The sequence below is a fragment of the Phoenix dactylifera genome, chromosome 11 (genome assembly GCF_051530095.1).
Source record: "Phoenix dactylifera cultivar Ajwa chromosome 11, Ajwa_hap1_PhDact_Kaust_v1.1, whole genome shotgun sequence".
In the NCBI taxonomy this organism is placed as follows: Eukaryota; Viridiplantae; Streptophyta; class Magnoliopsida; order Arecales; family Arecaceae; genus Phoenix; species Phoenix dactylifera.
In genome coordinates this window covers 7,587,327-7,659,415 of record NC_143200.1, presented here as the reverse complement: position 1 = coordinate 7,659,415, position 72,089 = coordinate 7,587,327, and the positions used below count along the sequence as shown (strand labels likewise).

Below are 72,089 nucleotides of genomic sequence, written 5' to 3'. Positions count from 1 at the left end.
GATTTACAAGAAATTCCACCAAGATATAAGCTCTATGATTTTACATTGAGATCAACTCCTCAAATAAGTAAAATATTTTTATTTGCAGTACTGCAAACATTTCGGGATCTTGTAAATCTACGAGACTTAGAGAATCTACTAAGAACACAATGATATCCATATTGATCAAAATCAAAAGTACTATACTTTCCAACGATCTTTTTTTTTTTTTTTTTTTTAACAAAGAAAAACATCAAGAACTTTTCCAAATCAAACAAGTCCTATTTTCGACCAACCCAAAAACATTTTAATCCACCAATATTTTCAAGATTTACTAATTGATTTTCCATCAAAATATCAATCTTAATTGTTTCAAGTCTCAAGTATAGCCAAATAAAAATTCTTAAGTCTCATCCCCAAGTATATTTTCTATCTACACAAGAGTTTCATACATGATCTACATACAAATTTCAATCCTCGAAGAATATTTCAATGAATATTATAAAATATTTTCTAGTCAAAACTTTAAACAACTTTTTATAAATGAACCTCAACTTGCCACCAAAATAATTAACTTGAACTAGAGGCAATATCCACAGTGCCTGATATCAAGTTAAACTTCCAAAATAATTATATTGCACGATAATAACTCATGATTAATATTCCTTCACTTAATTTAGTCAAAAATCTAATTAATCATAACTTGAAATATAAATTGCTCTACCAAGAAAACTCTCAGAGTAGCTCATTCACACTTTGGTTACGACCATAATTAGGTTGCAGTCTAATTTTAGCATTTCAAAATTATGATAAAATAACTCAAATTTATCAATAACAAAAGCAAATAAATGCCTTCATCTAATGGCCTAATGTCTACCCATCTCTCAAACTTTCTGACGAATCCTAAAGATCCTAAAACTTAAGCTCCATCTGACTATTTCAAACACAATCCCTAGGAATCTGAAACCTAAGCTCTGATACCACCAAATCTGTCACGCCCCGAGCCCGAGGCGCGGCAGACGCCGCACGCCCGCACGGCGGGCCGCACAGGCGCGCAAGGCAGCAGATCATACCAAAGCAGATACAGCTTTTCAAAGATAACATAATTATTTAAATTGTTCAAAAGCAGTCTTACAAAATTTCAAAATAGCATATGCCAACATGATCCAAATGTTCAGACTAATCTAAAATGCTAAAGGACTAATAACTGAAGGAATCGTCGGAAAATCTAACGCACTCCCCAATCCCGTGCGATCAAGCCTCTGGATCTGAAAAATAGAAAAAATAAAATAATGAGCTACACTAGCTCAGTAAGCAACAAAATACCCCCAAAGTGGGGTCAGAGCATATCAAATCATAATACAGGATAATAACTGAAATATGTCATAAATAACATCGTTATACTATTTTCAAAACTTATTATCATTTTTCAAAAACTCTGATATCAGAATCTCAACATGATAGGCTACGGCCACGTAACCCAGTGGCATGGGTTGCACAAAGTGCCAAATCCACTATTTTTACCCACCGATGGCAGCCGGTGTCCAGAAACCACTATTCTAATCACCGGTGGCGCGGTGTCGAAACCGGTTCCTCACAGATTACAAGTCGACAGGTCCAACGTATAATCCCCATTGGCGGGGCCAGAACAGAACAGAACAGATCATAGCCATGCTGAGAATACATAAATATAAAAATAGATTTCATAAACTGTACAGACATGTTTCACGGAATTCAGAGCATATAATATAATTTTCAAATAAAATTTAATATGCCAGACCCATTTTACTAAACACAAAACATATTTCAAAATTTAATCCAGTAATAAATTACTTTACCAAATAATTTGGAGAAATGCACTTTGAAGCATTAAGTTACTTACCTCTTCTCGCTTAATCCCTACTTCAGATAGGCGGATCAGGTTCACCTGTTTAAATTTAATTAATTTCTTTGTTAATTTCAGAGTTAAACAAAATCCAAAAATAATACTATTGGACACGGCCCAACAGGGTCCAGAGTTGGCCCATAATGGGCATGGCCCGATAGGGCCCATATCGGACACGGCCCAATGGGCCCGTATAGACCCGGCCCAATAGGGCCCCCAAAGTTGGCCTTTAAAAGGATCATTTATGCATCTAATTTATTGCAGGGACTAATACTTAATTTACAGGGTACTATTTTATAAAGCTCGAGTGGGCTAAATAAAATATAGTTGGGGACCTTTATGTAATAAATCTTTTCTATAGGGATCAGATACAAATTACAGAACGTCCTGAAATAACATAATGTCAAGGGCTTATCTGTAAAATTTCATTTATTGGCCAAATGGGTTCGGGTTTCGGATCTGAATTGGGTTTCGGGTTTTGGGTCTAAACTGGGTTTCGGATTTCAGGTCTGAACTGGGTTTCGGGTTTCGGATTTCGGATTCAGATTTCGGATTTCAGATTTTCGGATTTCGAATTTGGACTTGGCCCAAGTTGGGCCCACAAGGGTACGGTCCAAATAGGGCCCAACTAAGCTGAACCGGGCCCAAGTGGGGCCACGGTGAGCAGGGCCCATCGTACTGCTCACGGCCCACACTGGGCCTTCTTCCTCACCGAGCTCCCCATGGGCAGGGGAGGTGGGAACCGGAAGAAGGGAGGGGGCCGGCTGGGTGGCCGGAGGCCATCCCTCGGTCGACGGTCAGCCGGCCGCTAGCGGCCGGCGGTTGCGGCGGTGACGGACGGGGAGGAAGAGACCGAGAGTGGTCTCGGTTTGGGGCCAAAACAAAGGGAGAACACAAGGATGTTTAGCAACGGAATAAAGAGAAAAAGAAGGGGCTTACCGGCGGTCGACGGAGGCGGCAGATCCCGGCCGCAGGTGGATCAATCCGGCGGCTAGCAGCGGCGACGGCGCTTCCGGAGAGGAAGAAGATCCAGAAACAGGGGAAAGCTTGTGAAGGGGCTTCGGATGGCGCTCGGCCGGGAGAGCACGCCGGTCACCGGAGAAGAAGAAGAAGCAGGGAAGAGAGGGGGGAAGGAGAGAAAGTGCTCGGTGGAGGATCCAAGGGAGGAGGAAAGGGGGTTTTATAACCCCATTTCAACAGCTCTCCGCCGCGAAAATCGCGGCGGTGGGGCGAAATCAACGGCCGCTCGTGCGGCCGTGGGGTGGCCGCAGAATGACCGCGGGGCTGCCGCGTAACGCCCGCGGCGCCCCGCCCTCGCTGCACCCGAAGACGCCGGAGGGGATCGCGTCTGCGATCCCCTGCTCTGGCCCCTTCCAAAAAAGGAAGACAGGGCTGAAGTCGGCTGGGGCTGCCGACTTCAGCCCGTATCTCACACTTGGCTATCTAATATTATGGCAATGAATCATTTGTCGATTATTTATTAAAACAAAGCGAAGTTGATCAGTAATCTATACATTATAGGGTTCACAATTTCACCATAATATGACAGTAGTGTGGATGGATATCGGCATCCTAATTTCACAAAGCCATACATAGATGTGGTCCTATCTCAATTATGGCTATTTGCATAGACTTCCAATAAGAAGGGAAAAGGGAAGTGTTCACCATTTGCTTGAAGATGACAGAAACTATGGCCCTTTTGGAGTCAAAGCATTTCAGTGTGTTACCAAAAAAAAAAAAGAAGCTTTTGACTGAATTTTTATCTTGAGAAAAACTATGGCCCTTTTAGATTCCCAGCAATGGGAGCTTTGGCATCCATAATTGACCACTTTCTAACTGCCTAGCATCTATTTCATAGGTCTATCTGGTGGATATTGTGGCACCACATAATGCCGGAGGCATCTCTTCTTTACCCATTGCTAGAGAGCAGAAGGCGATTGGATTGGCTCTCTCTATCTCATAGTTGGAGGACGGATTTCACCATTTTTTTTCTGCTAGAGCGGGTAGGTTCATACCTGACGAGCACGAATGCACCCAATAAAATCAGAAAGCAAAATGCCATAAAGTGTTCAGAACACCTCTCCATCGCCAGCCCACAGGGTACTTCCGGAGTGGTTGACCACATAAGCAGCTACCCAATCTGCAATTCCACTGGCTTCTCGGAAAACATGCTTGGCCTGGAAAGCCCCTCTCCCTCACCATAGCTCAGATGTGACAGAGTAGTAGATGGTCACTGCCGTCACTCTTTGGGCTCTGATGAGAGCACAAAAGTGCGACCCACATGTCACCTAAATTAGTATTATTGCTAACCGATAATGATAAATTCACTGGATTAATATTATATTTGGGTTTGGCACATATCTTCATAAATTAGAAATAAAATGCACATTGAGTTCAAATTTGACTAAAGAAGGATCCCTTCCCAGATCCGACCCGGTTGAAGATCGAGTCGGGTCCGAGTCAGGTTCAGGTCCGAATCGGGTCCATTTTATTTGTGCTTTTGGAAAAGAATTTTTGGGCAAATCTAATTTGGTCATATCATAACTATGAGGTCGGGTGACCCATGACTTGAAACTTGCAATTGACCTCCAGTCAGAACAGGTGACCCGTGATCCAAATCCCAGCAACCCAAGAGTCCACTGGCGTCCATTTTCAGCATCCCATCTCCCGTCCGTATCCATCTTCCACGGCGCATCCAAGCCATGAATGCTTCTCCCGTGATCCAAGCCGCCCGCGTCCGCATCTTCAACGCCATCATCTCCGCGTTCCCACCGCGTGCCAGCCACCGTGCCAGCAACGCCCAAATCCCAGCTGACTCGTCTCCCTCCTTCCGTGTCCAAGATCCCGCGATGCATCAAGACGTGCGCCCATTCCGGATTCCCAGCGAGCCCGTGATCCTTCCTTCCGCATCAGGCCGCCATCTTCAAGCATCCCACGGCACCCTCCAAAGATCCCGCGTCCGTGAAGGAAGATCCCAGCGCCTCCTTCCTTCCGCATCATCCTTCCTCTTCCGCGTGCAATCCCGGGCGATTCACCTCCCAGCAAGGAAGATCCCAGCATCAGCAGCACCCGAAGAAGGAAGCCAAGTCCCCACCTTCCGCTTCAGCTCCCAGCTCTTCCGTGATCCCGTCGATCCCGCTCCAATCCGGCACCCAAAGAAGGGAAGATCAGCGATCCAACGCGTCTCCTTCCTTCCGTTTTTTCTTCCTCTTCCGCGTGCAATCCCGTGATCGGCTCCTCCCAGCAGTCCCTCATGCCATTTCTTCCACCCGTCTGCGTTCATCAAGGAAGACAGCATCCTCCCAGCAGTCCGTGATCAACGTACGCCGAGATCCCAAGCGCCCATTCCATGCGGCTGATCTCTAGTGGGGACCTATAAAAAGGAGGGGAAGAGGAGAAGGAGGAGAGCTCGGTTGGAGGTGGAGGCCAAGAGAGGAGTCGGCTGGGTGTTGAGAAGAAGAAACAGAGCAAGTGCTCTGTTCTTGGGAAGAAAAAAAACATAAAAAAATATTTTATGTTGGAAGTCCACCGTGGGAGTGGGAGAGAAAGAGAAGTGATTTTTTTTTTCTTTGTTTTCTTTTCTTTATTTTATTTGCAAAATAGGGGAGTATTAGGCCTCTAATCTCCACTTTTATTTGTAATCAGTTTTCTTTTTATGAAATCCATCAATTTTCTTTTATGCAATCTATGTTCTAAGTTTCAGTTTAATTCCTGCAATTTATTTTATTTGTACTGAAAATCTTATTTAAATATTTTTCTTTGCTGCTTGACCGCTACTCTGCATTACATTCTCAATTACAAAGTTTTCTTTCTTTTCTTTGTTTATTTTTCGAATAGAAAATATATTCTCTAATAGACTAGAGAATCATTCCACATCCCCGAAGTAATGTTTTTCTTTTATTATTCAAAAATCGATTTCAAAACCGAGTGAACGTTCTAATTTTTATGCAACTCCAATCGCCTCCCTGTGGATCGATCTCTTACAACCGCTATTTTTCGAGTAGGAAAGGTAAGAGTAAAATTAAATTTAATTTTACTCTAGTGGACGAGTGTTGTCTCGTGAGGGTTTGCAGTGAAGTTACCCACAAACTTCAATCCCAAAATAAAATTTGATTTGTGAAATGAAAGTCTTATTTCAAGTACATAACTGATAAGAATTTCAAAAGCACACAAGGTTTTAATTACTAAGTAGCCCAATTTCTAGGTTAGTATGCAATTTAAGTTGAAGTTATTAAGTTTTCCGTTAGGAAGTTGTAAGACTTATTTCTACTTGAGTGCTCAGTGAAGTTTGGACCATGCACAAGCTAAGGTTTTGGATCTCCAAAATATCGCTAATTAGTAGTTTCCAAGAATTGGTCGGACAAGACCTATTTGCTGATTCAAAATCATCTTTTCTGCAGGATTTCGAGAGCTGTGGATGTTTACTTTAATACCTCATGGGCTTTATCTGTAATATTCCAGTTTACTCGAATTTTTACAACGACGGCTTTCACACTATTGTCTTTCTTAAGGTTGGTATACATTTTTTTCATTTTTTTTTTGCATTAAAGAGAAATGATAATGTATATATTGTGCACTTTTACTCCTGTGATGATTCCTCCATGTAGCGAGCAATTAGTCGACAATTCTCACACCAGTTGGCATGAGGTGTCGGGCATCAAGACTCCCCTACGGACCTATGCTCGGGTTCCTCATCACAAGCCCACTGACCTTTGACAATAGGTAGCCCTTTTCGATGTACCTGACTAAATCCACCATTTTTTTTTGGATCAGAAAAAGATGGTTTATCAGGATTCGGGGTTGCTACCATATTCTCAACACAATGTCGAACCTATACCTTAGAAAATGCAGGCCAGATGTGTTGTGAAATTCAAAGCACTAATTAGCTTACAACTCACTAAAAGGAACTTAATAAAAAGAACTCACTTTGCACTACTTCCAACTAGTCATTGGGCTATTAGATTTTATATACCTTGTGTGTTGTATATTTTTTTTTTCAAAAATTTTAACTAAAAACTTTTTTTTTAATAAAGTTTTTTTTTTAAAATTTCAAATGCGTAAAAATACCCCCAAACCTAAATCTAACATTGTCCTCAATGTTAAAGAAAATTTAAAGCAGTAAGAGGACAGAGGAGAGGTTACCTGATATGGGTGGGTAAATTAAAAATTGGGGCAAAATCCCCCAAACCTGCATGTTAGTAATATATTGATGATGATTTTATATATATATATATATATATATAAGAAACTTACATGTTGGGTTGCCTCCCAAATAGCGCTAAGTTTTATGTCTTCAGCCAGACAATTCCGATTTACTCATAATAGATAGGGTCGGTCAGAAGTGTCTCCTCGACTTCTGGACTTAGATACTCAAGGTATGGTTTTAAACGATGTCCATTGACTTGAAAGGACCTACCATCCTTGGTATTGCATATTACTACTGCACCATGTGGGTGCACTTTCTCTACTGTGTATGGGCCAGTCCAGCGAGATTTAAGTTTTCCAGGGAATAGATGTAATCGAGAATCATATAGAAGGACTTTTTGTCCTTGGTGAAATTCCTTATGAATGATCATTTTATCATGCATGATCTTCATGCGATCTTTGTACTTTTTGGCACACTCGTAAGCATCGTTTCTAATTTCTTCAAGCTCATCGAGTTGAAGCTTCCTATGTTCTCCTGCTTTGTCAAGATCGAAATTTAAATGTTTAATTGCCCAATAGGCCTTGTGTTCTAACTCGACAGGTAAATGGCAAGCCTTGCCATAGACAGTTCTATATGGAGACATTCCAATTGGTGTTTTGTAAGCCGTCCGATATGTCCACAGTGCATCTGTTAGCCTAAGAGACCAATCCTTCCGAGATGTATGAATAGTTTTTTCAAGGATGGTCTTGATCTCCCGATTGGAAATTTCGACTTGTCCACTTGTTTGTGGATGATATGGTGTACTGACCTTATGATTAATGTTGTACTTTCTCATAAGGGCTTTAAAGATTTTATTACAAAAATGTTTCCCCCCATCACTAATGATAGCACGAGGGGTGCCAAAACGAGCAAAGATAGATTCTTTAAGGAACTTGATCACCACTTTGTGATCATTGGTCTTACACGCGATAGCCTCAATCCATTTTGATACATAGTCAACTGCCACAAGAATGTACTGATGCCCAAACGACATAGGAAAAGGACCCATAAAATCAATACCCCAAACATCGAAAATTTCTATAATTAAGATAGGGTTCAGGGGCATCTCATTCTTTCTCGAAAGTTTTCCTAATCGTTGACATCGATCGCAAGATTTACAATAGTCATGCGCATCTCGAAAAAGTGTGGGCCAATAAAATCCGCACTGCAAAACTTTTGCAGCAGTTTTCTTCCCACTAAAATGACCACCACAAGCATGGTCATGACAAAAGAAAAGGACATTCCTTTGATCGTGTTCAGGGATGCATCGTCTGATGATTTGATCAGGACAGTATTTGAACAAGTATGGTTCATCCCAAAAATACCATTTTACACGAGCTAGGAAGCGGAATTTCTCTTGTTTGGTCCATGAACAGGGCATTCGTTCAGTAACTAGATAGTTGACTACATCAGCATACCATGGAACATTGGTATGAGAAATCATCATTAGTTGTTCATCAGGGAAGGTCTCGGACACAGGCATGGATTCTCCGGATGATTCGACAATTAATCTGGACAAGTGGTCAGCTACAACATTTTCAGATCCCTTTTTATCTCGTATTTCAAGATCAAATTCTTGAAGCAATAGGATCCAACGAATGAGTCTTGCCTTGGCATCCTTTTTTGTGAGAAGGTACTTAAGGGCGGCATGATCAGAATAAATAAGGACCTTGGATCCTATCAGATAGGGACGAAATTTGTCAAGAGCAAAGACAACAGCCAACAACTCTTTTTCAGTTGTAGAATAGTTAAGTTGGGCGTCATTCAGAGTTTTGCTCGCATAATAAATCACGTGGGAAAGCTTCCCCACTCGCTGACCTAGGACGGCACCTATTGCATAATCAGATGCATCACACATGATTTCAAATGGCAGATTCCAATCGGGGACCTTATGATGGGTGCTGAGGTTAGTTCAGACTTTAATCTTTCGAAAGCAGTTATACAAATTGGCGAAAAATTAAAAATAGCATCTTTCGCCAACAGATCGCATAAGGGTTTCGACAATTTACTGAAATCCTTAATAAAGCGGCGGTAAAAACCTACATGCCCTAGAAAGGATCTGACTTCCCTAATAGTTTTGGAAGGTGGTAACTTGGCAATTAATTCTACTTTGGCTTTATCCACCTCGATTCCCCTTTGTGACACAATGTGTCCCAAAACAATACCTGATTGGACCATAAAATGACATTTTTTCCAGTTAAGAACTAAATTTTTCTCTTTACATCGTTCTACAACAAGGGTCAAGTGATGGAGACATTCATTAAAATTAGATCCGAATACAGAAAAGTCATCCATAAAAACTTCTAAAAATTTCTCCACCATGTCGGAGAAAATGCTCATCATACACCGTTGGAATGTAGCCGGTGCATTGCATAACCCAAAAGGCATGCGACGATAGGCAAAAGTGCCATAAGGACAGGTGAATGTGGTTTTCTTTTGATCCTCACGTGCAATTGGAACTTGGTTATATCCAGAATAACCATCAAGAAAACAGTAATGAGAGTGGCCAGCTAGACGTTATAACATTTGGTCAATGAAGGGTAGTGGGAAGTGGTCTTTCCTAGTCATGGCGTTCAGCTTTCTGTAGTCGATGCACACTCGCCATCCAGTTTGGATTCGAGTTGGGACTAACTCATTTTGGTCATTCTTGATCACAGTAATTCCAGATTTCTTGGGTACAACTTGAACTAGGCTCACCCACTGGCTATCAGAAATAGGGTATATAATCCCTGCATCTAAGAGTTTAATGATTTCAGCTAGAACTACATCTTTCATGACTCGGTTAAGTCGCCTTTGTGGTTCTCTAGAGGTTTTTGCATCCTCTTCTAGATGAATTTTATGTTGGACCACAGAAGGGCTAATCCCCTTAATATCAGCTATAGACCAGTCGATCGCTTCTTGATTTTTTTGAAGGATATTTAACAACTTCTCTTCCTGTTCTTCAGTTAAATTTGATGCAATAATAACAGGTAAGGTGTTGTTGTCCCCTAGAAATGCATATTTTAGGTTTTCAGGCAGATCTTTAAGTTCAAGCTGGGGAGGTTTGACACTTGAAGGTACTAGCTGGGATTCAGGTATAGGTAATGATTCAAATTTAGTCGCCCATCTGCTAGTATCCATTACAGGAATGGAATCTAGTAATGCATTAACCTCCTGATTCGACTCTCCTTCTTCACAATCTTGACTGAATTGTGCCAAACATCTTTCTAGGAATCAGAATAACTTGACTCCTCGAAGGACTTGCTGATTATGTTTTCAATCATGTGAATTTCTTCTAAATCGTCCATCTCAGATGGTTGATTACTACTGTGAAAGACATTGAGTTGGATGGTCAAGTTTCCAAATGCTAAGGTCATTATCCCATTTCGGCAACTGATCACAGCTTTTGAAGTGGCCAAAAATGGTCTACCAAGGATTATCGGGATGTGACTTCCTGGGTTTTTCACTGGTTCAGTTTCGAGGACTACAAAATCCACAGGGTAGTAAAACTCATTTACCTTTACAATTACATCCTCTACAATTCCCTTAGGATACTTCACAGTCCTATCTGCTAATGACAAAGTGATGTTTGTGGGTTTTAATTCCCCCAAACCTAGTTCGGTGTAGACAGAATAGGGTAATAGGTTCACACTTGCTCCTAAGTCTAATAGGGCTCTCCGAATGATGGTTTCTCCTATTTTAATTTCAACAGTGGGGCAACCAGGGTCCTTGTATTTTGGGGCAATCTGCTGTTGAATAAGAGATGAGGCTTGTGCAGCCATCACAGCTTGCCTAGGAATACTGGTTTTTTTTTCACCGTGGTTAAGTCTTTTAAGAATTTTGTATAGGAGGGGATCTGTCTGATGGCATCTAGGAAGGATAAATTTATTTGAACATTTTTAAAGACTTCCATGATTTCATCGTACTGAGATTTTTTCTTTAAGTCTTGTAGTCTACTAGGAAAGGGAGCCTTAGGTGTGTAAGTCTCTATTGGTTTCTCCTCTATTCCTTGTGTTCCCTGTTCTTGTGCCTTTTTTGGGTGGGGTTTGGTTCATGTTTTTCTTCTTTTTCTTGCACAGAAAGTTGGACTTTGTTGTCCACTTGCTTGCCAGATCGTAAAGTGGTAATTGCCTGAACTTCATGGGTAGGATTTCCATTAGAATCAATCTGAAACTGGCCTCTCGGCCCTTGATTCTGTTGCCTACTAGGGTTAGGCACTGGCTGACTAGGTAGTTCACCTTTCTTTCTATCCCCTAGAGAGTTTGCTATTTGACTTAGACTAACCTCAAGTTTTGCAATCGCTTGCGCATGGAATTGGTTAGTCTGGGTTTGAGCCATGTTGGTCTGTTGTTGCTGTTGGATGAAGTCTTGTTGCTGCTTCATCATGTTAGCCATCATGGCTTCCAATGATGTAGTTTGCTGAGGGATAGAGGCACTATATGTAGGAATAGGTGGAGCCAATGATTGGTTTATTTGTGATGGACCTATCCTGGAAAAATTCTTCTGAAAACCTGGTGGACCACCCTGATGCTGAATAGGTTCATTTTGCTTGTATGAGAAATTTGGGTGGAACCTATTATCAGGGTGGTAAACTGGGCTGAATGAATTGGGAGTGGGCTTCTTGAAGGCACTATATGAGTTTAGAGCATTTGCTTGCTCAGCTTTAATGTTGGGTAAACTAGGACAACACTCCACTAGATGCTCAGAACTGTTACACAGGATACATAAACTATGTGACTCGTGATCTACTTTCATGATGGGATTTAACTCTTTATATGAACTCGAGCTAGTGGAAACAATGAAAGCATCAAACTTTTTGCTTAAGTTGTTCATTCCAGTCACCAAATTGGACATGATATTTTTGAGTTCTGGGTCTGCTTTCATTTCATAATTACCTGATTTTCTAGACCCGAACTCATCTCTATTTACTTCCTCACAATAGCTACTCCAATTTTGGGTGTTCTCGGCTAAGTCAACAAGAAATTAATAGGCTTGATCCGGGGTTTGGTCCATGAACCTACCCTTGTGCATGGACTCAATCATGTTTCTATGTGCCGGAGGTAGTCCTTTGTAAAAGAAATGTACTAGATCAGCCTTGTCGAGCCCATGGTGGGGGCACTTGACCAAAAGATCATGGAATCTTTTCCATAGTTGGGAAAATTCCTCCTCAGATTTTTTTCTAAAAGTTTGATAAGTGCTTAATAATCTACAATTTAGTTATCTTTCCATAGCACTTATCAATGTTTTTAAACTGATAAATATATATTTTATCATAAAATTAAATAAACATTGAAATGAATTTAAAATATGGTAAGAGGTAAATAATTCTTTTCTCAAAACAGACTCTAAACTTATCTCTCTCCTGGTTATAATCTTTCATGAAAACATATAAGGAGGAGAGTGTGTTGACCCGAATTATTAACCTGATGGAGTTGCAATCAAGCTAAGGGTATAATTCAATGGGCTTTGGTTATGGTTAGATTGAAAGTTATAATTATATGGAAAAATATTTGATTAACCCTTGTTATTAAGTCACGGTCCTGCTTTTAGCCTTGTTGAGTCCGGTCTGAAGTTGAATTAAATTTAAACAACATTGGGCTCGAGAGTAAGTTCACGCCAATCAACGATCATGACCCACCTCAAACCCAAAGTCAATTCCCAACCAATTTCTTACCTGCCTTCATATAAAATTTATAATTTTAAAACAAAAATAATAATAATAATAATAATAATTGAATATCCATGATTCACTATTCATATGAACAGTGTCCCGTGAAAACACTGTTCATATGAACAGTGTTAAAAAAAATAATAATAATAATAAAACTAATCCCACTGTTCATCTTCTTCCTCCCTCCTTGCATCAGGGCCGTCCACCTTCCTCCCGTTGATCCCGCCTCACAGAGCAACCGCGTGCCACCGCATCCATGCTGTCTTCATCCAAATCCAAATCCCCAGCAGCGGAGATCAAGCTCCTCCGCCATCAACCGCGTGCGGCATCTCCTCTCCCGGACTTCCGACTCCACGCCGTGATCAACACCTCCCACGCATCGCGCCCCAACCGCTCGTGAAACCTTCCGCATCAGCCCTCTTCCTCCTCTCCCGCAACTCCTTTCCGTTTACAGCCGCAGCATCCCGGACCGGCCGCTCGTCCCAGCACGTTCACAGATCTCCACTGTTCATCTTCTTCCTCTCGCAGCGGATCACGGCCGAGATTCGAGTCGCCACCCGTCGATTCCCCCATTCCAGCCACGAGTCCCACATGGTGCAGCCGGCAACCAGATCCTTCGCCGCTTCTGCCGCCCGTGACGCCCTCGGATCAGCGCCTCCATCCCGCGGTCAGCTTCCGATCCCATGGATTCTGCCCAACAATCAAGCATGCGTTCTTCCTCCTCTTCACACGAAATCAAGGATCCACCGCTGGCTAATCCTTAGTGGGGAGCTATAAAAGGAGGAAGAATCATGAGGCAACCAGAGGGAGAGCTCGGTTGAGAAGAAAGAAAACAGGGGAGAACCCCTGTTTCGGTGAAGAAGAAGAAGAAGAAAGCCGAGAGAAAGAAATAAAAAAAAAAGAAGAGAGAGGGGAGGAAAGAGAAGAGTTTGTGTTATTCTGGAAAGAATGAGAGGTGAAGGCTTTCATTTGAAGATGGAAGGACATCCAGCCACCATGCGCGGCTGAACACCTAGTCTAGGGCTGGATGAAGCCCTAGCAATGTAACAGGGCATTGTAGTTCTTACTCTTTTAATCTTTTTGGAGTTTGTTTAAATTCTCATTCTCAATGAAAAATTATTTTATGATGTTTAAACCTTGAGCATGCCATTTACTATTCATGTTGCTAAAGTAGTCTAAGATGATTCATGCCTAGGAAGATGAGATGTGCTACACCCTAGATTAGCATACTTAGGTAGACACTTCATGCTATACCGAAGATGGATCTTCCTAAAACTCTTTATGCTTTTATTTTATAAGGCTTGTAGCCAAAATTGCATGCCTCTCCAAAAGATAAGATTAAGAACACAATCCTTGATGCAATGCTATGTGGTGGATTCCAAACCCTAGATCTATTTACTTTGATAAAATTTCAATCCGTACTCATAGTTTGATTTAGTTAAATCAAGTTAGCAAATCCTTCTTGTTGATTTATTTTTAAAAGAAAAATAACTTATTCTTCAATTCCTGTGGACCGACACCCGTAATCACTATCCTACAGGATACGTGCTATTGCGTGGTTTATTTTTGAAATTGAAATAACCGATCAATTTTTGGCGCCGTTGCCGGGGATTGCTAGCATAGTTATTTTTCTTATTAAAAAAAATTATTTAAAAATTTAAAAAAATTTTAAAAAAATTTCTATTATTGTTACTTTTCTTATCTTCTTTTTCTCCCTTACTAATTTTTATTTATTTATTTATTTATTTTATCAGGAATCGAGGAAAAAAAATTTGGGATGATCAAAAGGAGAACTGCCGGAAAAGAAATGCTGTAGAGGTTTGCAAAAAAAAAATATATATAAATTGCTGGGGAAATTCTCTTTGGTAACCTCTAAATTTTTCTTATTTAAATTAATTATTGGTTTGAAATTTTGTGGTGATTGTTTGATTTTAATTATAGCAAAATTGTGAATGCATGCTTGATACACATACACAAATCAATTTGCACATAGTAAGGGCAATCACCCCAACAAGATAAGAGCCGGATTTCATCACCGGACTCTTGCCCAACTTAGGTGAACTCAATCTCACATAGTGTCATCTTTAATTAAAATCAATTAGACGTTGGCTCCTAGGGACATTCGAGCTCAATAGGACGAAGATCACCGAAAGTTGCACCAATTTCGCTCTGTGGCTTAGTTGATGTCTAGGCAAGCTTTGTCCCTATAAGGAAGATAGTTCATCTGTTCGAGGCAAGTGGGTTTTAAGTGGGACCTTTGCGAACGCATCGTGACCCCTCCACTTACCTGGGAGCTTACCTGGTCAACTCGGTTCATTAGACCGGATTGGAGGCTTAGGTGCCCTCTTCAAACCAGTTAGGAGCTGTCTAGTGATTTTAGGTTAAAGACTAGGATTGATATGCTTTTCTCTTTTATTGCATGCTTGATTGATCGAGTACTAGTGTATGCACGGTAGTCGTTCTAGAGTACAAAACCTATTACCTTTTGACCCTGAAATAGAACGAACCCTTAGGAACATTCGAGCTAAGATCAAAATATTAGGATCATCCCCACCTCTTAAGATGGCTGAAGAACAACCCAAACTCCTGAGGGAATACTTTACTCCCACTATTTACACTTTCCCATCTTGCATTCGATTACCTGAGGTAGCAGCTGTACAATATGAAATAAAGTCTAGTGTGATCCAAATGCTTCCATCTTTTTATGGGCTCACCAATGAAGATCCATATAAACACCTAGATGAATTTCTTGAAATTTGCACCACTGTCAAGATTCAGAATTTCACTGATGATGCTCTGAAACTTAGATTATTTCCCTTCTCCCTTAAAGATAGAGCCAAACAATGGCTGAATTCTTTAGAAGCTAACTCAATTCGTTATTGGGATCAAATGCAACAAGAATTCCTTAAAAAATACTTTCCCATAGGAAGAACGAACCAGTTTAGACGTGCTATTACAAGCTTCTCCCAAACTGAGGGAGAAGAATTTCATGAAACTTGGGAGAGATTTAGGGACCTAATCCGTAAATGCCCTCATCATCAAATACCTAAGTGGCAACTAGTGCAATGTTTTTATGACGGATTGACAGAACGAAACCGTCAGATGATCGATGCTGCATGCGGGGGCACTTTTATGCTTCAAAATGAGCATGAAGCATGGAAATTATTTGAAAATCTTAATGAAAACTCCCTCCACCATGCTTCATGTTCTCGTCAAGCACCCCCGAGTTCTCAAAGAAAAGGGACCATTTGTGAAATAAGTCATTCTATGGACCTGTCTAGCAAGGTAGATGCATTGTCCCATAAGATTGACCAACTGATGATAGGTGGGCATTACATGAACTCTTCCCAAGCACAAGTGTGTACTATTTGTTCTAGCCCATCCCACCCTATTCATGAGTGCCCCTCAGCACCCCAATATCCCGAACTCGTGCAAGAACACATCAATGCTGCTCAAACACAGCCCAGACAGGGTAATGACCCATTTTTCAATACATATAACCCGGGATGGCGAAATCATCCAAACTTTTCTTGGAAGCAGCAAGCTTCGAATACTGCCCAACCTTATTTCCAAAACTTTCCAAACCCTCAGAATTTTCAAACCCCACAAAATATTCATTCCTTCCGTCCCTCGACTCAATTTCAACACACTCCTCCTCCACCCCAAAGAAACACAGCCTTTGAGGAGAAAGTGTTGAACGCCCTTCAAGGTTTGGAAACCATTACACAATTAGTGCACTCTCATACGCAATCAATCGCCAAGCTAGAATCCCAAATGGGTCAACTAGCTAATGCACTAAACAAGCGAGAGGAAGGAAAGCTTCCAAGCCAACCACTAAGTAATCCTAGGGGACAATACATGGCTCAAGAAAATTAACTAAATGCAATTCATCATGAACAAGCCAATGCTTTGACTACCCTAAGGAGTGGACGTGTAGTAGACAATAAGATTGGGGAGGACAACAATAAGGAAGATGAAGAAGAGGATAGAAATATGTCAAATGAAAAACCTTCTTCTTCTTCTTCACCTAGTCCACCTTCTGCCAAAACTCACATCCCAAAGGCCCCATTTCCTGAAGCTCTTACTTCACCCTCTCCATTTGGCAAAAAGGGAACTTCACTAGAGGAGATGATGGAGGTTTTCAAACAAGTGAAGATCAACCTTCCACTCCTTGATGCCATCAGACAAGTTCCCTCCTATGCCAAATTTCTCAAAGACCTTTGTACACAAAAGCGAAAATCTAGGACACATGTGCCTAAAAAGGTCTTCCTAACTGAGCAAGTGAGTTCTATTCTCCAACACAACACCCCTCCAAAATTCAAAGATCCTGGTGCTCCCACGATCTCCTGTGTCTTAGGAAATAATTTCATTGATCGAGCACTCTTAGATCTAGGGGCAAGTGTCAACCTTTTACCTTATTCAGTTTATGAGAAACTTGGGTTAGGTGAGTTAAAACCAACCTCGGTATCCCTTCAATTGGCTGATCGATCTGTAAAAACACCACGTGGGATAATTGAAGATGTTCTTGTCAAGGTAGACAAATTCTATTTTCCAGTAGATTTCATTGTCCTTGATATGGAACATGAACCTAATCCTAAGAAACAAATCTCCGTTATCCTTGGGCGGCCCTTTTTAGCAACAGCCAATGCGTGCATCAATTGTAGAACAGGGGTAATGAACATATCATTTGGGAATATGAAGGTAAAATTAAATGTATTCAATGCGGCCGACCAACCCGCAAAGGAAATTGAGTGTTTTATGATAGACAAAATAGATGACCTCATAGAAGGAGATGCAAAAACTATCTCACTATGTCTGGCTGAAGACAATAAACTTAGCGCTTGTTGGGAGGCAACCCAATTCTCTTAGATTATTTCTTAACATTGAGGACAATGTTAGGTTTAGGTTTGGGGGTATTCATCTTGATTTTCATCCAAAAATAAATAAAAAATAAAAAAATAATAAAAAATAAAAAATAATAATTAAAAAAATCATTTTTTTAAAAAAAAAGAAAAAAAAATAAAAATATTTTTTTTAAAAAAAATGTGTTTATTTTCATAAAATAATAATAAAAAAAGTTATTAAAAAAAGTTTTTGTTAAAAAAAAACTCTAATTTATATACATTTATGCGAGAATGATAAACACACAAGGTATATAAAATCTAAAAAGCCCAATGACTAGTGGGAAGTAATACAAATTTAAGTTCTTTTTATTAAGTCTCTCTTAGGGAGTTGTAAGCTAATTAATACTTTGGAATTTCACTATACACTGGCCGACTCTTCTAAGGTCTAGGCTCGACATTATGTTGAGAGTATGGTAGCAACCTTGGACCCTGATGAATCATACTTATCTAATCCAAAAAAAAAAAAACCATCAATAAAAATGGATTTAGTCAGGAACATCGAAAAGGGCTACCTATTGTCAAAGATCAAGTGGGCTTGTGATGAGGACTCCGAGCATAAGTCCGTAGGGGAGTCTTGATGCCCGACACCTTATGCCAACTGGTGTGAGAGTTATCGACTGATTGCTCGTTACACGGAGAAATCACCACAAGAGTAAAAGTGCATAATTTATATCTTTAAAAAAAAAAGAAAAAAAAATATTGTATTGACCGAAAAGACAATAGTGTGAAAGCCGTCGTTGTAAAAATTCGAGTAAACTGGAATATTACAGATAAAGCCCGTGAGGTACTAAAGTAAACATCCACAACTCTCGAAATCCTGCAGATAAGATGATTTTGAATTAGTGAGTAGGTCTTTTCGACCAATCCTTGGAAACTACTAGTATTAACAATATTTTGGAGATCCAAACCCTTAGCTTGTGTACGGTCCAGATTTCACCGAGCACACCAGTATAAATAAGTCTTACAACTCCCTAAACGGAAACTTAATGATTTTAACATAGATTGCATACTAACCTAGAATTTGGGCTGACTTAGTAAATAAAACCATGTGTGCTTTGAAATTCTTATCATTTATGTATCTTTTATTATATTAAAAAAAAAAAGAAATTAATAATAACAATAATAATAAATGATTTATTGAAGTTTGTGGATATCTTCACTGAAAATCCTCACGAGACTACAACTCGTCCACTAGGGTAACCTAGGGGTTTAAAGCCTTGTTACATATGGTAAATGTAACCGCGACGCCTGCGAAAGTGAGTTAAAATTCTTCTTTTCTAGTTTTATTTTGCTCGAGGACCAGCAAAACATAGGTTTGGGGGTGTGATAAGTGCTTAATAATCTACAATTTAGTTATCTTTCCATAGCACTTATCAATGTTTTTAAACTGATAAATATATATTTTATCATAAAATTAAATAAACATTGAAATGAATTTAAAATATGGTAAGAGGTAAATAATTCTTTTCTCAAAACAGACTCTAAACTTGTCTCTCTCCTGGTTATAATCTTTCATGAAAACATATAAGGAGGAGATTGTGTTGACCCGAATTATTAACCTGATGGAGTTGCAATCAAGCTAAGGGTATAATTCAATGGGCTTTGGTCCTGGTTAGATTGAAAGTTATAATTATATAGAAAAATATTTGATTAACCCTTGTTATTAAGTCACGGTCCTGCTTTTAGCCTTGTTGAGTCCGGTCTGAAGTTGAATTAAATTTAAACAACATTGGGCTCGAGAGTAAGTTCACGCCAATCAACGATCATGACCCACCTCAAACCCAAAGTCAATTCCCAACCAATTCCTTACCTGCCTTCATATAAAATTTATAATTTTAAAACAAAAATAATAATAATAATAATAATAATAATTGAATATCCATGATTCACTATTCATATGAACAGTGGCCCGTGAAAACACTGTTCATATGAACAGTGTTAAAAAAAAATAATAATAATAAAACTAATCCCACTGTTCATCTTCTTCCTCCCTCCTTGCATCAGGGCCGTCCACCTTCCTCCCGTTGATCCCGCCTCACAGAGCAACCGCGTGCCACCGCATCCATGCTGTCTTCATCCAAATCCAAATCCCCAGCAGCGGAGATCAAGCTCCTCCGCCATCAACCGCGTGCGGCATCTCCTCTCCCGGACTTCCGACTCCACGCCATGATCAACACCTCCCACGCATCGCGCCCCAACCGCTCGTGAAACCTTCCGCATCAGCCCTCTTCCTCCTCTCCCGCAACTCCTTTCCGTTTACAGCCGCAGCATCCCGGACCGGCCGCTCGTCCCAGCACGTTCACAGATCTCCACTGTTCATCTTCTTCCTCTCGCAGCGGATCACGGCCGAGATTCGAGTCGCCACCCGTCGATTCCCCCGTTCCAGCCACGAGTCCCACATGGTGCAGCCGGCAACCAGATCCTTCGCCGCTTCTGCCGCCCGTGACGCCCTCGGATCAGCGCCTCCATCCCGCGGTCAGCTTCCGATCCCATGGATTCCGCCCAACAATCAAGCATGCGTTCTTCCTCCTCTTCACACGAAATCAAGGATCCACCGCTGGCTAATCCTTAGTGGGGAGCTATAAAAGGAGGAAGAATCATGAGGCAACCAGAGGGAGAGCTCGGTTGAGAAGAAAGAAAACAGGGGAGAACCCCTGTTTCGGTGAAGAAGAAGAAGAAGAAAGCCGAGAGAAAGAAATAAAAAAAAAAGAAGAGAGAGGGGAGGAAAGAGAAGAGTTTGTGTTATTCTGGAAAGAATGAGAGGTGAAGGCTTTCATTTGAAGATGGAAGGACATCCGGCCACCATGCGCGGCTGAACACCTAGTCTAGGGCTGGATGAAGCCCTAGCAATGTAACAGGGCATTGTAGTTCTTACTCTTTTAATCTTTTTGGAGTTTGTTTAAATTCTCATTCTCAATGAAAAATTATTTTATGATGTTTAAACCTTGAGCATGCCATTTACTATTCATGTTGCTAAAGTAGTCTAAGATGATTCATGCCTAGGAAGATGAGATGTGCTACACCCTAGATTAGCATACTTAGGTAGACACTTCATGCTATACCGAAGATGGATCTTCCTAAAACTCTTTATGCTTTTATTTTATAAGGCTTGTAGCCAAAATTGCATGCCTCTCCAAAAGATAAGATTAAGAACACAATCCTTGATGCAATGCTATGTGGTGGATTCCAAACCCTAGATCTATTTACTTTGATAAAATTTCAATCCGTACTCATAGTTTGATTTAGTTAAATCAAGTTAGCAAATCCTTTTTGTTGATTTATTTTTAAAAGAAAAATAACTTATTCTTCAATTCCTGTGGACCGACACCCGTAATCACTATCCTACAGGATACGTGCTGTCACGCCCCGGATCCGGATCCGTGACACGGCCGTGCTATTGCCGACTACCGCCCACAATAGCACGCAGCCTCATACCTGGGTAACAGGGTAGTCAAACCAACCAAATCTTTTTATATGAAAGCATTCTTAGTACAACATGCTGGTCAGTACCCAAATACAGAGCTTCTATGTAGTTTATGTACACAAAAGTATACTTGCTTTACCCCAAAAGAAAGAAGCCCTGATACCAAACTAACGTGTCTCTGGCAGCTATCAGTGGTAAGGATCTGAAAGAAAAAGTAAACGAACGGATATGAGCTACACGGCTCAGTAAGTAATCATACATAATCTTACCGGATCGACTAGTAGGCTAAACATATATATCAGGGTTTGAGAAGCTGACATGCGTATTATCTCACAATTTATCATGGCAAAATATGTATGCTTCGAAAACAAAGCAGTATTTTCAGTCAAACAGAATTTTCATAAGGATATATTCAAAAAAACCCATTGTAAAACAATGTATGCTTTGGCGAAGCACGTTCATAAATGTCACGGCCCGCCTGCGCAGGGCACGTGACTATCGGGCCCACATGAGGGGGAAACACGGGGCTCCCCTGCCAGATGTTGGCCGGTTCCGGGGCTTCACGCAAGCGTCCTTCACCCCTCACCGATTTTGCTTCTCCCCAAAAACGCATCTGCAGGATTTGGAAGCACCCGCCTCATATACCCAGGCTCTGAAATGAGCCTCATGATCATGCTTCAAATATCATTTTCATAAAGTATGCATATGAAACCGTGCCCCCGGCATGCCGTGGTCGTGCTCTTAAATGCTACTGCGAAGTCATTCTTGGCCACTGGCGAGACCGGCTCAGTTATTAGGCGGCCACTGGTGGGGCTGGCTCAGTCATTCTCGGCCACTGGCAAGGCCGGCTCAGTTACATTGGGTCAGTAGCTCTTAAGAGTAAATAATGCTTCGTATAGGTAGTACCTCATAGATGCTACAGCGAATTCATTATTGGTCACTGGCGGGGCCTGCTCAGTTATTAGTCGGCCACTGGCGGGGCTGGCTCAGTCATTATCGGCCACTGGCAAGGCCGGCTCAGTTGCATTCGGCCCGTAGCAATAGGAGTTCTTAGGTACCCCTTTACAAGCAATATGCCGCTAGAGCAAATCATTATCATTCTTTACACTCATGCTAATAAAAATCATAATATGGAATTCAATTCATTTTGCATGTATCACAAGAGCTATGAAAACATAATATGTGCACAACTATGAATTATGTGACTGACATGTACCACCCATGTTCATATTTCATAACTCATATCTTAACATGTAATGTAATCCCAGTATTTTGTAGGCATAACGGAATATAAAGCATATATCATCATATCTTGTGTAACTAGAGCATGTCAGATACACATATCGTTCTTAGCCTACAGTACATGCATAACATGTTAAATTTCATGTATGATCCATAAAGATTAGGGCAGGCTACTTACATACATGATTCACAACAAGATTAAAACAAGTTACTTACTTTCTTCACAAATCATGTATACAATTCAAATTGTATGAAAAACACTGGTTCATCTTATAAAACGTAATACAAGATCTACGATAAGATTAAGGTAGATTACTTACTTCAATTCGCTTTCCAAATTGCTCAAGTCCAGGTGACAAATCCTTAATCACCTAAAACAACATCATAGGGTTTACATTATTCCCCATTTATGTATTATATAATTTCTCAGTTCATCACACTATGAACTTACTTGCCTGGATCCCATCCAAGGATCTAGCCCAAGTTCAATTTACCCAATTTGGAACCTTTGGGCTCGGTTTAAAACCAGATGGGGTTCATATAGGTCAATTAGGCTTAACGGGTTTCGGACCCGAACCCAGATCTGATCCGATAGGGTCTTTTCTTTTTCTTTTCTTTCTTTCTTTTTTTTTTCTTTTTTTTTTCTTTTTCTTTTTCTTTTCTTTTTTTTTTCCTTTTCTTTTTCTTTTCTTTTCTTTTCTTTCCTTTTTCTTTTCTTCCCTGTTTCTTCCCGAACCTTCCTTTCCTTCTCTCTTTTCCTTTCTTTCTTCTGTTCTCCACCCTTTCTTTTCTTCTCCCGATCCCTCTTTTCCTTCCCCCCTTTCTTCTCCTGCGAAGGGAGGAAGGCGAGCTCGGGATGAGGGTGACGGAGTTCTCGAGAGGCTAGCCGAGGCCGGCGGCGCCTACGGCGACCCTCCCTTCTCCCACGGAGGAGAGACGCGCCGGGAGAGCTAGCGGTGTCACGGGATGCCCGCGACTGAGCCCACGGCCGCACCGCGCGATGGTCGTGGTGCTCACAGCCGGCTGCAACGCCGCGGTGCTCGCGGCCGAGGCCAGCGACGCCGGCGATGCTCGCGGCCGCACGCGGTGAGCCCTGTTTCTTCCCCTTCCTTTCTCTCTTTGTTTCTTTCTTTGTTATCTTGAATAAATTAGAAGATAGGGAGGAAGGGGCTTACCTAGCTTCCAGGGCGCCGGCGACGCTCGCGGCCGCACACGGGAGTCCCCTCTTCCCTCTCTCATCTTTCTTCTTCTTTTCTTTTTTGTTTTCGCCGAGACCCTAGCCTCCGGCCGAGCCCTCGGCTTTCTTCTTCTCCTCCGGCCGGATCTACGGCCTCCTCTCTCTCTCCTTTCCTCCCTTGCTCTCTTTCTCTCGTTCGGTGTTTAGGGGGGTCTGCGATTTGGGGTTGCCGGTAGAGGCTTAAATATTTGTTTAGAGGATGAAACCCCCCTCTGAGAGGTCCCATCCTCTCCTTTCCTCCATACTTCGGGACTGGCCGCCGCCCCCCCTTGTCTCCGGCGCGCCGGCATCGGCTGCCAGCAGGGGGTGCGGTAACCCCTCCCTGTCGGTCTTATCCCTTCGTTTTTTTTTTTTTTTTTCCTGATAATAATTATGCTGGCTACAGTGAAATTTGGGCCCAACCCTTAACTGGGCCTATTTCTTATTGGGCCTAGTAGGTTCTGGGCCCGGACATTACATCCTACCCCCCTTAAAATAAATTTCGTCCTCGAAATTAAACATACCTTAGGTTCTGGTTTTTAAAAGTAGTCAACCATTGAGTCATCCTCGAGATCTCAGTTAGTCTCTCTGTCGGAGTACCTACTGATAAGATTTTGACATACAAAGTCATGGCATCTCAAAACTTGAACCTTTCCATCTATGACACGTAGGAGTTCTTTGATCTCTTTCAAAAGAGGACTAATCTTCCAACCTTAGATTTTAAATGCTATGATTCTTGGCCCAAGAAATTAATTGCTCTCGATTAAGTCCACACAACGGTCGTAATCGGGTTAATAGAAATAGGTGAGAGCATTAGCATCAAATACTTTTCATAATCTATAATCCTCTTTCTTCTCTTAACTTTGCCTACAATTTAATGATCAACCTTTATCCTAGCAAAACCTCAAACCCCTTTCGAAGAGAAAGATTGAAAATGTTATAGCTAGGTGTAGGGGCCATTCCAGGTCTAAGCCCTAAGGAACCATCAATCCGTTAATACTAAATTTAAGATGCTCAAAATCTCCCAGGAGTTGCCAACAATAGAAAAAACTCACTGGTGAAATTATATAGCTATCTCCAGATTATTCAGAGAATCAACAACACTTTTCTCCATTAGAATTCTAATTCAAATTTTTCAATAATTCTATTCATCAATACAGTTTCATCATTAGATCTTATTAAAAGAATAAGGTCTAACATTTTCAGATTTGATTCTTTTGGTAGGTGATCTAATATTTCACATTCCAAGTAAACAAGGAGAAACTCTTAAATCTCATTCTCAAATATACTTTCTTTCTATATAATAGTTTCATGCATAATTGTCATACAAATTTCATCCCCGAAGAATATAAAACCTTTCCTTGTCCAAGCATTAAACAACTTATGAATAAACCCTATCTTGTCATCAAAATAATTAACTTCAAACTAGAAGTATCATCCACAATACTCAGTATCAAGTTAAACTTTCAAAATCACATATATATTGATACGCACTGTACTTTAATATTCCATAGCTAGTACTCCACTTAACATCAGTCAAAATCTAATTTAATCATAATCCAAAATACAAATTACTCCGTCGAGAAATCTCCAAAATAGCTTTTTCTTATTTTGGCATGGCTCGTTAGCATTCTGATTCAAAACACCAAAATCCTTAGTAGTCTTAAATCTTAAGCTCTAATACCATACCTGTCACAATCATGCCCCTAGAATGGCTTTGTATTAGCCCTAGCTTCTTTCTTTTTGTTGCTCATTATCACCTATCAAAATATTTGTGTCAAGCAATTTTCGTGACTGACCGATGATACGACCAATAAAATCTTTTCTTTCCTTTCCGGTTATGCGGAATCTCACTAAATGAGACTTAACTACCCATTTCCTTATTAAAGCTTAAAATTTTTACTCATGGTTAACCTATTGCTCTGATACCACGAAATGTCACGCCCCGGATCCGGATCCGTGACACGGCCGTGCTATTGCCGACTACCGCCCACAATAGCACGCAGCCTCATACCTGGGTAACAGGGTAGTCAAACCAACCAAATCTTTTCATATGAAAGCATTCTTAGTACAACATGCTGGTCAGTACCCAAATACAGAGCTTCTATGTAGTTTATGTACACAAAAGTATACTTGCTTTACCCCAAAAGAAAGAAGCCCTGATACCAAACTAACGTGTCTCTGGCAGCTATCAGTGGTAAGGATCTGAAAGAAAAAGTAAACGAACGGATATGAGCTACACGGCTCAGTAAGTAATCATACATAATCTTACCGGATCGACTAGTAGGCTAAACATATATATCAGGGTTTGAGAAGCTGACATGCGTATTATCTCACAATTTATCATGGCAAAATATGTATGCTTCGAAAACAAAGCAGTATTTTCAGTCAAACAGAATTTTCATAAGGATATATTCAAAAAAACCCGTTGTAAAACAATGTATGCTTTGGCGAAGCACGTTCATAAATGTCACGGCCCGCCTGCGCAGGGCACGTGACTATCGGGCCCACATGAGGGGGAAACACGGGGCTCCCCTGCCAGATGTTGGCCGGTTCCGGGGCTTCACGCAAGCGTCCTTCACCCCTCACCGATTTTGCTTCTCCCCAAAAACGCATCTGCAGGATTTGGAAGCACCCGCCTCATATACCCAGGCTCTGAAATGAGCCTCATGATCATGCTTCAAATATCATTTTCATAAAGTATGCATATGAAACCGTGCCCCCGGCATGCCGTGGTCGTGCTCTTAAATGCTACTGCGAAGTCATTCTTGGCCACTGGCGAGACCGGCTCAGTTATTAGGCAGCCACTGGCGGGGCTGGCTCAGTCATTCTCGGCCACTGGCAAGGCCGGCTCAGTTACATTGGGTTAGTAGCTCTTAAGAGTAAATAATGCTTCGTATAGGTAGTACCTCATAGATGCTACGGCGAATTCATTATTGGTCACTGGCGGGGCCTGCTCAGTTATTAGTCGGCCACTGGCGGGGCTGGCTCAGTCATTATCGGCCACTGGCAAGGCCGGCTCAGTTGCATTCGGCCCGTAGCAATAGGAGTTCTTAGGTACCCCTTTACAAGCAATATGCCGCTAGAGCAAATCATTATCATTCTTTACACTCATGCTAATAAAAATCATAATATGGAATTCAATTCATTTTGCATGTATCACAAGAGCTATGAAAACATAATATGTGCACAACTATGAATTATGTGACTGACATGTACCACCCATGTTCATATTTCATAACTCATATCTTAGCATGTAATGTAATCCCAGTATTTTGTAGGCATAACGGAATATAAAGCATATATCATCATATCTTGTGTAACTAGAGCATGTCAGATACACATATCGTTCTTAGCCTACAGTACATGCATAACATGTTAAATTTCATGTATGATCCATAAAGATTAGGGCAGGCTACTTACATACATGATTCACAACAAGATTAAAACAAGTTACTTACTTTCTTCACAAATCATGTATACAATTCAAATTGTATGAAAAACACTGGTTCATCTTATAAAACGTAATACAAGATCTACGATAAGATTAAGGTAGATTACTTACTTCAATTCGCTTTCCAAATTGCTCAAGTCCAGGTGACAAATCCTTAATCACCTAAAACAACATCATAGGGTTTACATTATTCCCCATTTATTTATTATATAATTTCTCAGTTCATCACACTATGAACTTACTTGCCTGGATCCCATCCAAGGATCTAGCCCAAGTTCAATTTACCCAATTTGGAACCTTTGGGCTCGGTTTAAAACCAGATGGGGTTCATATAGGTCAATTAGGCTTAACGGGTTTCGGACCCGAACCCAGATCTGATCCGATAGGGTCTTTTCTTTTTCTTTTCTTTCTTTCTTTCTTTTTTTTTTCTTTTTTTTTCTTTTTCTTTTTCTTTTCTTTTTTTTTTCCTTTTCTTTTTCTTTTCTTTTCTTTTCTTTCCTTTTTCTTTTCTTCCCTGTTTCTTCCCGAACCTTCCTTTCCTTCTCTCTTTTCCTTTCTTTCTTCTGTTCTCCACCCTTTCTTTTCTTCTCCCGATCCCTCTTTTCCTTCCCCCCTTTCTTCTCCTGCGAAGGGAGGAAGGCGAGCTCGGGATGAGGGTGACGGAGTTCTCGAGAGGCTAGCCGAGGCCGGCGGCGCCTACGGCGGCCCTCCCTTCTCCCACGGAGGAGAGACGCGCCGGGAGAGCTAGCGGTGTCACGGGATGCCCGCGACTGAGCCCACGGCCGCACCGCGCGATGGTCGTGGTGCTCACAGCCGGCTGCAACGCCGCGGTGCTCGCGGCCGAGGCCAGCGACGCCGGCGATGCTCGCGGCCGCACGCGGTGAGCCCTGTTTCTTCCCCTTCCTTTCTCTCTTTGTTTCTTTCTTTGTTATCTTGAATAAATTAGAAGATAGGGAGGAAGGGGCTTACCTAGCTTCCAGGGCGCCGGCGACGCTCGCGGCCGCACACGGGAGTCCCCTCTTCCCTCTCTCATCTTTCTTCTTCTTTTCTTTTTTGTTTTCGCCGAGACCCTAGCCTCCGGCCGAGCCCTCGGCTTTCTTCTTCTCCTCCGGCCGGATCTACGGCCTCCTCTCTCTCTCCTTTCCTCCCTTGCTCTCTTTCTCTCGTTCGGTGTTTAGGGGGGTCTGCGATTTGGGGTTGCCGGTAGAGGCTTAAATATTTGTTTAGAGGATGAAACCCCCCTCTGAGAGGTCCCATCCTCTCCTTTCCTCCATACTTCGGGACTGGCCGCCGCCCCCCCTTGTCTCCGGCGCGCCGGCATCGGCTGCCAGCAGGGGGTGCGGTAACCCCTCCCTGTCGGTCTTATCCCTTCGTTTTTTTTTTTTTTCCTAATAATAATTATGCTGGCTACAGTGAAATTTGGGCCCAACCCTTAACTGGGCCTATTTCTTATTCGGCCTAGTAGGTTCTGGGCCCGGACATTACACGTGCTATTGCGTGGTTTATTTTTGAAATTGAAATAACCGATCAATTTTTGGCGCCGTTGCCGGGGATTGCTAGCATAGTTATTTTTCTTATTAAAAATTATTTAAAAATTTAAAAAAAATTTAAAAAAATTTCTATTATTGTTACTTTTCTTATCTTCTTTTTCTCCCTTACTAATTTTTATTTATTTATTTATTTATTTTATCAGGAATCGAGGAAAAAAAATTTGGGATGATCAAAAGGAGAACTGCCGGAAAAGAAATGCTGTAGAGGTTTGCAAAAAAAAATATATATAAATTGCTGGGGAAATTCTCTTTGGTAACCTCTAAACTTTTCTTATTTAAATTAATTATTGGTTTGAAATTTTGTGGTGATTGTTTGATTTTAATTATAGCAAAATTGTGAATGCTTGCTTGATACACATACACAAATCAATTTGCACATAGTAAGGGCAATCACCCCAACAAGATAAGAGCCGGATTTCATCACCGGACTCTTGCCCAACTTAGGTGAACTCAATCTCACATAGTGTCATCTTTAATTAAAATCAATTAGACGTTGGCTCCTAGGGACATTCGAGCTCAATAGGACGAAGATCACCGAAAGTTGCACCAATTTCGCTCTGTGGCTTAGTTGATGTCTAGGCAAGCTTTGTCCCTATAAGGGAGATAGTTCATCTGTTCGAGGCAAGTGGGTTTTAAGTGGGACCTTTGCGAACGCATCGTGACCCCTCCACTTACCTGGGAGCTTACCTGGTCAACTCGGTTCATTAGACCGGATTGGAGGCTTAGGTGCCCTCTTCAAACCAGTTAGGAGCTGTCTAGTGATTTTAGGTCAAAGACTAGGATTGATATGCTTTTCTCTTTTATTGCATGCTTGATTGATCGAGTACTAGTGTATGCACGGTAGTCGTTCTAGAGTACAAAACCTATTACCTTTTGACCCTGAAATAGAACGAACCCTTAGGAACATTCGAGCTAAGATCAAAATATTAGGATCATCCCCACCTCTTAAGATGGCTGAAGAACAACCCAAACTCCTGAGGGAATACTTTACTCCCACTATTTACACTTCCCCATCTTGCATTCGATTACCTGAGGTAGCAGCTGTACAATATGAAATAAAGTCTAGTGTGATCCAAATGCTTCCATCTTTTTATGGGCTCACCAATGAAGATCCATATAAACACCTAGATGAATTTCTTGAAATTTGCACCACTGTCAAGATTCAGAATTTCACTGATGATGCTTTGAAACTTAGATTATTCCCCTTCTCCCTTAAAGATAGAGCCAAACAATGGCTGAATTCTTTAGAAGCTAACTCAATTCGTTATTGGGATCAAATGCAACAAGAATTCCTTAAAAAATACTTTTCCATAGGAAGAACGAACCAGTTTAGACGTGCTATTACAAGCTTCTCCCAAACTGAGGGAGAAGAATTTCATGAAACTTGGGAGAGATTTAGGGACCTAATCCGTAAATGCCCTCATCATCAAATACCTAAGTGGCAACTAGTGCAATGTTTTTATGACGGATTGACAGAACGAAACCGTCAGATGATCGATGCTGCATGCGGGGGCACTTTTATGCTTCAAAATGAGCATGAAGCATGGAAATTATTTGAAAATCTTAATGAAAACTCCCTCCACCATGCTTCATGTTCTCGTCAAGCACCCCCGAGTTCTCAAAGAAAAGGGACCATTTGTGAAATAAGTCATTCTATGGACCTGTCTAGCAAGGTAGATGCATTGTCCCATAAGATTGACCAACTGATGATAGGTGGGCATTACATGAACTCTTCCCAAGCACAAGTGTGTACTATTTGTTCTAGCCCATCCCACCCTATTCATGAGTGCCCCTCAGCACCCCAATATCCCGAACTCGTGCAAGAACACATCAATGCTGCTCAAACACAACCCAGACAGGGTAATGACCCATTTTTCAATACATATAACCCGGGATGGCGAAATCATCCAAACTTTTCTTGGAAGCAGCAAGCTTCGAATACTGCCCAACCTTATTCCCCAAACTTTCCAAACCCTCAGAATTTTCAAACCCCACAAAATATTCATTCCTTCCGTCCCTCGACTCAATTTCAACACACTCCTCCTCCACCCCAAAGAAACACAGCCTTTGAGGAGAAAGTGTTGAACGCCCTTCAAGGTTTGGAAACCATTACACAATTAGTGCACTCTCATACGCAATCAATCGCCAAGCTAGAATCCCAAATGGGTCAACTAGCTAATGCACTAAACAAGCGAGAGGAAGGAAAGCTTCCAAGCCAACCACTAAGTAATCCTAGGGGACAATACATGGCTCAAGAAAATTAACTAAATGCAATTCATCATGAACAAGCCAATGCTTTGACTACCCTAAGGAGTGGACGTGTAGTAGACAATAAGATTGGGGAGGACAACAATAAGGAAGATGAAGAAGAGGATAGAAATATGTCAAATGAAAAACCTTCTTCTTCTTCTTCACCTAGTCCACCTTCTGCCAAAACTCACATCCCAAAGGCCCCATTTCCTGAAGCTCTTACTTCACCCTCTCCATTTGGCAAAAAGGGAACTTCACTAGAGGAGATGATGGAGGTTTTCAAACAAGTGAAGATCAACGTTCCACTCCTTGATGCCATCAGACAAGTTCCCTCCTATGCCAAATTTCTCAAAGACCTTTGTACACAAAAGCGAAAATCTAGGACACATGTGCCTAAAAAGGTCTTCCTAACTGAGCAAGTGAGTTCTATTCTCCAACACAACACCCCTCCAAAATTCAAAGATCCTGGTGCTCCCACGATCTCCTGTGTCTTAGGAAATAATTTCATTGATCGAGCACTCTTAGATCTAGGGGCAAGTGTCAACCTTTTACCTTATTCAGTTTATGAGAAACTTGGGTTAGGTGAGTTAAAACCAACCTCGGTATCCCTTCAATTGGCTGATCGATCTGTAAAAACACCACGTGGGATAATTGAAGATGTTCTTGTCAAGGTAGACAAATTCTATTTTCCAGTAGATTTCATTGTCCTTGATATGGAACATGAACCTAATCCTAAGAAACAAATCTCCGTTATCCTTGGGCGGCCCTTTTTAGCAACAGCCAATGCGTGCATCAATTGTAGAACAGGGGTAATGAACATATCATTTGGGAATATGAAGGTAAAATTAAATGTGTTCAATGCGGCCGACCAACCCGCAAAGGAAATTGAGTGTTTTATGATAGACAAAATAGATGACCTCATAGAAGGAGATGCAAAAACTATCTCACTATGTCTGGCTGAAGACAATAAACTTAGCGCTTGTTGGGAGGCAACCCAATTCTCTTAGATTATTTCTTAACATTGAGGACAATGTTAGGTTTAGGTTTGGGGGTATTCATCTTGATTTTCATCCAAAAAAAATAAAAAATAAAAAAATAATAAAAAATAAAAAATAATAATTAAAAAAAATCATTTTTTTTTTAAAAAAGAAAAAAAATAAAAAATATTTTTTTTAAAAAAAATGTGTTTATTTTCATAAAATAATAATAAAAAAAAAGTTATTAAAAAAAGTTTTTGTTAAAAAAAAACTCTAATTTATATACATTTATGCGAGAATGATAAACACACAAGGTATATAAAATCTAAAAAGCCCAATTACTAGTGGGAAGTAATATAAATTTAAGTTCTTTTTATTAAGTCTCTCTTAGGGAGTTGTAAGCTAATTAATACTTTGGAATTTCATTATACACTGGCCGACTCTTCTAAGGTCTAGGCTCGACATTATGTTGAGAGTATGGTAGCAACCTTGGACCCTGATGAATCATACTTATCTAATCCAAAAAAAAAAAAACCATCAATAAAAATGGATTTAGTCAGGAACATCGAAAAGGGCTACCTATTGTCAAAGATCAAGTGGGCTTGTGATGAGGACTCCGAGCATAAGTCCGTAGGGGAGTCTTGATGCCCGACACCTTATGCCAACTGGTGTGAGAGTTGTCGACTGATTGCTCGTTACACGGAGAAATCACCACAAGAGTAAAAGTGCACAATTTATATCTTTAAAAAAAAAGAAAAAAAATATTGTATTGACCGAAAAGACAATAGTGTGAAAGCCGTCGTTGTAAAAATTCGAGTAAACTGGAATATTACAGATAAAGCCCGTGATGTACTAAAGTAAACATCCACAACTCTCGAAATCCTGCAGATAAGATGATTTTGAATTAGTGAGTAGGTCTTTTCGACCAATCCTTGGAAACTACTAGTATTAACAATATTTTGGAGATCCAAACCCTTAGCTTGTGTACGGTCCAGATTTCACCGAGCACACCAGTATAAATAAGTCTTACAACTCCCTAAACGGAAACTTAATGATTTTAACTTAGATTGCATACTAACCTAGAATTTGGGCTGACTTAGTAAATAAAACCATGTGTGCTTTGAAATTCTTATCATTTATGTATCTTTTATTATATTAAAAAAAAAGAAAAGAAATTAATAATAACAATAATAATAAATGATTTATTGAAGTTTGTGGATATCTTCACTGAAAATCCTCACGAGACTACAACTCGTCCACTAGGGTAACCTAGGGGTTTAAAGCCTTGTTACATATGGTAAATGTAACCGCGACGCCTGCGAAAGTGAGTTAAAATTCTTCTTTTCTAGTTTTATTTTGCTCGAGGACCAGCAAAACATAGGTTTGGGGGTGTGATAAGTGCTTAATAATCTACAATTTAGTTATCTTTCCATAGCACTTATCAATGTTTTTAAACTGATAAATATATATTTTACCATAAAATTAAATAAACATTGAAATGAATTTAAAATATGGTAAGAGGTAAATAATTCTTTTCTCAAAACAGACTCTAAACTTGTCTCTCTCCTGGTTATAATCTTTCATGAAAACATATAAGGAGGAGATTGTGTTGACCCGAATTATTAACCTGATGGAGTTGCAATCAAGCTAAGGGTATAATTCAATGGGCTTTGGTCCTGGTTAGATTGAAAGTTATAATTATATAGAAAAATATTTGATTAACCCTTGTTATTAAGTCACGGTCCTGCTTTTAGCCTTGTTGAGTCCGGTCTGAAGTTGAATTAAATTTAAACAACATTGGGCTCGAGAGTAAGTTCACGCCAATCAACGATCATGACCCACCTCAAACCCAAAGTCAATTCCCAACCAATTCCTTACCTGCCTTCATATAAAATTTATAATTTTAAAACAAAAATAATAATAATAATAATAATAATTGAATATCCATGATTCACTATTCATATGAACAGTGTCCCGTGAAAACACTGTTCATATGAACAGTGTTAAAAAAATAATAATAATAATAAAACTAATCCCACTGTTCATCTTCTTCCTCCCTCCTTGCATCAGGGCCGTCCACCTTCCTCCCGTTGATCCCGCCTCACAGAGCAACCGCGTGCCACCGCATCCATGCTGTCTTCATCCAAATCCAAATCCCCAGCAGCGGAGATCAAGCTCCTCCGCCATCAACCGCGTGCGGCATCTCCTCTCCCGGACTTCCGACTCCACGCCGTGATCAACACCTCCCACGCATCGCACCCCAACCGCTCGTGAAACCTTCCGCATCAGCCCTCTTCCTCCTCTCCCGCAACTCCTTTCCGTTTACAGCCGCACCATCCCGGACCGGCCGCTCGTCCCAGCACGTTCACAGATCTCCACTGTTCATCTTCTTCCTCTCGCAGCGGATCACGGCCGAGATTCGAGTCGCCACCCGTCGATTCCCCCGTTCCAGCCACGAGTCCCACATGGTGCAGCCGGCAACCAGATCCTTCGCCGCTTCTGCCGCCCGTGACGCCCTCGGATCAGCGCCTCCATCCCGCGGTCAGCTTCCGATCCCATGGATTCCGCCCAACAATCAAGCATGCGTTCTTCCTCCTCTTCACACGAAATCAAGGATCCACCGCTGGCTAATCCTTAGTGGGGAGCTATAAAAGGAGGAAGAATCATGAGGCAACCAGAGGGAGAGCTCGGTTGAGAAGAAAGAAAACAGGGGAGAACCCCTGTTTCGGTGAAGAAGAAGAAGAAGAAAGCCGAGAGAAAGAAATAAAAAAAAAAAGAAGAGAGAGGGGAGGAAAGAGAAGAGTTTGTGTTATTCTGGGAAGAATGAGAGGTGAAGGCTTTCATTTGAAGATGGAAGGACATCCGGCCACCATGCGCGGCTGAACACCTAGTCTAGGGCTGGATGAAGCCCTAGCAATGTAACAGGGCATTGTAGTTCTTACTCTTTTAATCTTTTTGGAGTTTGTTTAAATTCTCATTCTCAATGAAAAATTATTTTATGATGTTTAAACCTTGAGCATGCCATTTACTATTCATGTTGCTAAAGTAGTCTAAGATGATTCATGCCTAGGAAGATGAGATGTGCTACACCCTAGATTAGCATACTTAGGTAGACACTTCATGCTATACCGAAGATGGATCTTCCTAAAACTCTTTATGCTTTTATTTTATAAGGCTTGTAGCCAAAATTGCATGCCTCTCCAAAAGATAAGATTAAGAATACAATCCTTGATGCAATGCTATGTGGTGGATTCCAAACCCTAGATCTATTTACTTTGATAAAATTTCAATCCGTACTCATAGTTTGATTTAGTTAAATCAAGTTAGCAAATCCTTCTTGTTGATTTATTTTTAAAAGAAAAATAACTTATTCTTCAATTCCTGTGGACCGACACCCGTAATCACTATCCTACAGGATACGTGCTATTGCGTGGTTTATTTTTGAAATTGAAATAACCGATCAAAGTTCTGATGGCATCTTTAATTTTTTCAGTTTTTACCATGGGATAGAACTTAGCCATGAATTTCCTAGATAGTTGTTCCCAAGATGTGATGGAATTTGAAGCTAGGGAATACAGCCATGCAGCAGCACGATCCTCTAAAGTCATGGGAAATAACCTTAATTTAATACCCTCTTCATCTAAATTTTGATTTCTAAACGTTTGACAGATTGTCAAAAATTTGTTTAAATGAATGTAGGGTTGTTCACTCTCGAACCCATGAAACTTGGGTAACATGTTTATTGTTGCAGCCCGAATCTCGAATTGGGCTGCATTATTAATTGGTAATACTATGCAAGTAGGGGGACTAGTAGATGCGGGTGCGAATAACTCATTCAAAGTTCTAATGTGTTCACCCATTGTAGAGATTGACAGTTGGTTTACAGTTCGCAAGTTATGATGAAAAGTTCTGTCAATCTTAGGATCAAATGGGGTTAACTTATCCCTTAATGACCTTCTACCATGCATACATTATCAACACTTCATTAGATTTGACTCCTACAATGAACGAAATCCTAAAAGAAGAGAAGAGCTAGACACAGATGACCACAACTAACACCACACAACAATTTGACCCTATTAGTCTTAGAACTAAGTGAGGTTTAGTAGCTTCTTAAATCTAGTTGCACAGAGATGTATCAGGTTAAAAAGTTTCTGAAATTCTCTCCTAGATTAGACAGCTCCTAATCTCCCTTTCAGATTAAGCTTGAGCTTACCAGTTAAGCAATCCAGTAATCAGTGACCAGGAAAGTCCCGGGGTGTGTGGTGGTGCCAGAAGGGATACACCAATACCACAATACCCGTAACAGTTCTCACTATTGTAAAACTTTCCTAGACATCACCAATTACTAAATTCTCACTGGAGTGGCTTTCAGCCGCTTCTTTTCAAGAGCCTAATTGAGCTCGAAAGCCCTAAGGCCAACGTCTAATTTGATTTTAATTTAATTTGGCTTAGGATAAGTATGCAAGGTGGTGATTTTTGGGCTAAGGACAGGTAATGACTTCCCGACCTTATCTTTTTAATGGGTTTTGCCCTTAATTACTTTATGCAAATGCTTAATACTAAATGCAGCAAATAATCAATATTTTTTTTAAAGTTTATGCAATGTCATTAGGTTGTATTGATTAAATGAGCAAGCAATTTTTTATTTATTTTTTTTATTTTTTTAAATTTTATGTTGTTTTTTTTTAATTTTTATATAGGAATAACTTGAATGTAAACTAAAACTAATCCTTATGCGTCAGTCAATCTCCGAATATCCGTTGAATAAGCTCTGGAGATTACTCCGTGAGGAGCCCCAATAGAGGTATGATCACCTCGGAGGATTGCACCCTATCAATTACTAGCAAAAATAATATATTTTTTTTTGAATTTAATTAATTTTTTTTTACTTTTTTTTAAATTTAAATTTCAAATTTCGAATCACAGAATTCAAATTTTGAATTTAAATTTTTGAATTCTTGAATTTTTTTTAAATTTTTTTTTTACTTTCTTTGTTTAGAAAACTTTAATTACGAATTTCAAATTTCAGAATTTAATAACTACGAAATTACTACTAAAATAATCAAAATAAGAAAAATTAATAAAAATAAAAACTTACTACCGGAGTGCGTTCACTCCGGGCATCCAAAATTCGATTTGATCTTCGCGATCGTTCTTGCTTCTCGATTTGCCTCCCCGGCAACGGCGCCAAAATTCTGTTCGTCCTTTCCTGTCTAACTAAAAATATGCTAGACAGATCGTTGTTAGAACCGACAAACAAAGTTTAAATTTAATTTTACTCTTACCTTTCCTACTCGAAAAATAGCGGTTGTAAGAGATCGATCCACAGGGAGGCGATTGGAGTTGCATAAAAATTAGAACGTTCACTCGGTTTTGAAATCGATTTTTGAATAATAAAAGAAAAACATTAGGCTCTTTTGGATCCAACTGATGACCGTAGCTGACGCACCGGGCGTAACGAACGCCCGCCCACATAGCTCTCAGCTTCGTCCCAGGAACCGAGGTATCGAACAACTGACAGTAAACTAAGGATGATAGCATTGTTGATGATAGCTTCGAGAAGAGAGGGAGAATAAGTCAGTAAGCTAGAGGTCAAGCATCCCACTCCTTTCACTTGTGGGTTTTCACGTGTGCTAAGGATGCTACAGTGTTTGAATCGGCTTCCTTTGGTACTTAGAGGAATCCTATACTCTTTGGCTGTCCTTGATCAAATCCATATTACTTTTCTAACCTCATCCGTATGATCCTCATGAAACGTATATTGCATGACTCTTTCTATGATAGTGACAATGGAGGTGGTTCGTTCTTCCTGCATTAATCTTCCTAAGTGTGTAGTGACATTGGTGGTTGGATGGTGATCATTAAAATATATTTACAAAAATTAATGGTTGGATTTGTAGAAAAATTTATAATTGCAATACTGAGAAATAGGACATTAGAAAATTATGCGAACATATAGAAGAGCTTACTATTTATTTGTTCCATTAATAATGTCTTGAAGATAGGCTGCAACCACAAACAAAAAAAAAACTGAATATTAGTTAGGGTGATGAATAGTAGTACACACATGTAGGCGAAGAATTTTTTCTGACTCTCTAAGTTCTGCATGGTGGCTCTTGATGAGGCAAACCACCGCCAATAGCTTTTGATATGGGCCATGGTGTTCTAGATGGAGAGGAGATTTAACTCTAGAGTTAATTTTATTTTAGGCCCTCCTATCAAGCAGCACTATCTTTAAAACATGATTTGCACCTTTCATATCATACCAAAGTAATTACTCAGATAGACCTAGGCCCAAGAGCTGGATGGATCATATTGAACCGTATTGAGCTTTACCGATCTAACATCCATCCTATTTTTTGCAATAGGAAAATCCAATCAGTGGCAACCCACAGTTAGAAAAGTTCTAATATTCTCCCACTTGGGCAACATTGATTAGGTTCTAATTTTAGAAAGCAATTTGTTTAGAAAATGACTCTCGAGTTGGACACATATTAGTGGCCACAAGAACTAATAAATATTGCAGTCTAAGGTCCTATCCAATGGATATAATTTTATCGAACCACCAGGGTCGTAGCATCATTTATCGACACAAGACCTTCATAATTACAAATATCAATACACCGTCGACATTTATAGGATCTGGCTATGGTTTGGCACACGTGTTCCATGAGTAATAAAAAATATGCTAAATCTACATGGGCTCCGGTACGTATATTGTCTCAAGAAAACCCTTTGTGGGATTTTAAATCTCTTACACTTCCGTAGAAGCCTTATGTCTCAATTCACATGAGGCCTCTGTGTCGTACTTAAAGTATGCATCATATAACCTTGAAGCTTTATATGGCGAGATCTCAAAACTGTAAATTATTATAACATAAAATGTTAAACATATATCTGTAACATGTACCTGTATACTTGAAAAATAAATCATCAAATCAAGAAATGATACATGATCGGAATGGATAACTTTATTAAGAGTAAATTACTGTAATATAAGACATAACAAAATGTCAATCATAACTCCCACTAACCAAGCATATCAAAAGAAATCAAAATACCTATATGTTATATATGTTTATCAAAATCAATAGGCCCAAGTCCTATTAGGAAAAATTCTAGCATGGCTCTCTATTAGGATGTATTCTTTAAATTAACCATTCTGTTATCTTAATGTTAGCTTCTCTTGGATGCAGTCCCCAGAAGTTGAGCTTTGAAAATAATAAATCTCGATAATTATTTCAGTTACCCCAATAATAAGTGGGCTAAATTACTCCTACCATGAATTTTGAAAGCAAATCTCCATATTTGCAAGGAATCATAGGTAAAAGGAACCCTAAGAATTTGATATAGAAAAAGTAGGCATCCTTCTTAATGAAGAGCTTGCATTAAAATAAGATAATATTAAACATTGATATCAAACACCAGGAAATTATCAAGGAACTGATAAGGCTTGGAGATCATAAAATATCGGAACATCCTTGTCTTAGTCCTTTTTCACAATAATGTAGCAATTTTTACTTCCCAAAAAGAAAAGAATAGAACCACACATTTAAGGAGAAAAACCAGCAAGAAATATAGTGGAGTATACAAAATCAAAAGAAAAGTCAAAATAAACTAGAAAAGCTTTAACCCAAGCAGGATTCTGTAGAGTAGGATTCAGATATACAATGAGACCCAATACAATATCATGGTACCAAAATTGCTCCTTAATGACAGCTAGTTTCTTGAAGCATGGAGACCTTCAAGGATCTTATTAGATGTCTCACTTCTCAACCCTAATATTAACAAGAATCCGGGTTGTTTAACAACCTTATGTTGCACATCTCTAATTCAGGATCAGGATCAAAACATTCACACTGATGGGTACAATAATGAAGAGAAACAAAAATTCTCGATCACAAGATATCCAATAACATTCAAATGGAAAGCTAGAAAATGAAATGAAGATGGTAATGCTACAAGCTTATCTATGTTGAGCAAATAATCATGAGGTATCTAGAGGTTCCTATCACAGGTCGTCGCCTTCGTTGGAGTGACTGTGCTAACGTCGAGTCTAGTATCAGACATAGGCTCAAAGGGTGGCTGGGGGCACTGTGTATGATGGATAGAGTGACTTGGTGTGGTTGGCTCTCAGCTCGATCTCGGTCTACCTATTATCAAACACTATTGTTCCGATGTCGCTCTTGAGGTCTTTAGAGCAGCTATTCGGAACTTCATATAGGGCAGACAGGAGGGCAGAAGGGGAATTCACCTAGTGGCATGAGAGGTGATTTGTCAGCCTATCAAATAGGGTGGCCTGGAGATTCATTCTTTGGTGGAGAGGTGGGAGGTGATGGCAGCGAGACATATGGCTAGAATATATCCTAGAACCGGATGGCTTGTGGAGTACCCTACTAAGAGCCAAGTATGGAGTCCACAAGGAGGCGGCGGATTTTCAGGCTGCGCATCGGTGTTCCTTCATTTGGAAGGAGATTTGCTCACATGCTTCGGTTGTGTGTGCGGAGATTAGGTGGGCTGTTGGGAATGGTCGGTCCATTGATGTCTTGAAGGATAGCTGGATGACTGAGCGGCCACTTAGTAGGGTACCGACCATGATCGACTCAGCTAGATTGGAGGGTTGCAGGGTCAACAATCTAATTGTTCTCGGAGATAGATGGTGGAATGAGGCATTGATCAAGGAGGCTTTCAGGAAGCAGCTAGCAGAGGGAATTTTAGCTATTCCGGTATCTTCAGGGAAGATGTTGGACAGGTTGGTTTGGGAGGCCAAAGGGAGATCCAAGTTGTGGGCCACGGACTTACAAGAGGTTTTGGGAGGGGGTGCTGCTAGGTAGATGGATGGCAGATAGATCTAGAGGATGGGACTCCATCCCCATGTAGCTCTATTCTTATGGAAGATGGTCTGGGGTTGCCTCTCGACCAGGAGTGTGTTGGTGGGAAGGGGTGTCCGGATCTCCCCAAACTATGGCAGTTGTACTGATGTAGAGGAATCCATCAACCATGCCTTGATTGGTTGCCCGAGGGCAGCACAGATTTGGAGGAGGGCCTCATTACCATTGCCCCAGGTTGTCTGTTCTGCAGACGATCTTCTTTGGATGATGAGGGAGGCCGCACGCAGCCTGAGGGCGATTGAGTGGGGCATCACTTGCGCTTACCTGGCATATCACATTCAGCTGGATAAGAACTCTAACTATATATTGGACCTTGCCAATGAGGGGTTATGCATTGGAACTCTGGCTATTATTGAGCTTGTTGATTCTGCTTCTTGCCCTGCCACGGGCATAAATATGGTATTTTGACCTACTCTGCAGGGTATAAGTGCGTTATTCCGGCTTACTCCGTAAGATATAAGTGTAGTATTTCAGCCAACTCTGTAGGATATAAGTGTGGTTCTACTTCTGGCCTAGCCACAAGATATAAGTGTAGTCATAGTTAAAGGTTGTTAAGTTAAATATAATTTGTTTCGAATTGAATTTATAATTACATATATGAATATTTAAAAGATATGGATTTTAATGGATTTGTGTTTTAAAGCAGAATTAGTTATGTCTTTATACTGGTAATTTATGTTTTACTATTGTATCTTATATTATTATATGAATTATCTAGTTAGGGTATTCATTATTTACTAGGTTGTCAAGCTTATTATACAACTTTTTATTTTTTTACAGATTTAGAGAACTAGTTTGATCGAGGTTCCAATATGGAAGAATGACTAGCAAAACTTTTGCACATATTATCTTGAATTAGAGTTTATTTAAATTGATGTATTATTTTATAATATTGTTAGAATTATGAAGCATTTAAATTTTTGAGTTAGTTATTAAAATGAAGTTTGAATATCAATATTTAAATTTAGTTTGCAGCATGTTTATGATATCATGATGAGATGCCTTTCATGTTTGTAGAGAGAGTTCTCTATAAGTATGCGGCGGTTGCCACGATCCCTAGTTCACGATTTTGGATCAAAGGTGTGACTGGAGGTGGGTATTAGGCCGGGCCGTGGGCGGCCCGGCACGGCCCGGCACGAAGCGGGCCTACAGTAACGGGCCGTGCTAGGCACGGCTCATAAAAGGGGGCCGGGCTGGGTTAAGAATTTCTGGCATGCGGGCCGAGCCCGGCACAACCCATAAGGGCCTGGGCTGGCACGATTCGTAGGCTAAGCACGGCACGGCCTATAAGGGCCTGAACCGGGCCCGGCACGGCCCACAAGGCACGGCTCGTCCCCCTTAAAATAAATAGGAATAAAATTTTTTATTTATAAATTTTTTTAATAAATTAATAAATGTTGGGAACTAAGGATTTATTAATATAAAGCCACCTTAATGGTGGGGGGTTTGGCATAGACCCCTACCAGTTTATTAATTTAAATCAAAATAGTACATGAAGGGAGGTTTGGTCCGACCTCTAGAATACAATAAGAAAAGAGAAAAAATAGAGATGACTCACTTTAATAATTAAAAAAATAAAAATGTACAATTATAAAAAATTAAGAAATAAAAATAAATGATCAAAATCTTACTAATCATCAGTATTCACTATTCAGTAGTGTTTGTATCATCATCATCAGAGGATGTTGCATCATGTCCACCTTTATCTTGAAGTCTCGCTTCAGCATCCAACTAATCTTTGAAGCAGAGAAGCATCTCAACTGTTTCGCCAGTCATCCTACTTCTCTTTTTGTCAGGAACACGCCGACCTGTACTAAAAGTAGATTCCGATGCTACTGTGGACATCGGCACAGCTAAAATATCGCGTGCAATTGCAGACATAACAGGATATTGATTTTTAACACTCTTCCACCAAGATAATACATCTAGACTCTCTATTTGATTTTTATCATATGCAGACTGAAGATCATTTCGTAAATAAAATTCTAGTTCACTACTTAAAGATGAAAAAGATGAAGATGAACTTGAAGCATGTGTGTGTTTTCTCTGTGTAATGAATGAAAAAATAGATGACGAACTTCTCAACAAGAATCTCCTCTTGTGTAGCACTTGAACACTTGCTAAATGCAAACTAAAAATTAAATTGCTAGAAGCCTAGAGCACTTGCTAAATATTGCTAGAAGAGAGAAATAGTAGTAGTAGAGAAGGAGAGAAGAGTTGGTTTGGTGTGGTGAGAATGAGGGAGGAAAGGTGTATTTATAGGACTCCAATTTTTTCTCCAAAATACCCTTCAAATTAGCGTTTTATGGCTGTTGGGAGGGGCAAAATGGGTAAAAATCCACAAATAGCTGTTATGGGCCAAAAAAATAGCCGTTATGGGCCACCCATAACGGCTATTTTTTTGGGATAGATGGGTCGTGCCCGTCTTGTGCTTGGCACGGCCCGTGCCAGGCCCGGCATGGCCCGCCAGCCCACGGGCCTAGGGCCGTGCCGGGCTTAGCCTTTAGGTTAAGCGGGCCGTGCCAAGCATGGCCCGTTTAGTAATATGCCGGGCCAGGCACGGCCCGTTTGGTCTGTGGCCCCGGCCCGGCACGGCCTGATGCCCATCTCTAGGTGTGACCCCTTATTTCCATCTTTGATGTTAGGCTGATATAGCTTGCTATGAAAACTTCTTGTAGAGTCTTGCTTCATACTTAACCCTAGAAACGTTGAATAACATGGATAATCTTTTGATTGATGCAAAGCATCGAAGGGAATGCACACATACTTACAAAGAAATGAGAAGTATTACTTTGACCGTATGATGATCCCTAGTTTGTCTTATACATAGATAATTTTGGAGCTGATAAAATCATAGTTCCAAAAGGTGATCCATGTGGTTGCACATAGAAATGCTCCCTGATGCACTTAAATTGCTTAATTGAGAAAGGATATCTGTATCATTTCTCAAAACTTTGTAAACTTTAAATGGTTCAGTTCAGGTTCGGTGCTGCTCATTGAATTTTTCTTGAGCTTTCCTTTATGCAGACCCCTTTTGCTTAATCTTCTCACATAGATGAAGTTCATAAAAAGTTTAGGAATATGTGGAGATTGCAGGAACGTTATCTGTGACATTGGTTGCATGTGAGAAGTATTGTAGATGTCTCTGTCCCTTAATTTGGTATGAGAAGTTGCATGCATGGTTATGATCCTGAATAGTAACAAAGAATTTCTTATTGTTTATATGATTTGATAATTACATCTTAGATTTGCACTTCTTCGTCCCTCCCTTAAAAGCAAAAGTTGAACTAAGTATATTAATTTCATATGAGAGTAGTTTTACCAACGAGAGATTAGGAGAATAACGATAAGCCTCATACATGGTTTTGAAGAAGGTTAAGTCATCAGCCACCGATCAGATATCAAAGCAGGAGTAGGTCATGCGATCAGTCCATTGGTTAGTGATGCAGACATAATCTTTGTGAATTCTCCTACATGCCAAGTTTTAGTTGCCAAGAGAACTTCCTTGGCAATGATTGCCAAATTTGTGAATTCTGCTGAATTCTCTAAGCTCAGCATCTAATACCATTGTAGCATCCAGATATCGTGTTCTTCAATAGAAGCCAATCTAAAATCATTTGATTTGAAGCTAGACTGGAAAGTATCAGGCCAGACTTCGGCTCATCGGCTTGTTCCCTTTGCCTCTACCAGCCACCCTCTCATAGGCCTTCCCAAAATCCTCTAGTTGCCATTTCTTCTTCCAGGGAGGGCTGTGAAGTTTCCAAGTAAAACAGCCAAAAGTGGATGTAGACCTGCAATCCCTCACCCAAAACGACCTTATCGACATCACTGCCCAATTGGTTCAAATTTGTTCGTAGATTTTAGAATGGGACTTCGAGTTTTCAATCTGGAAGACCACCACCAAGAGTAGAGTCACTGTGACATTTTAATTGACAGAAAGTGTCAAAGACCAATGCCATGGGAAAAATCTTTTCGAGCTTCCAATAACTAGAAAGAAAGAGAAACAGTATGTTAAGGAGCAACAAATGCTTCTGACCATCAAATATTTTGTACTCCACGGTCAGAAATGAACTGATGCATTCAGCAGGCAAAGCCAGAATAGTCACTAGAATCACCTTGCCCAAATAAACAGGAAATTTAGACCAAACTAGAGGGGAAAAGAATCAAGAAAGGGCATTCAAGTTATCCTAGACTCGACCTGGTCACCTCATAAGCCAAGAAGCAGGCTGCATTGGCTGGAACACTGCGAGCCATGGCTGGTCCAAAACCCCTGTACAGGCCCTTGATCCCTTCAGATGCTGATATCTTCCTAAATGCATCAATGGAACCAGAGAACTTGGGATTCTTGTAGTCATCAACCTGAATCACACTTTTCACAACATCTGTTGGATAGACAAAAAACCAGAAGGATGCTCCAGCCAAGCCACCAGCAATAATCAGATGACCTCTCCCAAGCCCTGAAGTGTTTTTTCCTCCAGCAAAGTACTGCTTGACGGCTTCGTAGACCCCAAACATTGCAGCATTTCCAGGGACTTCACGTGCCAAGGTTGGAACAAGACCTTTGCAAAGGCCTCTGAGGCCACCTTCTGATTTGAGAACATGCTTCGCCACATCCATAGGACCTTTATATTTTACTGCACCAGAAGAGGCAGCAGACTCTGCCAAGGCACTTTGGGCTTGTAGCCTGTTTTAAATGTGATGACGAGAAGAAAATGTTTCATATCAGCATATATAATGGCATGGTCCTTGTCCAAAAATTACATGCAAAATCTCAGCAAGTCATCCATCAACATAATCTCATTAATCAATGTGTTAAAATATGCAGACAGAGTAATTAAATGCCTAATCCGTTCAGTCTAGATACGCTGTGCTTGGTTGTTCCCCAAGAACAGCACCAGAAGGACATCAGAGACCTATGTCAGGAAGATGAAGAAAACTAACAAGAAGAGAATTCAATTGGCGTGCCTTGATCATTACAAGAAAAAATAGTAGATAATAGTTAAAAGAAGAACCAGAGGAATTTACTACTGAATTCAAGTCAAACCCTATTTCCTTATTGTTTCATCCCTACTACAAGGCTACAACTAAGAATAACTAGTGCCATTTATTATAATAAATTGCCTGAAAGACTTCGTCTTCTTTATATAAAGACTTCAAAATGGTTACAGAAACAGTAAACTAGTATTATTAAAGAGTGAAAACAGAATTATGGTCATTATGATAAGTTGCTTGAACCAATTCTTTCTTTTTATAATTTTTCTTTTTACTCTTGAAATGTTTTTGTGATGATCCACTAGCCTGTCTTACCTGATGAGTTGCTTTGTACTGCCTGACAATCAAAAGCAGGCAGTGGCCCAAATGTAGAGATGCTTTTTGTGTAAACTAACAACAAAGACTGAAAATACATTAGTAAAATGTTTCTCTACCTCTATATTAATCATAAAAATATAATCCTTTCACCAGAAGCTATTTTCAGATTGCAAATAAAGGCACACTATCACTGACCTGCACTTGATCAATTCTGTTGGACATGCTAGGAAGGAAACTGCAACTCCAGCACCAGCACCACATACAACCTGTTGGTTTACTGTGAGTGGGGCACCGGGTTCTGACCTTAAAAGTGCCTCCATTTGTCCCCTCACAGTAAAGAGAAGAGCATTGAAGGCTGCAACAGTGGCAAGTGGAGCTCCCATCCCTTTATACAAGCCCCTCGGGCCTTCGCTGGTCGTTGTTTGCTTAACTGCATCCATGGCACCAGAATACTTTGGGAATTGACCAGGAAGTGGGGCAGGCTGGCTCTGAAGTTTAACCTTAATGGTATCAAAGGGATGCCCAACAATCAGCTGTGCTGCACCTCCAATGGTTCCAGCAGTCAGATCCTTGGCTACATCTGCCATCTGTGACATCCAAAAATCATGTGAGAAGTTACAGCATATTGATATATCGTACTCCTGCAGCTTTTCTTTCTGAATTTTAATGAACATACAGTTTAACTCGCATTATGGAATCATATATTGAAGCAGAAATCATAACTTATCAAATGACATATTGCTGCCATATTTCTAAGAGGAGATAAAACAGTCAAAACATGTTGTAAACGTCCATTATAATCTTAAGGATGGTAATAAATCTGAGTAGGCTGTAAATATAATGATGCTACTACAATTTAAGTACTAACAGATGCAGCACAAGGACAAACTTTTATGAAAACAATTAACCAATACAAATTCAGAAGAAAAAAAAGGGATCAGCAACTGAAGTTAGAGAAAAATAAAATGAAATGCATAGGAACTTTTATATTAATTTAAAACATTCAACTCTAATGAGATGGAGTGACAGTCAAGGAATGGCAGCATCCTCTTGCAATAAAAGAATGATATAAAAATAGGCTAATCCTCATTATCACAGAGGACATCTTCTTTCACACAATCAAGAGGATATTTACTTGAAATAATATGATTAACAGTTTACAAACTAAAAAAAATAAAGTCGAAAACAAAAAATTCAGTTATGAAAAATACGCTATTTGAATGACTAAAAAATTTTCATATGAGGATTTAAAGAGGCCTTAATTCATATTTTGACAGAAAAGAAAAAGAGAAGAAAAGATATAGGTCCTTGACTCTTATAAGGTCAATAGTAGACTAGTGCTTGTGAAATTAATTAATGACAACTCATATATATTAACAGGAATTGTCTTTGATAATGAGTCTTTTAGGCCCTGTTCAGTAATCCTCGAATAATTTTAACTGGAATATTTGAGTAACATAATTCAAAAAATATCCTTGTTAACCAGGTAACCCGTTCCCATCCCTGGCACATAGTTTTAATCCAGTTAAAGTAGATAAGTACGAAAATTTGCTTTTCAATCTTCTCGAGAATTCCTGTTCCTTATTGTCAGGCCTTATTCAGGTGCCTAACTTAACAAATGAGTTTTATTCAGGTTTATTCGGAAACCAAAGAGGACCTTAGTGAAAAAATGTTATCAGAAAAAAAGGACAAGCAATTATGGTTTAATATGGAGAGAGCTGTCTGTAGCAATCAAATTATGGTCATAGAAAATAATTCTACAATCCACATTGTAAATCCAACTGCATACTGTTTACTTGAATTCAGTATTTTTTTGATTCGAGAAACCGAGTAAAATTCTACTGATTCCTTTTGAAAGCTACAAACATTTTGCACCCTTAATTTGGGTTTGCTCATCCAGTTAGTATGCTTCAATAACAAAAACATCAGCAGTCCTTTTATAACATCATCTAATATAAATCAGAGGCATGATATCCAGGGAGATCTAATTATTTTGATATTTCAACTTCTCTCAAAGTTCAATATCAAGAATTAAACCTCCATAAAACAGCATCCTAAGAGAGATAACCATATGGATCACTTTCTTGGTAGAATATTCGGCTGTTCTGTAAGATTTCTCTCAAACATAGAGAAAGTTCATTTCGTTATCTTCATGGCCATATTTCTCCTAGTTGCATTTCATTTATAAAAGACAAAATCGTTTTTGTTCTCTCAATTCTCAAATATCTCTTTCTTGTGCTTATCTAAATGGAGGCTTAATCTATCTTAAATGATTTATCACAGAACTATCTGACCTTAACAAACAAGCAAGCTTTATTGCATCTGCAAGGATCAACCTTAGAGGTCAACATTAATGATTCATTAAGCTCTGGACACATTTTACAGCAGGCATTTGACATGACAACAACCATCATCATATCAATGCCTAGATCATAACTAAGTTGAATACAGGCAAGAGGAGCATGTAAAAGCACTTGGGGCACAAGTGGGAAAGCCTAGAAATTTATGGAATTTAAACTTGTTTATTAGGGTGCAACACCACCCCAATATATATAACCCAAGATGGGAAACATCTGTAAGGAAAATGAAAGCAAGGTTTGATGTATAAAAATATCTGGAAAGCCTGCATGTGTACTTATTTACAGAATTTAAAATTGTTTATCAGGGTGCAACGCCACCCACAATATATAACCCAAGATAGGAAACATCTGTAAGCAAAATGAAAGCAAGTTTTGATGTAGGTAAGTTCATTAGCCTCAGGGGCAATAGTAAAAAATGAAAGTGCCTAATTGAAATACAGGTCTTGAATTCTTGTAGATATTCATGTAGTATAATATTCCTGACAAAATGCTTAATTAATATAACCATGTCTTGCCCCTGTATAAGCAAAAATATATGGCTAGCTCATTGCTGTTTTTAAATGATAATGAATGCCAATTCATTTGGTGTTTCAGAGACTACAGAGCCTTTAACTAAAGTTTGGCCTCCAATACCACAAAATCCCACTTTGTTGAGAATTCCTTCAAAGATATGCAAAATATCTAAGAAAAACTAGAACATGAAGCAGCAGAAAACTTGATTACGAGTATGATCTAGTCTAAGAAAATCCATGAACTAAACAAATTGTAAGTAAATTGTGCATCTTTGACAAAATAATGCTATCATTTGATTGCCTCCTCAAACCTTATGGATTAAAACAAAGCCAAGATTTTCTACAAGAAGAAAGCTGAAGAAAGTCCCTTTGACTTGCTAGTACACAGATGGGGAAAGATTCCACATGTCACCATGTAACTACAACAACTTGATTCAAACATGTTTAATAAATATAAGAATCTCACAACTTTGTACATCATTGTCTTTCTATAGTTGCTGATCCTTTCATGCAACTCACAATTTTGTCATTGCTGTTCTACCTCAAACTTGAAGCTCGCCATCTTAAGGATCACCGTTAAAATGGATTCAAAAACTAGTAGAATGAGACGGTACTACTGGTACCATACAGTTCTGTCATGAAACCAGTAATGATACAGGGTGTTGGGGCACCTAAAAGCATAGGATAGGGACGTAATTGGTATCTTGATCAGTCCCGACAGGTACCACGGCCAATGTGGCAAGAACAAAGCCTGTCCCGAGCGGAACGATAGCTTTTTCTTTACAAAAAGTGCATGAGAACAGGATAAAATAGCCGTCCTGATTGGTTGCAACCAATACAAGCCAGAACCAAGGCCAGTTCGGCCCATACAAGCCTATCCCAGTCGGGACGATAATTTTTCTTTAAAGAAAGGGTGGAGGGCCATGTTGGTTGGCACAACATGAAGTGTGAAAGACAAATTGGTTGGGTATTAAACCTGGCACAGATCTTACTATAAATAAAACTATCTGACTCAATAATAACAGAAAATAATCTAAACTTATTCAACCACAGGAATATGAAAATCTGATGAAAACTAATGCCAACTGTAACGAAAATTCCATAAGAGTTGTCGAAATCCCCACTGCAAATCTTGTGCACTTTGCATCTATTTATCTAAATAATAGGGACTAGGGTACAGAATGGACTTCAAGGGTTCCATTCTTTAGACTAAAAACTGCGCTTATGGATAAATTGTAAAACATAGGACCAACATACAAAATCATTCAAAATAAATATCACCAGTCAAAACCTAAGATAAACAACTAAATGAACACTCAATGGATAATTCTTGTTCCACCCTAACACAGCGACATTCAAATACTAAAAGCTAACACAGTGACATTCAAATACTAAAGGGAAAGTGCTGAACCAGGCATTCTCTCCTGCCTTCAAAAACAAACATTGAATGATATCAATTAGGTATTCTGATAATAAACTTCACAACATGCATCCAATTTTTCCAGAGGCTCATCCCTCCCTCCCCTTTCCTAAATGGTTCTCATCAACATTTCACATTAAGCATCACAGAGCACAACTCAGATAAAAGCTACTAACATAAACATCTTGCGTTTCCATGAAAAAGGTTCTATGATCAAGAACAGAAATAGAATGGAATAGAATCATTAGAGATTAAAAGAACGGAAGCCATGCAAAACAAAGGAAAAGAAAATGGAAGTTTATGGGGGAGGGGTTTAGAGAACCTTAGCAGGATTTGAGCAGATCTCTTCTTTCTTCTTTGGATTGAAGGGAAGCAGCTATTTGGAATTCATTCCTTCTGTTTCCGGGGAAAGGAATCCATTTGTAAGGAAGCGAACCTCTCGAGACCACACGGGATCCCCGACAAGAGATGGAACCTGGGATGAGGCGAAAGCTCCACCTTTGGATGAGTGGTGGAAGCCGAGAGAGCGAGAGGCTATGAATCGGTGAAATGTCGGATACTAGATACGTTTTGAAGAAAGAGGGGTGGCGGAGAATCTCTCCCGTATTCCGAATCCGGTGGGACCTGCGAGGCGTTGGGTTTAGTGGGCTTGCGTCTACTGAAGATATTTTTTTTTTTAAGATATTTTTTTTTCTGAAGATATATATATATATATATCTTCAGATCTTTATATAATTCGTGCATCTTAAATGCCTTAAACTTAGTACCTTAATTTTTTAATATGATGGTTAGCCCAACATCCTACTTGTAGCCTTTATGATGGTTCTCATATAGATGAGCTTTCCAAGATTATTTGGATCCTAATATCCTGCAGACTTTCTACTTTGGACTCATTAAGAATATAACTCAACTTTTAGTTTATTTTATCATCAATAGAGGGATGGGAGGAGATATTCTTTGAAAGTTACACTCTGGGCTCGTTTGGTTCGCGGGAAGCATTTTCCTTCCTAGGAATATGATTCCCTGGAAACAAATTCCTAGGAAGAGGATGCTTAGGAAAGTATTTTTGGCATGTTTGGTTGACCATGGGAAAGTGATAAATTTCCAAAGTGCTTATGTTTGGTTGGCCATCCACTTTCCTAGAAAAGTTATGTATAATTCCTATTATGCCCTTAATAAAAATTAGGTTTTTAATACCTCTTTAATGCTTCTTTAATGCTGAAGGGACTTTTTGGGAAAAAGTAAAAATGGAATGATTTCCGCCTCATGGGAAAATAACTTTTCCATGAAATGTGGGAATCATATTCCCATAGAAATACAACTTTTCCTTCTCTCTCTTTTGAAAACTCCAACCAAACAAGAGGCATCTCATTACTTTCCCGTTGACCACACTTTCCTCCCTTCTTTTTCCGCGAACCAAACGAGCCCTCTGGAGATAAAAAAATTATGTCAATCCATTGACGTATGATACAAGTGAACCTATTTTGTGGGAAACCTAGCCACTGAGATTACTTCTTCACTCAAATAGCTTAGTTTCTACCATAATGAACCTATTTTGTGGAAACCCCAATCATGAAGGTTCGATATCAACTTTCGAGATGGGCTTAAGCCCGGTCCCCTTTGATAACTCTAGCACTCCGCTTTTATACAAACTCTTGGTTAACAGATTTAACAAATATTTCTATAACTTAATATATTGCAAAAAAAATATTTTCTTTTTATATTATCTTTTTATATTTGTGACAAAGCTACTTCATATGTTTTATTGGTATTTTTTTGATATGTCAATTTAATTACGACCTTATTATCACAATGAATAAATATAGCTGGGACTAGTTTTGGTACCAAAAGAAGTTATAAAATAAAATTTTTAATGTACAGATGGCTAATAAAGCATCTATTTCTGACCCAAGTACCATTTATTTAAAGCCTAAAACCTCATTTAGGACAGAATCTTGAATACTTGTGGGCCTTTGCTTTCCCTTTTTCTTTGGCCAATTTTCGACATCTTAGCCCTAAATCAATCCATGAGAATTTCAGGAATGGCATCTTCTGTTATGTTAGGCATGTTCATAATCCAAGGGCCAGGCTATTGCGATTGCTGCGAGAAGCCTTTGATGAAACTTTTGATCTATCATCAGAGGGTTGTGTTATTTCCGAGCACAAGAAGAAAAAACAACGATATCATTAAAGAAATAATAAAAATAAAATTTCAAGTTTTGGTTATATGCTCTTTTTTCTTTTTTTGGATAGCTGGCATATCATCAAAGTTTCTTGGTGACATATCTGATGTATTCTTTTTCGTGCTATAGACTTCTATGATTGAAATCAAGCTAGAAAGCATCCTTTAGGAGGGAAGTTGGTCCCCTTTCAAACAGGGGTGTCAATGGGCCAGCTAGGGCCTAGGCTAAAAGCAAGTAATCCAAGGCTCAAGCCTGACTCAGCCTGGAACTGGCATGGGGATATCATGCCAAGACCGACCCAACTCAGGATATGTTTTTGGGATGGACATAGCCAAGTCCGGGACCTATTTTATTTGTACCATATTTTAAACCTAAGTTCGGGCTGAAAACTAGAGGTAGCAGTCGAATCAGACTAAATATGAGTCAGATCAGATATAGAATAGATCAAAATTCTATCAATCTAAATCTGAACTATTAATTAAATAGGTCAAAAATTCAAATCCAAATTTAGATCTGACTATTTTATTAAATAAATAATTCAATCCGATCTACCATCGATTGATTCAATTAAACGGATTAAGCATTGCCATCTTTTTTAATTCATCAGGTCTTGATTTTTAGGTACGAGCCCATAATAAAGATTTTTTTTAAATACAGCGGTAACTTATACCATACGCGTATGAGTATATTTATAAGAGTCAAAAAGAAGAAGACGACTGAAAAGAAAGAAGTAGACATGAGATTTTTTTAACGGAACTTTTCTGAATGGTATGCGGCGAAGGAGGCAATCCAGTCAGCAGTACTATTTAACTTTCGATGAACATGAGTAGCCCAAAAAGCTACCAGCCTTTTCGCAAACTCTATATATCCTATACTAATAGATATCTCTCAACATAGTTGCCAATATTTTTCTGAACCTCGCCGATCACTGCAATTGCATCATCTTCAAAATGGATACACCCTTTCACAGCAGTAGGCGCCGTGACCTTTGCACGCCGGTTTTATTGCCGATGCATCGGAACGAAGCCAGGATTTACGGCTCCACTGACACCAGCGTGAGATAACGTTTTGTCTGCAAACCTCGGGCTCCGTACAAGCAAACAACCCTCCATGATGCAGTGCGACGTACAGCACGGACTTGGCATACTGCCCGCAAAATCGGTTTTCGGTGGGGTCGGCTTCTTTTATGGCTGCCGTTCACCGCTCGGAAGACCATTTTGGCTTTTTTGGAGCTCTTTCGGTGCCCCTTCAGCTCTCTTCGGACTGGCGATTTGATGAATTTGTCAAGACTGGAAAAGGAAATGAACGTAGGATTGCTCGGTAACAAGAAGTTTTTTTTCGCAAATAAGACAACAAACTTGTTCAAAACACGGGATGGCATATTACCAAGAAGGATTAAATAAAAACTGAAGTGGAAAGATTTAAACTCAGAGTCAAGACATGCAAGAATCAGGGGAAAAAAAATAATCATAGGTAATTAAATAAATAAATGAATCGCAGAGATTGAAGCTTATGACTTCTAAGGATATATATGAGCTTTGGTGATATATTAATTAAGCAAATAATATCAGAAACTTAAATTGATAAAGAAAGAATAGAGTAATATATGTGAGACATAATATTTAGCACATCAATTTAGGATACATGGTACTATGAAAGGAGGTATCTAGAGATGGCACTCATAGGAAAGGAGGTATCTAGGCCTATTTAAGACACCAACTTGTGCACCCAAGATTACGTGGGAAAAATCTTGGCAGTTACACCACTCAAGAATTGAACCCCTTGCTCCTTGCTTGTAAATGAGGGGATGTGACCATTGAACTAATGCTCAACTTGCAGTCATTCTCATCTTCCTTCATCTAGTTTGTGCCCTCTTTATTTTTGAGCAAGAAAACAATAAAAAGTTACATGCTATTGTTATCATGGATAGGTTCTAGGAGACTCTACTCAAGTATTGCACACCAAAACATCACAATAACTGCTATACATAAGCCAATTAAGCTAGATCAACTCGAACAAAAAACAAAACAAAATAGGGCATCCACTAAGTAAGAACAGTAAGATCATCAACCCTTGTAGGTAGAGAGTGTTAAGAGAAGTTCTAATATAAAGACTTGATATATATGTTGAAACCTACCTACAAGCTTAAGCTGTTAGATTCTAACCAACTCCCTTTCAAGTCTTATCCACTAGGTCCAATCAAAGCATGTGCCCAATTATTCTTTTGATTGTACCATGTGTTGCCATTCCAGCTTAAAAGCCTACTCTCCAAGGTTAGAGTGTTACATGCTCTAACCTAGCACACCATGACCGATTCAGAGTTGCCTATCATCGTCAGGCATCAACTTTGATGTCATTTGTTGGCGAGACAGAATGTTAATCTCAACAGAACTTGATATGCATGTTAGAATTAGGGCTACAAATTTGTCAAGTCAACTCATAACTTAACTCAGTCTCAACTCGATTAGACCCAAACATAACCAATCGTATTTGAAAACCCAAGATCTTGCATTTTTCAATCTGACCCAATCCAACCTGACCCATATATCATCCTGATTTAGTTTAAGTCACCGACAAATAGGTCGGACTTGGTCTAAATCCAAATCATATAAATATCCTCCTTCACTTTTAAAGATCTTTCCTAATTAATTGAATGAACTCTCATTAAACTAATCATTCTTTTCATCTCAACAGCTACATTTCCTCTTATCTATTTTCATTCATTACATTTAAAAATTTATATTTTATTATTTCTTTTGGTGAATTTTTATTTACAATACCCCAAGTATTTCAATACAAATAAATAAAAGGTATTATTTAAAATTAACAATGATCATTTACATGGATGAACTTAAAATTTTTCAAATAAAAATTCAACTTTAATTTGGTCATTTGTAGTTTTACCTATTTTTACTAATATACATTAATTATTAATTATTATTTTTAGTTATAAAAGAAGAACTAGATGCAAGAGTAACCCAACTTGAAAACCAAATGGTTCAAGTTGGATTTAGGGTCATATTTGATCTTGACCCAAGCTGAATGACCTGCTAAGTCTAAAATACTTTTTATCAGCTTAAGCCAACATGATCCGATCAGCTAATGGGTTCGGTCCAAATCCAAAATATTGACATGAAATCAAGTCGGTCGGGATCAAGCATGGTACGGTCCAACCCAACCCCGTATGCAGCTCTAGTTCGAGTCCAACTCGACTAAAAGTTTAAATTGTTAAAACTTACATGCAGTTCCCACGGGAGAGTGGGCTGCAGGAAACAAGGGAAGCAGGGGCAGCCAATGCCAGCAATGAAAAAATTGTCAAACAATCAAAATATTTCTACTTCTCAAAATTTGATGGTTGCTCAAGCGGAGAAGCACCTCGTAGCCTCAGCCAAATAGGTTACCTTATATGCAGTAGCCACAAGGACTCATATTAGTACGTTGACTATCGTCCTGCCGAACCCGCTTCTCATGCTGCGCGGCTGTCTTGAGACACTTCCAATAGTTCGCGCAGGTACTGCCATGACCAATCACAAAATAACTTAATTAGGATTTTTTTTGGTTCATAAAAAAAAATTATTATTAAAATATTATTTTTAGAAAGTATATTTGAGTACCACATCTGTCACAACTCCTAACAATCTTAAACTAAATTTTAAGCTCACTTATGCCATGGTTCCTAATGATTTTAAGCTTTAAGCTATGTACCACTTTCGTCACACTCTGAATCTATCACTTCGTGCCCAATCACGAGTATGGCTGCATGGTCACCTATTGTTGTCACCGTGGCCTCAATTTCTCATCATGGGCACTCTTTGGTGCCCATAAGAATATATAATAAGTTAGATCAGTTAAGAAATATAAATTAGAGCTTAAAGTGCTACACAGTTTTTTATTAAGGGCTACTCAAGATTATTAATTAGGTACTGTTGCTGGGGGTCCAAACCGAGAACGATTGGCACAGCGGTGTGAACGGGGTTCCCTTTGAATCGCTTTGGTTGCGCTCCACCTTCCGCCGGGAAACCTGCAAGCAAGCCTCGCACCACCACTGGGGTAGTGGGGGCCCTCCGACGATCAAGTTAGAGGGAATCGAAGGAGAAGGAGAGGTAGCAGGTAAGATGATGCTATGGAGAATCTTGCTCACCCTCCCCCTTCCCCCCCAGCCCCATATATATCAGGCTGGGGGGTTTTTCTGGGGATTGGTCATCATGTGGCACGATGGGGTTGCCACTGACATGGCCGTTATAGGGCGTCGTGGGGCAGCGCCGGGTACGGCCATGGCAGGGCGTAGTGGAGCTCCGCTTCGTACGGTTGTTACAGGGGATCGTGGGGCAGCGCCGGATTTGGCCGTTGCAGGGAGTAGTGGAGCAGGGGGCCGCGGCGTGCCTCAGGAGAACAGTCTGTTGTTGTCAAGAGATTGCCAACCCGAGGTCGGATTGCTGGATCAAGGGGCAACCGACTCGGGGTCGGATTGCTGGATCAAGGGGCAACCGACTCGGGGTCGGACTGCGGAGCCGAAGATATCCGACCCGAGGTCGGATTGCTGGATCAAGGGGCAGCCGACTCGGGGTCGGACTGCGGAGCCGAAGATATCCGACCCGAGGTCGGATTGCTGGATCAAGGGGCAGCCGACTCGGGGTCGGATTGCTGGATCAAGGGGCAACCGACTCGGGGTCGGATTGCTGGATCAAGGGGCAACCGACTCGGGGTCGGACTACGGAGCCGAAGATATCCGACCCGAGGTCGGATTGCTGGATCAAGGGGCAGCCGACTCGGGGTCGGACTGCGGAGCCGAAGATATCCGACCCGAGGTCGGATTGCTGGATCAAGGGGCAGCCGACTCGGGGTCGGACTGCGGAGCCGAAGATATCCGACCCGAGGTCGGATTGCTGGATCAAGGGGCAGCCGTAGTCTTTCTGGGCGCGCGTGCCGGTCACGTGGGGCATGGTGGCTAAGTTCCCCCGTAACAGTAGCCCCCCACTTCCGAGCCTGGAACCAGGAGGGGAACGGGTGAAGGGAGTGATGCTTCGAGATTGCCGCCATCCCTCGGAAAGGCGCGCGCGCTCCGAGCTCCCCGCCCCTTTTTTTATGGCGTATGGCGGTTGTCGCTGATCTGGCGGTCTGCGGATTTCGGCGGACATCCTTCCTTAATGGCGTCGATTCGCCTTTGGGGCGAGAACGATCCTTCGGTAGCCAGGCATCCTCTGGCGTCACCGAGGCGTCACCCGCCTTTCTGCCTATTTAACCGGGGGCCCTCCCCCGTCCGCCTTTCTCTTCACAGGTATCCTCGAGTTTCTCCCTTGTGCTGTTGCCGTTGCCGTCGGACTGTTCGTTCGCTCCTCCTTTGACGCTATCGGAGCCGTTCTTCTTTCCCTTCCGGTGAGTTTTCCCACTCTTCAATTTAGGGCTCTCCGTACTTTCTCCTTTCGTATTAGTGTACCCCAGTCGTTCCGGTCCCTTCTCCCCTCTTGACCCCGTCCTGACCGTAGATTCTCTGGCCGTTAGGGATGGACGAAGTAAGAGCGGACCGCATTCAGTCGGAGCTGGTCCCCGAAGACCTAGATAGGTTCGTGGCTCGGTACCACCTTCCCGAAGCCTGCAACGTTACGCTCCCGGGGCCTGAGGAGAGGATGTCCCGTCCTCCTCCAGGGAAGGTCGCCATTAATGAGGACATCCTTCGGGCTGGGTTCCGCTTTCCCCCCTCGGACTTAGTCGTGCAGGTGCTTCGAGGTTTAAGAGTGGCGCCGACGCAACTGGTGCCGAACTCATGGCGTACCCTGACGGCCTTCCAGGTTCTCTGCCGCATGCACGAGGTTTCCGCCACCCTGAATGTCTTTTGGGAATGCTACGGCCTGAACGGCCACCCCCGGGACAGAGGGTGGTGGTGCTTTGCGGCGCGGCGAGCGTGCGGCCTCGTCAAGGAGGCTCCTTCCTCCATTCATGGCTGGAAGGAGCGTTTCTTTTTCATCGACGTAGATCCCTCTTGGGGAATCGGGACAACCTGGGAGACGCCGATGAAGTCCCCGATCGGCCTATCGAGGTTGTCAAGGGAGGAGTCCGATGGCGTCGCCGTTTTGAGGGGGTTGGTTGCCGAGGGCCGGCTCCCCCCGGTGGCTCGCCTTATTTCCGAGGATGCCTTGGTGAACGTCGGTCTGAGCTCGGTCCCCGCCGACCGTGAGCCCGCCATCACTTCTTCTTTTTTTAGCTCTTTTCTCCTCTTTCGTTTCTTCTTTCCATCAGTTTCTCAGTTTCTAACCATCTCGTTCTTTTTGCAGAAATCGACGACGTCATGCAGTCGGACAGGGCAATGGCTGTTAGTAGGGCGTCCCTACTGGAAGCGGTCCGGAGGAAGAAACAGACTCCTCCGAGCGAGGTCCCACCGGCGAAGAAGCCCCGCCAGCAGGCGACTCCGACGCCGACAGACGGGTCCGGGCCCACCGATCAGGGGGACGCCGCGGGCTCGGACCGACAGTTGACGCCGTATCAGCCCTCCGGTGATGAGACTACCGCTTTTCCGGAGGTGTCATCCGGGCGCGCCCGAGACGGCCGGGTCGGACGCGGTCGGTCCCCAGCCCGGCCTTCGACTCGGTCGGCCTCGGATGATACGAGGAGGGGCGCGCCGAGGCCTCGGCCGAGCGGGACCCTGTCGATTTCTGGCGCGGCCCCCGCCCCGAGCACGGTCGGCATGACTCTCCCTCAAGCAATGGGTAAGGGTAAGGCCGCAGAACCACCGTCCGGCTCCGGGGCGAAGTCGGGGTCGGCCTTCACTTTCGCCGGCGCCCGAAACCTCATCGAGACGGTGCTGCTGGAGGGTGACCGTAGGCAGGTCCGGCAGATGAGGATCCCTGAAGTCGGAGCTGCCAGCTGCGTCTGCCTCATGTCGGTGAGTGTTCTTTTGGTCGCTTTCGTCATTTATAGGCTCTATTGATCCCCGTCTGACGCTCTCATTTTTCCTGTCTCTTAGCTCGCCCAGTACATGATCCGTCTGGAGGAGAGCCACGAGGAACAGGCGAGGCTCCTGGCGAAGGCCGAGAGCCGACTGAAAGCTGTAGAGGAGGGAGGCCAGGCTGCGGCGGGGAGAACGACCAGGGACCTCGAGACGAGGCTCCAGGTGGCCGAAGAGCGGGCACTCGGCTTCGCCGCCCTCGAGAGGCAACTGTTGGAGGCTCAGGAGCAACTCAAGGTTGCCTCGGGTCTCGAAAGCGAGATCAGGAAGGCGGAGGAGCGAGCCGAAAAGCAGTCCCGGAAGGCTGCCGACTTCCGGGAGAGGTGGGAGAAGGCCCAGCAGTCGGCCGACAACGCCCGCAACCGAACCCGATCTCTTGAAGCCAAGATGGCCGAATTGGAGTCGGCCTTGGAGGGGACTCGTGCGAGCAACCAGGAGCTTCATTCGCGCCTGGAGGAGGCTGAGGCTGCTCGCATCGCTGCCGAGGCGAAGCACATGGAGGCTCAGGCCGATCTGCTGAGGGTCTCCTCCGAGGCGGACGAGCGGATTGTGGCGAAGGTCATGGAAGCGAAAGCTCAGATTACGGAGCGAGCGGAGGCGGCGCTGGCCGAGAAGAGCGCAGAAATCGGGCGTCAGGCGGTACAGGCCTATCGTCAGTCCGCCGAGTTCATCCGTGACATGTCGGATGCGGGGTCCGACTCCTTTGCCTTAGGCTTCGATGAAGGCCTGGCAAGGGTGTCCACTAAATACCCCGGAATTGACCTGAGTGGGGTCTCCCTCCTCGACTCCCCTCCGACGCCATTGCCTGCCGGTTCTCCAACCGTCTCCCTACCCTTCGCGGACGTGCTCGCCGTTCCCGATCCAGGGGTTCCTCCAAGCTGACCCTCTGTACTTTTTCTTTGTTCTTTTCTTTTTATGTTGGCGTTTTGCCATGTTGTATGGGTCTCGGCCCTGATGCAACGAAAGTTAATGCAAACAAAGTGTTTCCTCATTTCACTTTCGTCCTTCCTCTTTTTAACTCTTGGTAGCGTCTCGCCGACTCCTGACTCTTGAAGTTCCTCCGGCACTAGGCCAGGCATCCGAGGGTTAGGCCTCAGAAAATCCTTCCGGCGCTAGGCCAGGCATCCGAGGGTTAGGCCTCAGGAAATTCTTCCGGCGCTAGGCCAGGCATCCGAGGGTTAGGCCTCAGGAAATCCTTCCGGCGCTAGGCCAGGCATCCGAGGGTTAGGCCTCAGGAAATCCTTCCGGCGCTAGGCCAGGCATCCGAGGGTTAGGCCTCAGGAAATCCTTCCGGCGCTAGGCCAGGCATCCGAGGGTTAGGCCTCAGGAAATTCTTCCGGCGCTAGGCCAGGCATCCGAGGGTTAGGCCTCAGGAAATTCTTCCGGCGCTAGGCCAGGCATCCGAGGGTTAGGCCTCAGGAAATTCCTCCGGCGCTAGGCCAGGCATCCGAGGGTTAGGCCTCAGGAAATTCTGCTCATTGGTCGGCCAAGGCTGGCGCAAGCCGAGGCGACCGGTCGGGGCTTCAGGCTAGTCTGCTCCCGGGATGATCATCGGGTTAGCCTGGCATCCGAGGACTGAGCCTCGGGGAATTCCGCTCGTTGGTCGGCCAAGGCTGGCGCAAGCCGAGGTGACCGGTCGGGGCTTCAGGCTAGTCTGCTCCCGGGATGATCATCGGGTTAGCTTGGCATCCGAGGACTGAGCCTCGGGGAATTCCGCTCGTTGGTCGGCCAAGGCTGGCGCAAGCCGAGGTGACCGGTCGGGGCTTCAGGCTAGTCTGCTCCCGGGATGATCATCAAGTTAGCCTGGCATCCGAGGGCCGAGCCTCGGAAAATTCCGCTCGTTGGTCGGCCAAGGCTGGCGCAAGCCGAGGCGACCGGTCGGGGCTTCAGGCTAGTCTGCTCCCGGGATGATCATCGGGTTAGCCTGGCATCCGAGGACTGAGCCTCGGAGAATTCCGCTCGTTGGTCGGCCAAGGCTGGCGCAAGCCGAGGTGACCGGTCGGGGCTTCAGGCTAGTCTGCTCCCGGGATGATCATCGGGTTAGCCTGGCATCCGAGGACTGAGCCTCGGGGAATTCCGCTCGTTGGTCGGCCAAGGCTGGCGCAAGCCGAGGTGACCGGTCGGGGCTTCAGGCTAGTCTGCTCCCGGGATGATCATCGGGTTAGCCTGGCATCCGAGGGCCGAGCCTCGGGAAATTCCGCTCGTTGGTCGGCCAAGGCTGGCGCAAGCCGAGGCGACCGGTCGGGGCTTCAGGCTAGTCTGCTCCCGGGATGATCATCGGGTTAGCCTGGCATCCGAGGGCCGAGCCTCGGGGAATTCCGCTCGTTGGTCGGCCAAGGCTGGCGCAAGCCGAGGCGACCGGTCGGGGCTTCAGGCTAGTCTGCTCCCGGGATGATCATCGGGTTAGCCTGGCATCCGAGGGCCGAGCCTCGGGAAATTCCGCTCGTTGGTCGGCCAAGGCTGGCGCAAGCCGAGGCGACCGGTCGGGGCTTCAGGCTAGTCTGCTCCCGGGATGATCATCGGGTTAGCCTGGCATCCGAGGGCCGAGCCTCGGGGAATTCCGCTCGTTGGTCGGCCAAGGCTGGCGCAAGCCGAGGCGACCGGTCGGGGCTTCAGGCTAGTCTGCTCCCGGGATGATCATCGGGTTAGCCTGGCATCCGAGGGCCGAGCCTCGGGAAATTCCGCTCGTTGGTCGCGCGCCTATCACTCGCCGCTCGACGGGGTTTCTCCGTGGCCAGCTGCGATCGTATTTCTCCTCCTCTCGACGCGTCGCCTGGGGAACACCAGAAGACTATTAAATGCTAATTGAGGCGTTACCTGGGAAATTAGATCGGCCAGTTGCTGCTTGCGAGGATTGCCAGTTAAGCGGCCGCGATACGCGCGTTCTTCGAGGCGGATGCGGCCTGGGCGCGTGCGGAGATACGTGTGCCGTGGGATACACGCCGCCCGGAGTGTCCTGCATGAAGAATGCAATTAAGGAGAACGACGCTTAGGGCTTCTGCGGGCTTCTTCCCTTTGAGGGTCGCTAGGAAACATTGCCGTGCGGTCGGTTGGTCGCCTCGGACCTCCCCGATCCCGACCGCCGTGGGGAACCGCATGAGCAAGTGGTACGTAGAGACCACCGCGCGAAGGGCGTTCAGTCCGGGTCGTCCGAGGATAGCGTTGTAGGCCGAGGGAACACGGACGACCAAGAACCCGAGTCGCACCGTGGCTTCTGCGGGTGCGACGCCCGCAGTCACAGGCAGCTCAACGACACCTTCCGCCGGGACAGCGTCACCGGTGAATCCTATGAGGGGGGTGGATATTTTGTGCAACAATTGTCTAGACAAGCCCATCTTTTGGAAGGCCTCGTAAAACAAGATATCAGCTGAGCTTCCACTATCCACAAGAACACGCCTTATATCATAGTTTGCCATAGTGAGGGAGATCACCATGGCGTCATCGTGGGGGGTCTGAACCCCCTTTATATCCTCATCACAAAAGGTGATTACATTGCCGACCCTCTGCCTCTTTGCGACGGCCGCCCCTGACGCTTCCGTCGAGCCTCCTGAGTTCCTCACGGGCCGGGGGCAGCCCTCAGTGATAGTGTGGATCACGCCCGCAACGGGTCGATTCTGCTCCCGAGGCTCCGGAGGGGCCGGGTTGGCTGGACGCGGGTCTGCTGGGGGACGTCGGTCGCTCACATATCGACCGAGACGCCCCCGGCGGATGAGAGCCTCGATCTCGTCCCGAAGCTGGAAGCAGTCCTCCGTGTCGTGACCGTGGTCTCGGTGGTACTCACAGTACGCCCGGGAGGGCCTCTTCCCAGGGATCCTCCGCATCTGTCTCGGGGCCGGGAGGTCCTCCCGCCCTTTGATCTCCATAAGGATCTGGGCCCGGGGGGTTAGGAGAGGGGTGTACCGGTGAAAACGTCGGGGCGGAGAACGAGGGCGTGGGGCGCCGTGGTTCTTCGCCGGCGACGGGCTTCTGCGCCGACGCTGAGGCGTCGGGCTCCTCCTCTGGCGTGCCTCGTTCCGCCTTTTCTTCCCAAGCTTTTGAGGGATCTCGGCGGCCTCCTTGCTCCGGTGGGCGGCCGCCTCCTCGGCGTCCGCATACTGGTTCGCCCGGGACAACAGCTCTGGGAAGCTCCGCGGCAGGCGTTTGTCCAGGGAGAAGGTGAGTCTGCCCTTCCGGAAGCCACGCTTCAGGGCTGAAAGAGCTACCTCCTGACTCAGGTTCCGGACCTCCAGCGTAGCCCTGTTGAAGCGGGTAAGATAATCCCACAGGCTTTCTCCCTCGTTTTGCCGGACATCAAAGAGGGAGTCGGAGACCAGTCGCCGCCGGCTACTGACGGCGAAATGAGTGATGAAGAGGCGAGTGAACTGGTCGAAGGACCGGATTGAGTCAGCCTCCAGCCCGGCGAACCATGCCCTCGCCGGGCCACGGAGGGTTGCCGGGAAAGCCTTGCAGAGAAGGGGATCTGATGCTCCGTGGAGGAGCATAAGGGTCCTGAAACTCTCGACGTGATCCCGTGGATCCGCCGCCCCGTCATAGGGCTCGATCGCCGGCATTTTGAACCCCGGCGAATTCGGGGTCCGCAGGATCCTCGAGGCGAGCGCCGGCTGGGAGGAGATCTCTAAGTCGGCGAAGGGATCTTTGGAATGGCCCTTCAGGACCTGGAGTTGTCGGTGGAGATCGTCCACCCGCCGGTCCAGGGAGCGCGACCGGTGGGTGGGAGACAAGGAGCGGCGAGAGGGGGACCGACTGGAGCGCGGGTTCCTCGAGGACTGGGGGGTCTAGGAACGCGCCCGGGCCCGCCTCTCGTACCCCGCGCAGCTCCGGTGGGAAGGTCCCGGCAGAATGGAGCGTGCTCGAGAATCCTCCTCGCACCGGCGCTCCTCCCCATGGGAGAGGAAGGAGCGCGGGTTGAGGAGGACAGGCGAACGCTCAGGCAGCAGCGGCTCCTGAGCCCGCTGCGGCGCCCGGGACATCGCACCCTGCAGATTCTGCACCGCCTCCGCGAGGGTGCGAACCTGCTGGGTTAGCTGGTCGAACTGGGCGGGTTCGACCATCTGAATGGGCGGTGGGGCGGTGGAGTGTTGCTGAGAGCGTGTTGGAGATGCAGCGGCCTCCCGGCCAGTGGCGCGAGAGGCCCCGCGACCGGAAGCATTGGAAGCTCCACGACCACCTCGCCGTGCCATTACGATCGCTCTGAGATCCGGGCCCTTCCTCTAGCGGCAACTGTTGCTGGGGGTCCAAACCGAGAACGATTGGCACAGCGGTGTGAACGGGGTTCCCTTTGAATCGCTTTGGTTGCGCTCCACCTTCCGCCAGGAAACCTGCAAGCAAGCCTCGCACCACCACTGGGGTAGTGGGGGCCCTCCGACGATCAAGTTAGAGGAAATCGAAGGAGAAGGAGAGGTAGCAGGTAAGATGATGCTATGGAGAATCTTGCTCACCCTCCCCCTTCCCCCCCAGCCCCATATATATCAGGCTGGGGGGTTTTTCTGGGGATTGGTCATCGTGTGGCACGATGGGGTTGCCACTGACATGGCCGTTACAGGGCGTCGTGGGGCAGCGCCGGGTACGGCCATGGCAGGGCGTAGTGGAGCTCCGCTTCGTACGGTTGTTACAGGGGATCGTGGGGCAGCGCCGGATTCGGCCGTTGCAGGGAGTAGTGGAGCAGGGGGCCGCGGCGTGCCTCAGGAGAACAGTCTGTTGTTGTCAAGAGATTGCCGACCCGAGGTCGGATTGCTGGATCAAGGGGCAACCGACTCGGGGTCGGATTGCCGGATCAAGGGGCAACCGACTCGGGGTCGGACTGCGGAGCCGAAGATATCCGACCCGAGGTCGGATTGCTAGATCAAGGGGCAGCCGACTCGGGGTCGGACTGCGGAGCCGAAGATATCCGACCCGAGGTCGGATTGCTGGATCAAGGGGCAACCGACTCGGGGTCGGATTGCTGGATCAAGGGGCAACCGACTCGGGGTCGGACTGCGGAGCCGAAGATATCCGACCCGAGGTCGGATTGCTGGATCAAGGGGCAGCTGACTCGGGGTCGGACTGCGGAGCCGAAGATATCCGACCCGAGGTCGGATTGCTGGATCAAGGGGCAGCCAACTCGGGGTCGGACTGCGGAGCCGAAGATATCCGACCCGAGGTCGGATTGCTGGATCAAGGGGCAGCCGTAGTCTTTCTGGGCGCGCGTGCCGGTCACGTGGGGCATGGTGGCTAAGTTCCCCCGTAACAGGTACTAATAACATATATATATATATATATATATATATATATATATAGTTTTAGTGCATGCATGGTGTAGTGATTTTTTTAGCTACACTCCTAGAAATTCATTTTTCATTCTTATCACAATTTTCAATAAATTTATTTGTAAATAAATCGAATAGAAGTGATAATTGAGTCAGATCGGATCAAATAAAAATTGGATCAAATACTAGATAGATCAAAAATCTATTATTTAATTGAAATATATTAAATATTTAGATCTAAATCTAATTATTTTATTAAAATAATTTAATTTATATTAGTTAAAATAGTTAAGCATTGACATCTTTAAATTGGAGCCTTCTCTGCATAATCAAAACAGCATGAGGTGGAGGGTTATAAGCAGCATCAAAAAGGTAAATAAATAAAATGGATATGTAATTATAAGCTTTTTGAAAACTTTTTAACATCTTTTTATTTTTCTGTAATTTGGAGGATTGTACTTACGTTTCATCTATATAAAATGAGTTACCGTTTTTGCCCAAAAAAAAAAAAAAGATTTTTTTTTTAATATCGTACGTGGCAAGGCAATCTCATAATAGGTGCACGACATCTATAGGTTGTGGGCCCTATCCCACCACCACCTACGTCCATCATTAATTCGTCAGGTAATAACCAGCCGGGGATTACAAAAGGCCGGTGCCCAAGGAGAGATTCGCAAACTCCCAGAACACGTTCTCGGACAGTTCAACGGTAGTTGGTGGAAGGATCCTTCGCTCACCGCAGTACAAAGTATAATGATTAATAAAGTTCGAGATGAATATTTCACCCGAATTTAGATAGGCAGGACCTGACCCAGTTGGAGCCGGATGTACTTTTACGAAGTCTCGAAGATCAAGTGATCTTTCATTTGAATGTACAAACTGTATTTCTCTAAAATAAATAGAAAAAAATAACATTTAATTATACTGTAGGATAGAGCCAGGGCTGAAATCAAATCGGATATCTATTCAATATTAATATATCATATTCATATTTATTTTATTTAATAAATAAAAATATAATTATAGATATGCAAAAATTTATATCAATATTTATTTTAAATAGATACCATATAAATCAGATATCGAAAGTATGGATACAAATATAAATGTAATTTAAATAATTAATTTTTATTAAATTGGGCTAGTAAGGAATCCTTCCGGTTTCTTATTAGATTTATTTTCTGCTTTGTTCTTTATACTTTGTTCTTTAATTTGGAGTTGAATCAATCTAGTTTGCTTTATTGTTTATATTTGTGGTTGAGAGATTCCACCAACGTTGCCTAAAATCGGTCCAAATATCCATTAATCTCCAAGGGCGCACGCCAAGGAGCGACGACAGTGCTTGCCGGGTCTGAGGAGGCGTTGTTAGGCACCTTCATTGACGGACTGAAGCCGTAGTTGGCCAAAGAGTTGAAGCTCAAGCAACTGGCCAGATTTCAGGATGGCCGAGATCCTCGACCAGAGTTATTCTGCGGAGCGGCACCTGACCAAGGATAGTTTCGGCAGCAAGGGCCCCAAAGCCTTGCCACCGATGGCTACTTGGAAAGGCAAAGAGTGGGCGGACAGCAGCAAGAAGGGACAACCCGTAGAGGTGAAGAAGTTATCACGGGAAAAACTCCAGAATTTCATCAAAAAAGGGCTATGTTTCAAGTGCGGCGACAAGTGGAGCCATGAGCATCAATGCAAAGCTGGCCAAGCATTCTTACTTGATGTTCGCAGCGACAATGAAGATCTTGAATCTGAAAATTCTGATGCAAGCAGCAAAATTTCAGATCATGTGGTGGCCGAGACAAGCAAGGGGATAGAGCATTGTGAAGCCCAAATGATGGAGAAATTTTGCAAAGGAGTTAGCTGCTTTGCGGTGCTGATGGCCAGTCGAGACAACAAAGACATGAAGAAAGGAAGCAACCAGCTGCAGCAGCAAGATGAACTTGAGGGACTACCATCGATGGTCTAAAAGGTGTTGGAGGCACATTGAGGAGTTCTAGAGATGCTGACTAGCCTACCACCCAACCAAACCTTCAACCCAACCGAGCCTTCAACCATCCTATTCGATTGAGCCTTCGACCATAACACGTGGTCTTAGTGGAAATGACAGTACTTCTTCTTATTTCTTTTGCTTACTGGGTCCTCCATTCGATGCGGAGGGTGCAGGATATCTTCGGCATTCGATCTCCATGAAGATTTGAGTTCTTGGCATAGTGAGTGGAGTGTCACTTTTAAACTTCCGAAGAGGGCTTTTGGGCCGCCGTTAGCTCTTCTTGCATCGAGGTCAAGTACTCCTCAATGCACCTCGCTCTTCGCATTCTCTTTTGCCACCTTGAGGAGGTCTTTCGCTAGCGGACTCGCGATGGGATGCCATGGTTTTCTCTGCATTGGCATATTTTTTTGCTCGAGCCAACATTTCAGCAAAGTCGACGGGAAGCACTTCTTTAAGGAGAAGAGAAAATGTGATGGCCATATGCCCCCCTTCATTGCTGATATTGTGACCGATTGATCCACCTCGGGGACCTCCAATATCGCCTCATTGAAGCGATTGACATAATCTATGAGAAACTCTCTTTCTTTCTACTTGATGTCGAGCAATACATCGGAACCACGACACTGTCTTCGACTGGAGATGAAGTACATTATGAAGAGATGTTCGAGCTGCTCAAAGGAGTGGATAGATCCGGGTGGAAGCCCTGAGAACCAAAATCGAGTCGCTTTGCAAAAAGTTGCAAGAAAAGTCTTGCAAAGCACAACGTCGGTAGCTCCATACAGCATCATGAGAGCTTTGAAGCTCTTCAGATGATTCAGAGAATTTAAGGTGCCGTCATATGACTCTACCTTGGGCATCTTGAACCAAGGTGGGATTGGTCCTCCACGATTTGCTAGAAAAAAGGAAGTTTCGTGGAGAAGTTGTGATCGTTACTTGCCCTCAAAGCCCGTCCCCTTGGAGCCTGAATCTGTCAGCTCATTTCCTTAATTTTCTATCGAGGTCGACATTTTGCTGAGGCTGGGGCTTTGCATGAAGAGGAGGTGAGAGACTACGAGCAAAATCCTTATCAAAATGGAGGTTTGTAGCATGCTGTTTCCCATCCAAACTAGGGCTTCTTCGTCAGGTGTGCCAACTTTGGTGAGACTGCTTCGAGCTTTGGCATCGAGAGTGGTGGCTGATCAGGTACATGGCGCGTTGGTTGCTGAGAATGGTGGCTGGATTGATCAAATTTCGATCGGACTAGTTCTGGCCTTACTGCTATTTGCTACAAGCCTTGAACTACCACGGTAAAGTCTACACCTATTGTACAAACTGGTCGACATGCTCATTGTTCAAAGATGTAGCGGATTATACTGGCAGAGCGTGTTCTAGGCTCTACAATGATCCCCATGAGGCTAGAGCATGGCGTTGCAAGGCATGAGATGCACCGTGACTTCTTTGCGACTTCATCTTGTCGATTTCTCCCTTCGCTTGGTATTTGTATAGCTGGGGCTCTGCTTTTAGCACCAATCTGTTACAGCAGAATCTTGGATCGAGATCGGAGCGCTGCCCGGCTAATTCTGAGGCGTCAAGGTGTCGAGGTGTGAAAGAGCTGATCTCCTCCAAAGGTGACCTGTAAGAAGTTCGCTTGCTAGAAAATTGTTGGCGGGGGACCCTCGGATGTCTAAATTAGAATAGAGAGGCAATAGTGTGGAAGAGAGAATTCTTGATAGAGTAGAGTTCTTTGAATGAGCTTACCTAAGGACCCTTGGACTATCCTTTTATATAGGGTAGTCAACCATATGGTTACCTGATTTGATGCATCGTGTGTTAATACCTTGTTGTACGTTTACGACTTGTAAAATATTCCGCATGAGCAGCATACAACGATGATTATGCTGATCGTGTGCTGATAACAGTGGTGCCATAACTGCCAGTTGTCATAACTGGCGGTCCTTATTAGCATGTGTAGCTTGGCTCCTCGGCTTTCACCGAAGTTGTTCACCTAAGTTTATACCAAGATGAAGGAGGTTGGTTTAATCCGAGGTTGAGATGCCAACATTTTCCCCATCAGGATCCATGTACTTGTCGTAGATGATAATATCATCACAATAAGTAGAACTTGGATCAATTTTGATGTTTTATACAAGACTTCATAAGTGAAATCACGAGAATTAGGAATATTTTATCAATTATTTCTATTTATACTTGCCGCAAATTTGAATATGGATGGACAATAGTTGGAAGCAGGTATTGAGATATCACTCCTGATCATAATGCGTTCACGTATCTCCACTCGCCATGTCCTTCCACACCTCTCATTTTCGTCGCCCTCTGCTTCTCCTTCGACCACCATTGACCAACTCCTATGATGCGACTCCAAATACAACCATCCTCCACCCTCCCTCACTTATGCTGCCCTTGCCCGGCCGCTGCCTCTGGAAATAGACCGTGGCCATGAGAAGGGCATCAATAGAATTTTTTTTTTGGCATAATTTTTCAATTTTCTCCCTCTCCAATTGGTTTAACAAATGACCTTAATGTGTCCTATAATTTATCGACGAGCTATCCAAAATTCCTCCAGCCAAAACCCACTTGCTCTAGCTTGTGAAGGCAACCAAGTGATATTGGCATCACCGGTAGAAAAAAAACAGAAGTCATGGATAAGAATACGAGGACCTTTCTTTGAGCCAGTTGATAACAGTGCTGGAGTTTATCTCTAGCCAGATTTTGGAAGCTTACGTACACCTGCTTCTGTCCATTTTGACAAAGCAAAAGAACAGCCTCACTCGGAATGATGTCAAAACAAAAGACTGTATTCCAACATTTCCCAAATCTGTGTCCACCGTGAAAGAAACCATTACCGCAGCAAAGGATTGAAATCACCAGAAGAGCAGTGATTCAAACTGCGCCCCCATATCTCCCTCCGCGTCAATTAATAAGGATCGCCCAACAAACCTTCTCCCTCGCTTTTTCTCTCATTCCGGTGACGTACAAGGACCACCCTTCGCGTATTCACTTCAGATATATTTTTTAAAAAAATTATAAGGATGCTGTTTTAGGCCCTGTTTGGGGGAGCTTTTGAAGGACCAGAAAGCACTTTCTGGCCCTCCAAAAGTACTTTTAGATGAAAAACTGTGTTTGGTAAATTTTTCAAAAAGCTGTTTCAGCTTTTGCGGGAAGCTGAAAACAGCTTTTGGGGGAAGCTGAAAACAGCTTTTGGGAGGAAGCTCTAATTTGAAGCTTTTGGAAGGAAGCTGTTTCAGCTTTTTCGGAAAGCTGTATTTTTGATAAAAATGTCCATATTAAAATAACATAATTTTATAGTTTGTTCCTTTATAAACTTAAAAATCTGCTGGAGTCAAGAACCCTAGCCGTCAGACTCCCTTCCGTAAGAAAAGGTATTTTTCCTTTCAATTTTTGTATGCATTTCTTGAACCACATTTTAGAAGAAAAAAAATTTAATCCTTATCCATACCTTCCAAAATCAATCTATTGTTTTTTTTTTCATCAACCTTGCGGCCCACGCTGAGGTCCTCCTCGAGTATGGACCACGAAGAAGAGCCCCTGGACCGTGAAAAATTATTTTATGAAAAATTATGAAAAATTATTTTATACTAATAATTATAATATTTTATACCTTTATTTTTGTATTATACTATAAATATAATATCATATTATTTTATATCATAATACATTAATATGTTATGTTAAATAATTTAATATTATGTTATATTATGGAAAATTAATTTATACTAATAATTATAATATTTTATACCTTTATTTTTGTATTATACTATAAATATAATATCATATTATATTATATCATAATACATTAATATGTTATGTTAAATAATTTAATATTATGTTATATTATGAAAAATTAATTTATACTAATAATTATAATATTTTATACCTTTATTATTATATTATACTATAAAAATTATATTATATTACATTACATTATAATACATTAATATGTTATTTGAAATAATTTAATATTATGTTATATTATGGAAAATTAATTTATAATAATAATTATAATATTTTATACCTTTATTATTGTATTATACTATAAATATTATATTATATTACATTACATTATAATACAATAATATGTTATTTTAAATAATTTAATATTATGTTATATTATGAGAAATTAATTTATACTAATAATTATAATATTTTATACTTTTATTATTGTATTATACTATAAATATAATATATATTACATTATATCATAATACATTAATATGTTATGTTAAATAATTTAATATTATGTTATATTTCCAAATATTAATTTACTCTAATAATTATATTACTATTATGCTATATTAACATAATATTATTTTATATTACAATAATATTATACTATATCGTATATTTATGTATTAATTTATGTTATGTTTTATTATGTTCTGTTGTATAATACTATGTAATGTCCTTTATGGTAATTTTGTCATACAAAAGTACTTTCTCAGTTTGTTTACCAAACACAAAATAAAGTACCACAGCACTTTACGAATGTAGTTACCAAACAGTAAAC

The 72,089-nt window shown here is 42.3% G+C and overlaps 2 protein-coding genes and 2 non-coding genes across 4 annotated transcripts; 1 reads left to right on the top strand and 3 right to left on the bottom strand.

Moving 5' to 3' along the window:
• Positions 1-15,637: 15,637 nt before the first annotated feature.
• LOC149751618 (small nucleolar RNA R71) lies at positions 15,638-15,743 on the bottom strand. The gene has a single exon (XR_016397931.1). It is a non-coding gene; the product is annotated as a small nucleolar RNA R71 (small nucleolar RNA).
• A 14,072-nt stretch (positions 15,744-29,815) lies between these two features.
• LOC149751617 (small nucleolar RNA R71) lies at positions 29,816-29,921 on the bottom strand. The gene has a single exon (XR_016397930.1). It is a non-coding gene; the product is annotated as a small nucleolar RNA R71 (small nucleolar RNA).
• A 14,596-nt stretch (positions 29,922-44,517) lies between these two features.
• Positions 44,518-50,758, bottom strand: LOC103713916 (mitochondrial carnitine/acylcarnitine carrier-like protein). The gene is made up of 3 exons (XM_039117056.2): positions 50,535-50,758; positions 46,116-46,507; positions 44,518-45,294 (listed from the first exon to the last, which is right to left on the bottom strand). The coding sequence occupies exons 2-3, from the start codon at positions 46,505-46,507 to the stop codon at positions 44,793-44,795; spliced, it is 894 nt and encodes a 297-aa protein (XP_038972984.1). The 5' UTR covers positions 50,535-50,758; the 3' UTR covers positions 44,518-44,792.
• Positions 50,759-58,284: 7,526 nt separating this feature from the next.
• On the top strand, positions 58,285-60,536 carry LOC149751616 (uncharacterized). Its single transcript, XM_089926382.1, has 2 exons — positions 58,285-59,275; positions 59,357-60,536. The coding sequence occupies exons 1-2, from the start codon at positions 58,682-58,684 to the stop codon at positions 60,218-60,220; spliced, it is 1,458 nt and encodes a 485-aa protein (XP_089782508.1). The 5' UTR covers positions 58,285-58,681; the 3' UTR covers positions 60,221-60,536.
• The last annotated feature ends 11,553 nt before the right edge of the window (positions 60,537-72,089 follow it).

What these genes read in the sequence shown, in the direction of transcription:
- LOC149751616 (XM_089926382.1), top strand. Translation starts at nt 58,682, where the DNA reads ATGCAGTCGGACAGGGCAATGGCTGTTAGTAGGGCGTCCCTACTGGAA. An exon ending in GCTGCGTCTGCCTCATGTCG is followed by an intron (nt 59,276 to 59,356) that starts GTGAGTGTTCTT and finishes CCTGTCTCTTAG; the next exon opens with CTCGCCCAGTACATGATCCG.
- LOC103713916 (XM_039117056.2), bottom strand. Translation starts at nt 46,507, where the DNA reads ATGGCAGATGTAGCCAAGGATCTGACTGCTGGAACCATTGGAGGTGCA. An exon ending in ACAGAATTGATCAAGTGCAG is followed by an intron (nt 45,295 to 46,115) that starts GTCAGTGATAGT and finishes CATTTAAAACAG; the next exon opens with GCTACAAGCCCAAAGTGCCT.